The sequence below is a fragment of the Eumetopias jubatus genome, unplaced genomic scaffold (genome assembly GCF_037043125.1).
Source record: "Eumetopias jubatus isolate StellerSeaLion01/CBP00866 unplaced genomic scaffold, mEumJub1_p1.0 scaffold_17, whole genome shotgun sequence".
In the NCBI taxonomy this organism is placed as follows: domain Eukaryota; kingdom Metazoa; phylum Chordata; class Mammalia; order Carnivora; family Otariidae; genus Eumetopias; species Eumetopias jubatus.
In genome coordinates, this window is record NW_028274823.1 from 30043938 (window position 1) to 30115834 (window position 71897).

General features: G+C 45.0%; 1 protein-coding gene and 2 pseudogenes across 1 annotated transcript; all 3 read right to left on the reverse strand.

Moving 5' to 3' along the window:
* Positions 1 to 2592: 2592 nt before the first annotated feature.
* Positions 2593 to 5202, reverse strand: NKX2-3 (NK2 homeobox 3). The gene is made up of 2 exons (XM_028098486.1): positions 4842 to 5202; positions 2593 to 3338 (listed from the first exon to the last, which is right to left on the reverse strand). The coding sequence occupies exons 1-2, from the start codon at positions 5200 to 5202 to the stop codon at positions 2593 to 2595; spliced, it is 1107 nt and encodes a 368-aa protein (XP_027954287.1).
* A 25564-nt stretch (positions 5203 to 30766) lies between these two features.
* On the reverse strand, positions 30767 to 32955 carry LOC114205457 (putative ATP-dependent RNA helicase DDX5 pseudogene; annotated as a pseudogene).
* Positions 32956 to 44036: 11081 nt separating this feature from the next.
* On the reverse strand, positions 44037 to 44447 carry LOC114205270 (ragulator complex protein LAMTOR3 pseudogene; annotated as a pseudogene).
* Positions 44448 to 71897: the final 27450 nt, after the last annotated feature.

A 71897-nucleotide genomic window follows, 5' to 3' on the forward strand; every position in this document is an offset into this window, starting at 1 on the left:
GTATCAACTTAAGTGGCTTTCCAAAAGAACCCTCCCTTCAGCACTTGCTTCTAGTTCCTTTTTAGAATTAATCTACTTATTTTTACATTTACTTGTTTGTTGTCTAACTCCCTCCCCCCATGCACACTCCTTAAAATAAACTCCACAAGCCTGTGGACATCGGTTTTTTTTTTCACCATCCTCAGCATCCAGAACAGTGCAAGTGAACATATATTAGCAGGTGCTCCCTAAATACTACTGGATGGATGGATGAATCAGTGGTCCGAGGCTGCAGGCAGTGAGAAACGTGTTAGGAAGTGAGAATTTCCTCCCCAGCTCTTAGCCTAAGCAACTCATGGGAATATAATAGCTTCAGAAGAGGGCTCGCTAGGAAGGGGACTTGGGGGACACGGCGGTGATAAGGGTGTGGGAGGAGTTGTCCCAGCTCCAGGGAGGCTTAGGAGAGGAGGGAACTGGCGGCAAGTAGCTGAGGGACCGGCAATCTAGGGCACTACAACTCACACTGAACTCCAGGGTTTTTCTGCCTGGGAAGAGGCGAGGGGAGGGAGGGTCTTCGCCCCTAGGCACCGCCTCTCCAGCCGCCCGCTAGGCCCTTTTGGACCCGTCCAAGCCTCATCCTGGGCGGTCAGCGGGTTTTGGAGGATTCCCTTGCCTGCCTCCCTCCCTTCCTCCCCTCCTTTTTCCTCCTCCTCCTACTCCTCCGGGTCTCTGCGGATCCGCAGCCCGGCGGCCCCGCAGCAGCCTAGCAGCCCCCGCCCCCTCCTGTAAGGGCGAAATTGCTAAACTTGTAGCAATAATGACCCTGCATTCAGGCCGCCGACTCCCGCTGAACGTCTCCGCGCCGCGGCTGGCCGGCCTAATCAACGCGCCCCTCCTTGCTGCCCGCCCAGCCCCCGTCCCCCCTTGCCGCTCCCTCCCCCAGCGCACAAAAAGTGGGGAACAAAACCCCCGCGCATTTCTCCGTCCCTCTGTTGAGCAGACTGCTACACAAAGCCCCCGCTCTGAGAAGCAATGGGGAGCTCGGGGGGGACGTCAATCCCGACGCGCTGGGGTTTTTGTTCGCGCAGGGGACTTCGCCTTCCTACCACACCTTTTGTTCGGGACTCCAATAAAAAGCCATTCTTTCCGCACCTTCCCGGCCCGGAGCCGTCTTTCAGCGAGGCCCGGCCCCACAATGGCGCGGCGCTCTGAGGCCTCCCCATTCACCCGCCTTGGCACGCTCACAATCGGCCGTGTGGCAGCACAGGCCTCGCACAGGCATTCTCCGCAAGTGACAAGGAGGCGCATAAAGCCGCGGCCGCCGGGGGAGAAGGGAGGGCGGCCGAGGGGGAGAATTCGGCCGCGGCGGGGCGCAGCGCCCCTGGGCGCGCTGGAGGCCCCAACGGCGGCCGCTGAAGGAGCCGCCTTCGCGCCGCCTCCGGCTGGCCCAGGGGGCGAGGTTTCCTTTTCCCCGGCGAACTTCGAGGTGGGGCAGAGTCTAAGCCTTGGTCTAACGCAGGCCCAAACACTAGCCAAAGCATCTGGTAAAACTTGTCGGGATTACAAAGCCGGGGACCTCCAAAGGCCCTGAGTCTCCGATCTGTTCTTCCACAACAGTAAAGAGAAATTAATGAACGAAACCAAGAGGACGCAAAACTTGCAGCCCGGGGCTGGCCCAGAAGAGGCCAAGCCTGCGAACGCCCAGGAAAGATTGTTTTCCCTTACACACCTTTTCCTTCCCTACCCGCCCTGTTCAAAGGATCCCTCTCCACTTTTGGGGAGCGAGACAAAGTCTGTAGCCAATGGTTTGGAAATATTGCACCTTGTTTATTGACTCCTGTAGTGTATGGCAGCGGGTGTGTACACGGCGTGTGGATACAGTTATAGATATATTATATGTGCTGAATACAGAATATGAAACAGAAACGAAACCTGGTAACACCTCCGGTGGGCCACCAGCTCCCAGATTTGTTCAGCCCCACCCCCCCATGTTTGATCTTGCTTCGCTGGTTTTTCTCGCAGAGTTCTACTCCCTGACAATCCGGAGATCCAGGCCGAGGTATCTGCTGCGGAGGGCGGGCGGTAGGGAAAAGGAAAATCGACTGTGGTGTGACGCTCCGGGCCGCAAAAGGGGCAGAGGTGTCGGTAAGGGCTTGGGGATTTCTCAAGCCACGACACCCTTTTTTCTCTCCTTCATGCTTTTCTTTTTGATTTTTGTCCTTGGGTTTTCTGTCGACATTTCGAGGAGGGCGCGGGAAGGCGGAGGGAAAAGAGGGCCTTCTTGCTCTGGGAGAACCAAGCGGCAGAGTCCCAGCTTCTCGCACTCTCTTCGGGGCCAGAGTCGGGGCCATTGTCCTCCCCGGCACCAAGCCGGAGTTTCTGCCTCAGAGACAGTCTCCGCGTCCGGTCCCGGGGATCCTCCTCGCCCCTCAGCCCCCTTCTAGGCTTCGCGGGAGCTGTGTTCCGGGGCCCTGGGGAGCGAGACATGTGTTTTTTGTTTTTTGTTTTTGCTTTTTAACGAGAGGACCTGGCCCTGGGATCCAGCCTTTCTCGCGCTTCAGTCCCGCGGTGCCAGGCTGCAGTGGGGCGCCCGCCGCGTGAGCCGCCGCGTCCCTACCAGGCCCGGATGCCCTGCAAGGTGCCCTGCGCGCACGCTGCCCCGGCCGTGGCACCCTGGTGCAACGGCTGCGCGCCGCCACCGCCGGCGAAGCCGCCCAGGTTGCTCACGTTCACAAAGGGGCCGCCTCCGGCCGCGCTGCAGGCGGGCTGCATGGCCGCGGCCGCCGCGGTAGCCCCGCCGCCCCCGCCGCCCCCACCGCCCCCGCCCGCCGGGTACGCACAGCCGTAGCTGCCGCTGTAGGCCGCGGCGGCGGCGGCGGCGGCGGCGGCAGCGGCGGCGGCGGCGGCCGAGTTCCCATAGCCGTAGGCGGGGAAGCTGTTGTAGGAGTAGGCGCCCGCGCCCACGCTGTAGGGCGCGCCGTAGGCTTGCGCGCCCGGCGTCACGCACGGCTTGCCGTCCCGCACCAGCACCGGCACGGCCACGCGGCGCGGCGGCGGCGGGGGCGCGTGCGCGCCCAGCTCCAGAGACTTGTCCTGCCGCTGCCTCTTGCACTTGTACCTGCGATTCTGGAACCAGATCTTCACCTGCGTGGACGTGAGCTTCAGGCTGCTGGCGAGGTGCTCGCGCTCGGGCGCCGACAGGTACCGCTGCTGCTTGAACCTGCGTTCCAGCTCGAAGACCTGGGCTTGCGAGAAGAGGACCCGGGGCTTCCGGCGGCTGCGTGGCTTGGGCCTCTCGCTCTCCTCCACCGCCTTACAGTCTCCTGCCGTCTCCAGAGGCTTCTTCAGCTGGCAGCTTTCTGCGGAAGAAGCACAACAGCGTCCCTCAGCTTAGTTCCCCGCCTAACCGCGGTTCCTATCCCAGAGCACTGTGGCCCTTTTGGTGGCAGCGCGGAGCATGCGGTAGTAAATGCCTGGACTTTCTGGAAAGTTTGTGGTTCCTGGCGCCATGGGACCCTGCGACAGCCCAAGTACCCTCAGAACGCCCGTAGCGGGCAGAAGCGTGTTCCGTGGGGAGGGGTAGTTAGTGCGGGTTTATTTAGAATTTGAGCATCTGTGAGAAAGAGACTACTAAATGTGCGGCTCGGCGTGCTAATGACTATTTTCAGGATGAAAGTTTGCAGCTACATAACAACTAGAGTATTTGCAAACTCATTTGCTTTACAGATAGCTGAAGGTGTGAAGCATATTGGTATTTGGGGGCCGGTAGGCGTGAGTCGTGTGAATAAATCTTTCTGTTCGGAAATGCTTGAGTGTAACGCTCCTGTATTGCCTAGGAACTTTTTTTTTTTTTTTTTTGCTTTTAAAAGACAACAGGCCTCCAGCTAAATGTCCGCGTGACGATGTCTGTGTTACCTTAAAGAGAAAAAGAAATTTGATTGATTTATACCGTTTCGTGTCGATTTTAGGCCCAGGGGAATTGTCAGGAGTATAGGCCTTGGCTGCCGCCCCATCAAACCTCCTCTTGGGGAAGAGATTCTTTGACTCTCTCCCCTCAGAAACAAACACTTCCTTGGGGGCTTTATTCAGTTATCTGATCTCCCTACCCAGTTCACCTCCCGTCCCATGTGAGCGGCTGGGATCTAGGACTAAGTTTGCGTTTTTCACTCGGCCTGCAGCCCCACAGCCCAGGACACAAAGCATAACGTTATGAGTTTTCAAAAAAGGCCAGCTCCTCAGGGGTGTGAATGCTATGCACGCGGGTAATGGACTGTGTTCCCACGCACTCCCCGACCATCCCCGCCCTCTCCGCCGGGTGCTGTGGGTGCCGGGACACTGAACTCCAAGCAGAGAAGTGAGGAAACCACCCAGCTGGTCTCTACCAAAGTTCCTGCGCCCTGCCAACACAACCTGCCTGGATCGTCTTTTTGGAGAAGAGGGGACGGCTGTCCCGGCCTCAAAGACCTCGTCTCGCCCTAGGGGGAAAGAGGAAGAGATTTGAGCTCTTGTCTCTCTGGGTCTTGGGAAGAACAAAAATGCTGTGAGTTGTCAGAATCCAGCATGAGCCCGTGTTGCTTATCAGCGTCAGGGCAGCAAGAACTACTTTCCCTTCCCTTGGGGGCTTGCATCGCCTCTCCTGTCCCGGTGGAGTAGTTGTCGGGGTCACCTCGTCCTTCTCCCTCCGCCCCGGCTCCCTCGCAGGCACCTGTGCTTTGCGGAGCTGTCGTTGACCAGGGTGAGGCATGACCCCAGGCAAAGGTTAAAGGGGCGGGAAGCAGTGCTGGCAAGGTTTGTGGGCTGTTTGTGGGCGCTCCGCCATTGCTCCAGATGTGCGGGTGCGTTTTCTTTCCCCCTCTACTCACTTTGGCTCCGGTCCCTCACGACCTCGGGCTCCTCTTCATGTTCCTTAGGCCCGCTACACGAGTCTCGCAGGACTGTGTGGACATAGCTCTGGGGACAGAGCCCCGAAGCCCCGTGGCCGTCGGCTGTGGCTAGTGAGTTCAAATAGGACAGTTTCTCGCCCTCTTCTTCCTCGTCCTCCTCTCCTCCGTCAGAAAACTGCGTCCCCTCGGTGGCGGCCAGCATGCACGGCGCCGAGTGAAAGTGGTGCTCCAAGTCCGCCTGTAAGTGCGCGCCGTGGAAGTGCTGTTGCTGCTGCTGCTCCAGATTCAAAATGTCTTTGACTGAGAAAGGGGTGGAGGTGACCGGGCTTGGTAACATCATCAGGGCCACTTAATTGTCCAGTCCAAATACTCAATAAATCCCGGCGGGGGCGGGGAAGCAGCGCTGCGGCTCCAGCTCTCCTGGACTCTGCCGCTGCTGCCGAGTCGGGCTTTTGACAGACGCGGTCCGGCTCCAGTCTAAATCGCCTCCATTGGCCCGGACCTGGGGGTCTGGGTTTTGTTACAGCCACTGCAGGGACTGGGGCCGGGGCTGCGAAGCCTGTGTCCGGAGGTCGTGCGTCACGTCGGGGGCGGGGCTCTCGCCTCGGCATCCCTCCCCATTGGTTCCGGCTCATGTGGACCACGCCCCCCGCATCCACTGAGTGGGGTGCTGTGGCGCTACCAGAAATAAAGGACTAGTATAGAGTCGCGAAGTCCAAGTCGTTGTGGGCGAGGCGGCACTGCCCCGGGTACCCGAACGACCGATTCCCGCCCCGCCTGGCCGTACCTTCCCGGCCACGGCCAGTTCGCGGAGGCTTCTTGTCCACGAGCCAACTGCCGGGAAAGATGGCCCAGGAGCGTGGTTTTTCCAGCTGCTGCAAGGCAAGAAAACTTCCTGGCCTGTAAATACCGGCCTCTGGATTCCCAAGAAGACGGAATGTTTTGGGTACCAATGGATGGGCAACGTGTCTGTTCCCGACTTGTTGACTTTGCTCGAGCTGTTCCTTCCACTTGGAATGTCTTCCCTGCCCTTGTCTCCATGAGTGGAAAGCTGTTCTCCAAGGCTCTGCTCAAATACCACCTCCTGCAAGGAAGCGCTCCCTGATCGTCTATCCGGAAGTCATCTCTCCTGCATCTGAACTTGCAGCGCATGTTAGTAAAGGACATTCGTGTCACTTATCACTTCCCACCTAGTACTAGATATTGCCGGCCTGGTGGCCCAGGGTAAACTATGAGCCCCCCCCCGGGGGGGGGGAAGGGTCCCGGTTGCATTTGTCCTTGTAGCTCTTGCAGCTGCTGCACTAAGCAGGTATGTGATAGACAGGAGGATGGTGTTCTTACTGAACTTGGTTGGTTGACAGGTCTTGGTTCGAATCCTGAGCTAGTCGGTGTGTGGCCTTGGGCGTTTCTAAGCCGCAGTTTTTTTGTCTACAAAAAGGAATCCGTAATACTTCTTCAGGGGTGGTTGCCAGGGATAAATGACAAAACATGTCAGGAGCTTAGTGCAGGGCCCCACACATGTTAAGTGCTCAGTACACCTCAACTCCCACTATTCTGCATCAGTGCTTGTTGACTGCATTGGTGCTGGCGTGGCTGGAGTGCTGCACACATTGGGTGGCCTCGTAGGGTCTTGAGAGCAGTATCTGTCACAAGGGAGTTGACCCAGCCATGGAGGCCTTCTTCTCTGCATATTTAAACCGGGGCCCTGGATCTAGGCCTTTACCCTCGGAGGTGTCTAATTTCTCCAACCTATACGTCTTCTGGCGCCCTCGTGCGGCCCCCGGGTGTTTTCTGGGCGAATCTGTGGGGTCCCCTGACGTTCTGGGAACTCGACGTTGGTGGGGATCACCTTCCGCACAATAGGCGTTCGCCAGCCACCACGCCTCGCCAGTGAGGAGCAGCGGTCGCTACTGTGAGGCCCACAGAAAGACCCAGGCGCAGCACTGGCCTTGAAAAATACAGAGACCGGTTCCAGCCTAACCGAGGCACCCGACATCCGCCCCTGGCCGCCCCAAGCACTTTTTGGCGGCCAAGATGGTGGACCGGGGGGGGGGTGGGGAGGGGGGGAGACCGGTCTCAGCTGGCAGGGGAGGGTGAAAGGTGCGGGGACTGTGGACAACGCCCCCGAGCGCGGCACACACGGGATGGAGTGGCGGCGAGAGTGGCGACCTGCCCTGCGGGTCCCGCGGTGTTGGGAGTTGTGGGTGCCCAAGGCCAAGGAGAGAAAGGCGGGAGGGGAGAGAGGCGGGGCTGTTCAGGAGGGAGCGGAAATGGTGCGGGGTGTCAGCCTCTGAGGCCGCCCGGGGAGCTGGGATGCGGCGCGGGCCACGTGCACCCGGGAGTACTTAGGGTGGCGGCGACCGGCGGGTGGTGGGAGAGACCCTCTGTGGGCAGGACCTTGCACTGGTACACCCATTCTTCAGCCGCAGGGCCGCCCGGTGCCTGTCTTCTCCGCATTGAGACTTTTGACGTCCCAGGAGGGGCCGGCGTCTCCAAACCAGGTCAGGGGCAGCAGAGAGAAGAATGAGCCTGGTTTTGCAGCGGATCGCAATCCCTCGGGCGCAAAAGATCCAGAGAGAGGTGGGGGTGAGTGCGCGGCACTGTGGGGTGGGGGTCCTAGTGGGTGTGCGTCGCATTGGCAGGCAAGCCTAAAATAAGGAAGCTGTGCTCCAACCCCATTCCTCCACTCCCATCCCCCCTGAGCTAGACCATCTCGGAGAATGTTTCTGGTTCCCAATTTTTTCCGCCTCTTTGGGTGGTGTCCTTTTTTTGTTTGTTGTTTTGAGTGATTTTAAGAGAAAAAAAAGGTAAAAGACAAAAGCTACCGAAACTCTCTCTCCCCAGTTTCCAACCGAAGTTTGCATTTCTCTTTGCTACATTCTCTTGCTTCTCCGCAGCTCTTCGTTCTTAGGCCTTCCCTAAGTCCATCCCTAAAAAACCCCATCTTAGAACCCGTGGCCAGGGGCGCTGGGAACACGCCCACACACCCGCTGCTGCTGCTGCTGCTGCCGGGAGTGCACCAGCTTGCCTCTTCACTGGGTACGAAGAAAGCTGTCTCCTCCCCACTCGCAGGCCCGCGCAGTCCGCTCTCCCCCAAACCCACTGCCACCACTACCCCGCCAGGTACACTTGTGCCAGGCTTGAGTGGTTCTCTCTTGCAGCTTCTGACAAGATTGCTCCTCGGCAGGCCTCCCAAGGGACATAGTTCAGGCCCGACCGGCTGGAGGCGTGAGGATCCAGAGCGTGGGCAGCACAGGGGCCTAGCGTGCCCTGTCCCCCCTTTCTCTTCTCATCCCTAACCCTGCACAGGGCCGATCTAGTGGGCGGGAGACTTCTACCCGCTACTTAGAGCTGATCTTGGCCTTATGATCCGATCTGGGGCTTAGGTCGTCTCCAGATGCCTTCCTCCTGGTGGTTCAGGCTCCCTTCGGTCAGTCTTGGTTCCGCTACAGGGGAGTTTCCTGCCAAGGATGCCCACCAGGTCAATCCCATCTAGGCAGCCTGCCATTCCCGCGCTCGCAGCCTTGGACGGTCGTGAGCGTGTGCGAGGCCAGCTTCGCTCCGATGTCCGGGAGGACAATGCCAGGGCTGTAGATACACTACAGCAGCCGGGTTCTCGGGAGTCACTTATCAGAATGTGGAATCTGGTTCCGACGCGCGTATCCAGTTACGATCGCGTTCTGGGGCATTTGCATTCTCTTGTCGGAAAAGAGGATCTTTGAAATCTTGGAGTTGTGCTCGACTAGTAATAGGTTTTTGTTCCAGTCAGTTTAGCTAATTACTGTCAGATAAATATCGCTGCAACCAAGAAGCATTTGATGTTATTTTAATCGAGTGTATCTGCCTACCTACCTACGATTTTGTCACATTACACATTTATGCAAATCCCCCTCTGCCCATATATGATCAAAGAGCATAGTAAAATGATGGCAAATTCTATGAGGGGGAAATGCTGTATAGATTCATAAGCAATATACAAAATTATATCTTTTTGGAGAAAAGCCACATGCTAACCATTGCAATAAATATATTATCAAATTAAAATATGATTATTCCTTGAAAACTATAAAATGTTCCCATAAGTTACTATTCTCTACACAAAAATTGTTTAATACACATAGAAATACAGGCAGATACCGATTATTTTCGTTATATGTGCCACTACTTATGTTATTACCTTTCAACTATTCAAATAAAGATTTAATTGTGTAACCACGGTCACAAAAAAGTTGAAAGTTATCATGGCTTCTAATCTAAATGTAGCACCACAGTCAGAAGTAATTGTCTATTAAAGTGTGAGAAATAATCCCGCGACGAACACAGCTAGCCAAAACTATAGAACATTGCAGGTAAATTTTTTTCATTGCATGTTTCATTTTTACTGCTCTTCTAGAAATGTCATTCGATGACATCTTACCCAAAAAAAAGACATTTCTTCTTTGGCAGTAGCACTAAATAGGTTCTTGTTATTTTGTTGTTGATGATGGTGGTGTGTAAGTCCGTGTTTTGGTTTGGTTTTTAGTTGAAGGATATTGGAAAGCTCTCCAAAATTTTTGAGCAATCCAGAGGCAATAGTATTTTGTGAGAAGGGTAAATACTTTTTCTACTTTTAAAGAAATGTCAAGTAGGTAGGTCAGTCCCAGAAAGCATTAAAATCATCTAATTCCTTGAGAGGAATTTTTTCCACGTTTTGGTAATTTTGTAAGAGAGATTTTAAAATGGATTTTTGAGCATTTAGATTTTTTAAAAATTATTTTGCATGTGTTTGTATAAATGTCAGATTTCCCCCAGATTGTATTTGGAACGGAGTTTTCTAAATAACCCACCACTTCCCTTCCCTGGTAGAAAATCAGTCCAAGTTCAATAATGCAAGTAGTTCTTTGTAAATTACAGGCCCTTACTGAGGAAGTGAGTTTCGATTTCTCAAGGAGAGGATCTTCTGCATCTATCTTATGTGTATCTGCCCCACTCCAAAAAATTTGAAGATAATGTAAATACAATGTAAATACAGCTTTTGTCAACAAAACCAGTTCTGTTCTGCTGATAAAACACACAAGAAAGCCTAACTTTGTCGAATGAAAATTAAGTATTTTTTTAAAACAGGAATACCTACATAAAGGATGCCTATACAGACATTTATTTGTGCTATTTGCATGTACTATTTGGGAGTGCAGTGAACAGTTTTAACTTGGGGATTAAATTGGAATTCTAGATGCATTCCTTAACTTTTATTATTATTTTTTTTAGTGTGAGTTTAACTTCCTGTAGTGAAGTTTCAATGTCTATAGACCTTTTAAAATATTCAGAAGAACGGCTGCAGTCTTTGGCAGATTAATTCTTTTAAACCAGAGTGCCTGCCTGCTCTGTGCAGATCTCTGAGCAGTAAGGGTAGAAGGGTGGGGGAATGTGGTTATCGCGTTCCAAGAAGCAGAGATTCTTGGTAACTCTTTCTAGTGCGATCTTCCCAGTCCTGTCTGCTTTCAACCGCAAGCCACGGACCCCAGCTTCCTAGGACATAGAAATCTTTACGAAAATCTCACTTAAAATCGTTTGAGAAGGAAAAAGACTTTTCTCATTTGGAAAGAAACGTTTGCCACATTCTTGTGGCTTAATAAAAGTCTTATCCCGCCTACAGTGCATCCAGCCTTGAGGTCCCGGTCTTTGGTCCGCACTGGGGAGAGCGAATCCCAAGATTCAGGAGGAACGTTTGCTGCATCAGTGGGCATCGGGGTCAGCTGGCCTAGTCGCCCACTTTCCCTTGGTTTCCTGAAGCTCTGGGGGTACCCAACAATTCCCACTGCTCTGGCAACAGTTCCAGCTTGTCTGACTCTGCAGGAATGTTGCCGGGGCAGGGGCTGGCCTTGCTCAGAACTGGCCAAGGACCGGACCTGGAAAGGACCAAGGCCCCGGGCAGCCGCGGCGCGCCAGGGCGCACAGTCCCAGGGACGGAAGGCACCACTCGCCTGAGGAGCCAGGCCCAGGTCCACAACTCTGGGTCTCTGGGTTTCACGGTTTTGCCCTGTACAGACTCCGGTGTGTCAGGTCGGAGGTCAAGAGTTCGATGGCATCAAGGCTAGGGGGACTGTAAGGTTGCCAGGGCTCACTCCGCGCCCTGTCGCCAAGCCTGAGCACTGTGTCCACGCGGCCTGGGGCTCTGAGTGCTGGGCTTTGTCCTGGGCGCACTTCTCTCTGGCTGCAGGCCAAGAGCCTGGGACCTTAGCGAGGAGCTCCCCTGGGAGATGCGGGCTGGGTCTCGCCTCTGTCCTTGGACGTGCCTGTAGGTTCTGGAACTCCTCTCGACCTCTCCGCACTCCTGCCAAGGGAGAGAAATACTCTCTTACCTCTCGGGGCTCCTGGCACCCTGAGAGCCAGAAACCCTGCAGCGCCTCGGAGCCTGGGACCCCAGAACTTCCGTGGCAGTTCGCCTCTTACCCCTTGCAGCCAACCCTTTTCCCCTTTGAGCTCCTCCCTCTTGTACTGGGCCCAGCTCTACTCCACTACCCCTTCCCTTCCTCACTCCCCCTTTCTTCCTCACCTCCTCCTGTCCCGGGCCTCCTTTCTCACTCCATCTCCATTCCTCCCTACCTTTCCCACTCTTATTTTTTCACTCTCTCTTCCTTTCCCCCCATCTTATCTCATCACGCCTCCACCCCCCTTCTCCACTCTGAAGCTCTCAAGCATTTTTGTCCCTGGCCCCTGCAGGTGTTTGAAATGTGTGCCAGAGGGGGCTGCACAGGATGGGGTCAGACTAGTTGAGCATGGCCTCTTTCCTGAGCCCCAGACCCCTCTCCCCTATTCTACTCATGCTCTCACACTCTACCTCAGGAGCTGCTCCTAAAGATGCCCAAGCACTTTTGAGTTTGTGATAGGCACACTCCTCTGCACCCTGCTCCAGCCCCCCAACCCCAAGCAACCTCTACTGAGGGCCGTGATGGGTCTGTGGGGCTCCAGGTGGCAGGCTTGGCCACCCTCCCTGTGGAAATCCCCGCTCCAGGCAGATCCTGCGGGGCCTCCGTTTCCTACTATTGTGGCAGTCTGGAGAGGATCACAGCGGAGCTAAAGGCAACAGTAAGGCCTGGGCCCCAGACATCCCTTGAGAGCACAGATCGGGGCTCCCAGATCAGGGCTGGCCCCCTCCCCCACTACACAGGAGCACTATCCAACTGAACTGATCTTTCCTCCTGTTTCTTTCCTGCCAGCCTCACTTTAGATTAGGGGCCTTGAGATCACCCCAGCTGGGAAGTGTTTCAGAGATTGCCTTAAAATGCAGGGGCCAAATCTGGGAGAGGAGAATGAGATCCTGGCTCATACTGGCCAGCAGGCGCAAGGACTGAGCACTCTGTAACTGTTCTCAGCCCACCTATAATCTCTTATCCTCTTCCTAGCTACTGGGTATGGGGTCCGTGGGGCCACTGAGTCATTGGCCTCTGGAGAGGAGACGGGGTCTGGGGCCTTATCCCCTGTGAGTCAGGATCCCCAGCTGCATAGTAGGCAGCTGGCCACCTCTACCCTTTTCCATCCCATCTGCAACCATGTTTCTGAGGTTGATGACAGTTGCATCACTCTGATAAATATGGGTTTCCAACAGATGGACACAGACCTGACATGTATGTTTCAATGGACTTCTCTTTCTCTTTGGATGAAAAGAAAGGTGCTTTCTTGTGCGAACACATTAGTGTGTGCACGTGTGGATGGGCATGGGAAAGGAGGCTCTCAGGACTGTGCCCACAAATGTAGACTCCACGTTAGGGCTCTGCTCTTTTAGAGAGTGTGGGCAAAACAGGGGGGCTGGGCCAACACTCATTCTGAATCCCTCTCCCTTCTTTTTCTTTCCCACAATAATGTGATTGCTGGTAGTGACATGAGGTTTGGAGAGAAATGTTTAAATGGTCCAAGCATAAAACTAGCTTCCATGACTATGCAACGCGCTATTTCCATACGGGCAATTTATGGGATTGTTACAATTAGTCTTGTACAAAGTGGCCCCACGGGGATCACTGCAGTTAGAGAAGAGGGCATAGGTTTTATTACTAGAGTTGTAATGACTGTGTGTGTTCTTGAAAGTAATCAAACCACACTGAAATTATTCTGTAATTTAGACTTTGAAAAAACTTTACATGCTCCTCCCCCATTATTATAGGAGGCATGCAAACCTCACAAGCATCGTACCTATGACACCCTCTCCTGCAGGGAGAGCCCACAGAGTGAAGGAGGCTGGGTTTGGGGTGGGCCATGGCGGGGTGGGGGGAGACGTGGCTTTCTCTAAATCATGATCATACCTCCTCTGTCTGTCTTGGGCCAAAGCAGTAACCCTGGAGTCCATCCGAGGGGTTTGGAGCCCCGTCCTGTCACTTTGTCATCTTGTAACCTTGAGTCAGTCCTTCAACCTTGCTAAGCTTCAGTTTTCTCACCTACAAAAAGGAGATAATAATGGTTCGGACTTTATAGGCCTGCAGTAGAATTAAAGAAATGATGGAAGGAAAGCACTTACAGAGCTCTGAGCACAGAGAGCCAGGTAGTAATTGTGAAAGGGGACACGTGGGGTGGTTGTTTAGCTCAAGGAGGGAGTCTCTGAACCTCTCCTCCACTGAGCAGAGATCAGGGAGCTGGATTCCCAGGCGCTCCTTTTTCTTACTTCGGGAGTTGGGGGAAGCATTATTAAACTATCAATCAAATTTTGTGTGTATGTGTGTGTGTGTGGTTTTTTTTTTTTTTTGTCCCCAAACAAGGAGACCGGTTCTCTTAATCGTTGGAGTTTTAGGATATACTCTTGGGACCAACAGCCTCCTCTTAGCCTCCCCACTCCCACTCCCCACCCTCTGGAGCTTCAGCAAACAAATCCCACACCCAGACTGAGCTTCCCGCTCCCACAAATGCATCATTTTTAGCAGCAGTAAACAAATCCCCAAAGACTCATGTCATTGTTATCATGTTTAGATAAAGATCTGGCCAATTGGTGTCCACACTGGAATGTAAATAAATCAGCTGCCCTGGACCTACCCTGGTGGGGGGCGGGGGGGCGTCCCTCCCCCACCCGGCCTCAACCCAACGCCCTGCGTTCCTGCTTCTCTCCCTTTCCCTCCTGGGATGGGAGAACATCTGGCCTACGAAATCGCTTGGTTTCTAATCTTTTCACTCTGTCCCAGATCTGCTGTGTGACTTCAGGCAAGTCCCCTATCCTCTCTGAGCCTGCTTCCTTGTCTGTACAGAGGAGTTAATGATTCCTACATCTTGGGACTGGGAGGGAGCACTAGTAACTGTAGAAGAATACTGCTGCTAACAGTAACAACAATAATCCTCTCATAAGGCAGTGGTCATATAGACAACATAGGCCACCATTCAGGGCTTTCCTACAAGCACACAGTAAGGCCCCGTGATTAAGTGCCTCTGAAACAAATAATACATTATATGTTGAAGAAGAAGAAGAAGAAGAAGAAGAAGAAGAAGAAGAAGAAGAAGAAGAAGAAGGAGAAGAAGAAGAAGAAGAAAATAGCAGGAGGGGAAGAATGAAGGAGGGGAAATCAGAGGGGGAGACGAACCATGAGAGACGATGGACTCTGAAAAACAAACTGAGGGTTCTAGAGGGGAGGGGGTGGGGGGATGGGTTAGCCTGGTGATGGGTATTAAAGAGCGCACGTTCTGCGTGGAGCACTGGGTGTTATAAGCAAACAATGAATCATGGAACACTACATCAAAAACTAATGATATAATGTATGGTGATTAACATAATTAAAAAAAAGAGCCTCCCCACTCACCAACTCATGCATAAACGGTCAGACTGTGGGCAAGCTGCCTTGGTGGGGCTGGGAGAGTCACGGGTATGAAGAGGGGAGACTGGCACTAGGCCTGTTGTAAACTCTTCTGAGTGTCCATCCTGCTTATTGTTTCTGCTTCTTGCAACAGGTCTTGTCTAATGGCCTCATTAATGTAATCATTATATAGAGTAAGAAACTGAGGCTCTTGAGAGGTAAGGTGACTAATTTGCCCAAGGTTAAGTTCCTTGCCTTTCACACTGAGCTCCCTCCCTTTGCTCCTCTCCCTTCCCTGGGCAGCCCCAGTGTTAGCAGGCTATGCACCAGGCAGGAAGGGAATGCTTGCCCAGGCACTGTTCTCTCTGCTTTTGTGAATTCCTGCTGGGTAGTGGACAGCCCACCCCCACCACAAATCTTCCTACAAGTCCCAGGCAGTCGTCCACAAGCCCCACGCCCTGGGACTGAATGAAAGCTGCCTTGAAGATAAGCATGCCTTGGAGGTGGGGCTGAGCTGTGGAGCCCCCTCTCCTCTTCTCCCTACCAGCACCCCCTCAGAGCTGCTTCCTTTCTCCCCATCTCTGTCCTTTCTTGCTTTCTCTTCAGAAAGAAGAGGGGCTGCCAGTCCTCAGCTCTGCCTTCTGAGGCACCTGCCATGGAGTTCATACTAATCCTGATAATAAACCTCCCGCGGGTGAACAAAGCATTCCGCATGTGTGATCTCTTCCCTATTGTTACAGGATCCCCATGGGACAGATATTGCTTCTCCCCCTCATTTTAGAGCCATGGAAATTGAGGTTCACAAAAACGAAATGATTTGCCCAAGGTCCCAGAGCAGGTAAGAGGTGGATGCAAGACTTCAGGCTTGTGAGCTAGATGCCATTACAAGACTCCAAGGCTTGGGTGGGCTGGAGAGAATGCCCTACTCCAGCCCAACTCCAGGAACCTGGACTTCACAGCCACCTGGCCCCAAGGAGATCTTCTGCTTGAGCCGACTCCCTAGCCTGGAGGCCCCGGTTCTGGTCTGGGAGCACCTCCTCCCCGGCCTGGCCCAGGCGGCCTCGGTCGCAGAGCTGCGGACGCAGCTTCAACACCAGAGCAGAGCCGCTGGGCCGAGGCCTCTGGGAGCGCTTTCAGCCACCAACTCCCGGGCACCCAGAATAGGCCACCGGGGCTTTTCCAGGCAGCTCCCTTCCTTCACTGTCCCGACATCTCAGGCCACTCTGCCCACGCCCTCCGCAGAAGTAGCAATTTCCCACTGGAAAATCACCGCAGCCTGGCGGGGCCCGGGACACGCTGGAGCCAGGCGTCGGAATCTGAGCAAGTGCCTGCCTTTCTCGGGTGTGCACGGCGCGCTTCCTGGAGAACAGTGGTGGGTTCAAATCCTTGTCTCTGCTCTGTCTCTGGGTGAACTCCTTAGCGCCAAGCCCTACTTTACCGACTTGGAGACTTGGGAATACTAGAAATACCTACCTCATAGGTCGCTCTGAGGATTAGAGGAGATTACCTCTGTGAAGCACTTAGCGCGGTGCCCAGCTCAATAAATGTTAGTTTATTATTATTGACCCCGGGACTAGTGGAGGCTGACTTTTTCTGTTTCTGGGTGTGAGCTCTGCGTCCCTGAGCCCACCGAGGCCGCAGATGGGGCCGGGTGGCGCCCGAGGTGGGGGGGCCGTGGCTAAACACAGGCGCGCGAATTTTTGGGGGAGAGCCGGGTTAAGGCGCTGTGTTTGGGGCCGGGCTCTGGCGGTTACGTTACCTCGAGCCCCAGCGACACTGCGCTCTGGGCGTGTGCGTCTGTCCCGAGCCGTGGTGTTGAGGCCTGTGCGTGTCAGGAGCCTGGTGGCCGTTGACGCGCCTGCGGGGACCTCACCTGCGCTGGATTTAGATTTCGGTGGGGACAAGGACCTCCAGTTCACCTGACAGATGCGTGGTGTCCACGCTGTGTACACAAACCCGAGCAAGACCGGAGTCCCGGGTGCTCGGCCTCCTGCTCATCGAACAATTTTCGCTATTAATGGTTATTTTATTTATATCGTTAGAATTGTCCCCCGGGGTCTGTTTACACCAATGTCTGGCCGTCCCGGCCGCAGTGTTTGGACAGCGGATTACACTAATGGATGGCGAGCTGGGGGGGGGCGGGGAGGAGCGGCTGGAAACGGGGCTCCGGGGCCGGGCAGCCGCGCGGGGTGGGCCGCGAGGGAAGAGGGAGCAGGCCCCTCCTGGGTTCGACCTCTGACCTTAGGAGGGAAGGAAACGTGTCTGCTCGCGATAGGAAGCTTCGGCCTCCGGTGGGGTGGAGGCTGGAGGTGACTGCTCCCGGTGTGTGTGTGTGTGTGTGTGTGGTGTGTGTGTGTGTGTGTGTGTGTGTGTGTGTGTGTGTGAGAGAGAGAGAGAGAGAGAGTGAGCGGGGTGGGGGGTGCTCTCTTCTCTCAAGGCTGATTGAAAACTCGAGGTCGTCCCGCTTGGGTGCGCACACGTCAACAAGTAAACAAGACTTGGAGCTACCAGGACGGCGGCCGCTTTGATTCCCCCTGTCGGTGGCGGCCAGCTTAGTGCTTTGGCCTCCAAATCCGGATTATGGCTGAGCCCCGGGCGCCTGGCGGCCGGCATGGTTAGAGCTGCCTTCAAAGGGGGCCGCCCAGCAAGCGCGCAGCTCCTCAAACTGGAGAGGCTCCACCGCACCTGGCCCTAGGTGTGCACCCGCACGCCCACTGAGCACTCGGGGGCAAAACGCGGCCTGCGCACCCACTCTGCGCGGTGGAAGGGCCGCCATTGGAAAGCCGGCAAGTGGCACGCTCGCTGGTGCCCAGGACCAGGGAAGGTTTTGGAGATCTGGCAGCCCTCAGCTTGAAAAGACTAGGCCTGGAATTCCTGACGTTAGAGCCAAACATCTTTACTACAGGGCTAGGGTTGGTGTGTAAAAATATCTCACATTTAGTCAGCATTTACTATGCGCCAGACACCATGCCAAACATTTGTATCCTCCCCAAAGATCCTAGGAACTATTATCCCATTTTACAGAGGAGGAAACAGGAGGTTTAGGTAATTTGGGCAAGGTCTCACAGCCAGCGTGGCACTAGGACCCGAACATGCAGTACACTACAGGACTAGAACGGTAATCGTTCACCTTTTGGGGTTGCAGCACCTGTTTGGGACCTGATGTAAGCTATGGACCCTCTCCCCGGAAGAATGCGCATGGGCACATGCAGCCCTCTGTCAACAATTCCAGGTGCTTCTTGGAACCCCCTAGGCGCTCCCATGGACATTTAATCATTTTGGCTTTACAGGTTATAAAAATCGCGTTTGATATAATTTCTTAATTCTGAACATAGACTAGGAAGGTAGTACTTTTTATATCCGTTGTGTAACGGAAGATTCCTGGAGTTCAGAGAAGTAAAGTCATTTGCTCAAGATCACACAGCTAGTAAATGTGGAGATGAACTCTCAGGTCTTCGGACTCTAGAGTCTCTCGGTGCACCACTTCAGTCTCCCCAGACCCCGAAGTTCTCCTTTTGCTTCCCTCTTGGCTCTCACGTTCTCTCCTCCGCTGGGAAGACGTGGGGCCAGCCCCTTGGAGGATCTGGGTTTTCTTGGGGGCCTCCGCAAGGTACTCGGCTGGTGGGGGCGCAGCGCCAGGACCCCGTTGCCCTATGCTCTGTGGGCCGCGCTGCCAGGACGCGCGCTCCGGTAAACGGTTTATCTAAAGAGAACTTCTGTTTCTCGTTCGCTGTCGGGAGTTGCCCTGCAGCTAGCAATGAAAAATGCGCCTTTTCCCGAGACTCTGGCGCTGGTGATTTATGTGGGAACCGTCCTCACCCGCGCGGCCTGCGCCGCTCAGCCGGGCCTAGGGGGTGCAGGGCGAGAGCCCGCCTGGAAGAGAAGCCGGTGCCTCGCCCCTTCCAGCGCCCGCTTTTACGGCGCCCCCCTTCACTTCTACCTCCAGGACATTTTACAGCCGCTCCCCCAGGGAGCTGAGCGCTTTATCGCGGTAAAGTAAACACCATTATCCCAGGTCCATTAACACGGAGATTTTGGCGTTGTAAATAGACTGCGAGAAGGAGAAGAGCAGCCCCCGCAAACTCCCTTGTAAAACGGTGAAGGTTCTCCAAGATTTATGGCCCCGATCGGGCCCCCAACCTTCTAAGAAATCCCAATCTTGACCAAAGCCAGAAGGTAGGGCATTACCCCAACCTAGAAATGCCGCCCTGGGTGTTAGGACTTCAAGGGTAGGGAGTCCCCAGGACACGTCTAGCCCAGCCATTAATTTTCTTTAAGTCACAACCCCAGGAATGCTGATTCCTTTCCGGCTGTAGGGGCACAGATAAGCTCCGCAGGTCCCCAGGAGCTCTTAGAGAGCAACCAGTGTAGATGGTGCCAGGGGCCAGAATGCTTGTGTTTCAGGCTCCTTTCCCATTTGTAAACTGGATGGTGCTTTCCGCAGCTACTTAGGAGTCTATAAAGCACAGGAGAATTATAACTGGTGGGCACTGCCCAGGCACCCTGTGACCTGGGGCACTCATTTTGTATGGTCTTGCTTCTGCTTTTCTTTCCAAAAGGAAATACCCTCCTTATTTACTCTTGAGCCAGCCGGTATATGAAATCAAGTCAGGCTGATGGTTCTGGCACCCAGCACAGGAGACAGTCCTCCTTCTCTGCTTGAGTTTCTCTTTCTGATGAATATCTAATGACCTGTTCTGGGAAGTTTCTGCTCATCTGGAGTGTGGTTTTCTTACCCCCTCAAGTCAATATTTATACTGACAAAACAGAGGATTTTGAACTAGGAAAGGTGTCTCTGATTGATTGAGAAAACAAAGAGATAAACAAATTCCCCAGGCCAGGCTAAGGGAAGCTTCAGTAGAACCTAGACTCTCCTAACCTTTACCAAGGTCACTTTCAGGACATAGTCCGTGCCTGGAGGCAGCTCCTTCTGTAGCCCTGAGAGTTCAGTAATTCTTGTGAGATCTTCCACCTGGCTAATGAGTTGGCTTTTGGGGAGGGGCAATAGAGAAAAAGCAGGGAGCAGAAGGGTGACAGAAATTGGTTTTGGTCCCTTAGTGTAACTGATTCTATCTAGAGCAAGGTCTTTTAACCATTTTTTTGTCCCTGTGCCAAGGACCCCTTTGACAACTTTGACAAAAGTTGGTCTGGTGAAGCCTATAGACACCCCCCCGGAATAATATTTTAAATGCTTAAAATTAAATATACACAATGATATTAAGATACAGTTTTCAAAATGTTTTTAAAAAATTATTTATTTATTTTAGAGAGAGTGAGAGAAAGACAGAGCATGGGGGGGAGGCCAAAGGGAGAGAGAGAGAGAGAGAGAGAGTCTCAAGCAGACTCCACACTGAGCATGGAGCCCATTGCAGGCCTCCATCTCAGGATCCCAAGATCAAGGCCATAGCCAAAACCAAGAGTTGGATGCTCAAGAGACTATGCCACCCAGGCACCCCAGTTATCAAAATGTTTTTTTAAAAATAGTGATATAGTAATATATGTGCTTCTTTTTTAAAAAATATTTTATTTATTTTTTGACAGAGAGACAGTGAGAGAGGGAATACAAGCAGGGGGAGTGGGAGAGGGAGAAGCAGGCTTCGCACCGAGCAGGGAGAGCCTGATACGGGACTCGATCCCAGGACCCTGGGATCATGACCTGAGCCAAAGGCAGATGCTTAATGACTGAGCCACCCAGGTGCCCCTATATGCTTCTTTACTGATTCAATAACAGAAGCTAGTGGCGAGTCTAATAACAACCATAATTCAAAGTAGTGATGAATATAAATGGAATTCAAGGTGTCTGCTGCAGCAGTAATGTGCTATGACAATATGAAGGATTTCTATTGGTGACAAAGTCACAGGTACTACTAATACTAGAGTTTGTTACCTACATTCAAAACTAAAGGAAATGCTAAATTACAGTTGGAACTGATAAAAAATAAAGATATATATTTTTCCCCTTTCAAGTTCATGAATCCCCTGAAGTCTATCCTCAGGTCCCTCGGGAATCCATAAACTGCCAGGTTAAGAACCACTGGTCTAGGATCAAATTTTAGACCATTTCATCTCAAGAAGTGGTCTTTGGATCACCTACAACAGAATCTTCTGGGGGTGTTAGAAAATTCTGGGGCCCCTTCTGAGATTTGGGGAGACCCAGAAAAGTGTATTTTAAACTTAATAATCAAAGGATTATTTTCATGCCAAGTATATCAGGACTTCACTGATCAGCACTTTGGTTGGCTGCATGGATGATATAAGGAAAGAAGATCCCTTTGGAGAGCTGAGGGGTGGGGTGGCAAAGCGGGGATTCTCGGCAAAAGTTCTACCATGGAGACCACTTTGAGGTGGTACACAAGGAATGTGGAGGGCACAGCAAGCTGGGGCATGGAGAACACCAGAGAAAGAAGCTGGAATGGGACATTTTGGTGAAGGGTTCCAACAGGGTGGCAGAGGCTCTGGAAAAACTTTGGCTATTAACTGGTCCCCACCCCTCTTTGATCCCATATTTTACACATCAGAATAGAAACTTGCCAAAGGCCACATTTCTAGTGGCAGAGGCAGGTCTAAATTCCACCATACTGAAATGCCAAGTTTAGTTGTCACACTTGATGGTGGCTAGTTCAGGGCATAATTCATGGTCAGTGGCAAGCCACATCCCTGTGGCCTATGTAAACTTCTCCATCAGCTCTCTGTACTGGCTTCTTTTTTGCTTTCAGTGCTCCTGAATTCTGAGCTCCTTTACAAAGTCTTACCATTGTTGGCACTTTGGGAGCTTTCATTCATTCACTCAATGGATGCTACGGACCAGGCCTGGTCCTAGATACTATAAAAGATACATAAATGAATAAAGAGATGATCACTACCCTTAAGAGATTTTCAGACACCTGCTCTTATCCCCACCAATCTTAAGTAACCCTGATAATCATCAGATCTCTTTTGACCCAGGTCTGATTTGATGTTTGTGCAATCACCGGAGGCCAAAGAGGGCTTATTGGAAGGGAAGAAGAGCTTGCAGCATCATGATTAGTTGGGGACCTGTCTTTTCTATTGTAAAAGTTGACTACTTAGACCATGAGGTTTGATGAGCACCATTATAATGTCAAAATGTTGAACAAAGTGGGGCTTCTTCCAAATGTTAAGAAATGTGCAAGATATACCCAACAGGACACTGGAGGATGTTATGACACACACTGCTGGCTCCAGGTCAAACAAGTGATTAGACTAGACAGTGCAAGAGTAAACACAACTCTAACAAACCAGTTTTCACCTGGAGTGAGCTTCAACTTTAGCAGTACCATTTGCCTCCCTTTGTCTTCTCACACGTGTCTTCATCAGGGTCTCACATCACACTCTCACTGGGCTAGCAGGTGGGTCTGTGTGCAGATTTTAGAGTTTAATACAAACAGGGAAGAGTGGAAAGGGAACAGGGTCAAGAGTCAGAAGATTGGGTTCAGTTCTGTTTTTGTCACTTAGGAAGTTTCTGATTTGGGCCAATAATTTGATTTTGAGTTTTCTCTGGTAAAATGAGTATAGTAATGCCTATTTCATAAACTTGTTGGAAGCAGTAAGATAATGCATGATAAAGGTGCTTTGTAAACTGTAAGCCACTCTACAATGTGAATAGTTTACTACATGTTTTTGGAACCAGATGGACCTGGATTCCAAGCCTGGCATATACCACTTACTTGCCATTTGTAGAAGTTCTTTAACCTTGCAGGCTCGGTTTCTTCATCCATAAAATGAGACTAATGATACCTATTTCTCTGGAGCATTGTTCGAAGATTTAAATGAGATCATTGTGTGTGAAAGAGTGTTAACAGGGGTGCCTGGCTGGCTCAGTCGGTGGAGCATGCGACTCTTGATCTCGGAGTTGTAAGTGTGAGCCCCCCATTGGGTGCAGAGGTTACTTAAAAACAAAATCTTTAAAAAAAGAGTGTCCATCATATTGTAAAGCAGGCAATAGCCATTCCTAGGTTGTCGGTTGTCAATGTTGGGATGGCAGTGACTGTATCCTATTTATCTTTGTGTCCTTAGGCCATAGCACAGGGTGCTGCAAATATAGACTCTTAATTTTGGTTGGATGAAGGATTAAGGAAGCTTTGTATGTATAAGGCACAGCATCAGCTATACTTACACAAAGTCCTCATTGACTAAGTGGAGCTACTTCTGGGGTTGGTTTCAACCTCAGTTCCACACCAGTGGACCCATTGCATTCACCCTTCTCCTTGGAGGAAGATGGGGTCATGGTGATACTCAGAATGTCAGTAGTAGCGACTTGCTCCAGCGCACGGCTTGGGAAAAAGATACAAGTTTCTAAATTAAATTCATCAATCAAGTAATCAAGCAAGAAATGTTTACTGAGTTACTATTGTGTACGAAACATTGTTCTAGGTGTTGGGCATTCAGCAATAAATAAGACAGACAAGATTTCTGTCCTCAGTCCCTTTAGCCAGTGCAGAGAGTGACCCCTAGAGTTGCTGTTCGTTTCCTGATTTTCTTTTTGAGATGAGTGGACTTGAGAATCTGGAGGTTGAAGTGCAGGGAAGTTACTGCAGTACCTGTCCCTGGGAAGGTGGTCTCGGAGGAATTCAAGGATATACAAAGGACTGGAGAATCAAGCACAGTCACACACACTAGTCAATAAGGACACAATTAACAGAGGGAGAAAGAGAAAGAGGGAGAGAGGGCGGGGGGGAAAATAGAATTAGTTTTCAACTGCTTCTGTAACAAATTACCACAAACGTAACGATTTAAAACAGCATAACTGTATTATCTTACAGTTCTATGGATTAGAAATTTGACATGGGTCTCACTGGGCTAAAAGGAGTGTTAGGCTTTCTAGAGGCTCTAGGGGAGAATCTGTTTCCTTGCCTTTTCCAGCTTCTAGAGGCTGCCCCCATTTCTTAGCTAATAGCTCCTTTCCTCTATCTTTGAAGCCAGCAATGACTAATTATGGCCTTCTCAGCTGCCACCTCACTGGTTCTCTCTCTGACCCTTCTTCTGTAGTCAAGTCTCACTCTGACCACAGTTGGCAAGGTTTCTCTCCTATTAAGGATTCATGTGATTAGGTTGGGTTCATCTGGATAATCCAGGATAATCTCCCCGTATCAAGGTGTGTATCCTTAATCACAGTACAAATTTGCCATGCAAGATAACATATTCACAGGTTCCAGGGATTCAGGTATGAGGATTTTTAGAGACCATTAGTTAGTCTGCCTACCAAAGGGAGAGAGAGAGACAGCAGAGGGGAAAGGAGACAGGAGCAGAAGTGGGGAGGAAGGGGGAGACAAGAAATGTTTGCCTGGCGTCTTTCCCAGAAAAATGGACTTCCAATAACTGAACAAGAATTAAGAATTTAAGATTTAAGAATTAAGAATGCATCAAAAAGACAAGAAATAACAAGTGTTGGTGAGGATATGGAGAAAAAATAACCCTTGTGCACAGTCGTGCAGTCACTGTGGAAAATAGTACAGAGGTTCCTCAAAAAATTAAAAATAGAAACATTAAAATGATCCAATAATTCCACTACTGGGTATTTACTCCAAGAAAACAAAAACACTAATTCGAACAGATATATGCACCCCTATGTTTATTGCAGCAATATTTACAATAGCCAAGATATGGAAGCAACCCAAGTGTCCATCAGTAGACAAATAAACTTAAAAAGATGTGGCATGGGCACACACACACACACACACACACACACACGGGAACATTACGCGGCCATATGAAAGGATGAGATTGTGCCATTTGCGATGACGTGGATGGACCTAGAGGGTATTACACTAAGTGAAATAAGTCATACCAAAAAAAAAAAAGACCACAAATGCCATGTGGTTTCGCTCATATGTGGAATATAAAGATCAAAACAAACAAATAAACAAAAAGCAGAATCAGACCTTTAAATATAGAGAACAGACTGATGATTGCCAGAGGAGAGGAGAGTGGAGCATGGGCAAAATGAGTGAGGGGGAGTGGGAGATACAGGTTTCCAGGTATGGAATGCATAAGTCATGGAAATACAAGATAGCAAAGGGAATATAGTCGATGGTATTGAAATAGTGTTGCAGGGGAACACTTGTGAGCATAGCATAACATACAGAGACGTTGAATCACTGTGTTGTACACAATATAATGTTGTGTGTCAACTCTACTCAAACACAACAAAATTTTTAAGGAATTAAGAATGTAGCTGAAGTTCAACATTTTCTAGTAAGTTATATTTTCTGCTATATATTCAGCAGCTAGAGACATAACATATGATACTCAAAGCACAAGCCTGTGCTTCTGCCGCCTCTTCTCATTCAGGAGTTCTGTGCTACATGCTGGCTATCTTTGAGTGTGCCGGAAACCAACTCCTTGTTAATTACACTTTATCTGTGTTCTATTCCCAGGTTTCCATCTGATGCAAGATGAGCCCCAGGCAAAGCTGCAGGAGAGCTGATGATATTTGCCTTTGGTGCCGCTCTGGTCTTTACCACTCAACAGACTCTGCTGCTTAAAAGCACATACACATCTGGGCACCTGGGTAGCGCAGGCGGTTGAGCGTCGGACTCTTGGTTACAGCTCAGGTTGTGATCTCAGGTCATGAGACCAAGCCCCTCATAGGGCTCCATGCTCAGTGCCGGGTCAGCTTGGGTTTCCCTCTCCCTTTGTGCCTCCCCCCCAACTCTCTCTCTCTCTCTCTCTCTCTTGAATAAGTAAATCTTTTTTTTTTTTGAAAGTACATAGGCAACTGTCTGAGGATTCCTCCCCCCTCTTTAAATGACAGATTTCCTTCTTATATCTCTCTTAAACATTATCTGCCATTCTTTTGCACCTATCAGTATAAATGTATATTCACAAGTGTCTCAAGTGCTAGCCATTTGATGGATAACAGATTTTGCAATATGGAATTGAGAGTTGAAGATCGGGATGTAGATCTTATAATACTTTCATTTCTGAGGAGAGAGTTTTGCCTAGAAGTGAGGAGTATGGGACACAGGTAGGTCTGGGTTGGAGTCCTAATTCCTCCATGTACAACCTAGTTGACCCTGCACAAGAGACTCTGTGTCTTCAGGTGTAAAATGAGGAAACTAAACAGCTTTTATCTCACGGCAGTTCTGTGAGAATTAAATCGCCGATGTATACAAACTGTTTAGGCTGGTTGGTGTCTGGCACATACTAGGCCTTCAATAAACACAAATTGTTATCTTTAGAGCTTGAACATTCCTTAATCCAACCCTCAAAGCAAATATCAAATCTAATATTAGAGACAGCAGGGGTGGTCATGTTCCCAATTTCTGAATGTGGCATTATGGGTAAACAGAATGTGTTTCCATCTGAGAAACTTCAATTTAGGTGAAAGCCTATAAGTGACTTAATTATATAGACAAACACTATTTGTAATGCAGGATATTAAAGCAAAGAATAAAAAAGTAGTCTTTCAAATTTATTCACTTATTATTTATGGAGTACTTAGTATTTTCCAGGTCCTCTGGAGACAGGTCTCAGACCTAAGAATTTATAGTGCACGAGGGGAGAAAAGAAATGAACACAAATAGCTATAAAAAGCGACAGAAGACGTAACAGCCTGGAAGGTTAAAGAAGGTTTCCCTGGATGGTGCTGGGGCTTCCTGGAGGTGGAGAGATTTGAGGGAGCCTGAAGAAGGCTGTGTTTTGACAAGGTGATTGGGTGGTGGGAAGACAGTCTGGATTATCCTGAGAACATTTTCAGGGTACAAGCTTTCAGGGAACAAGCTTCCACTAACACAAAGATTCAGAGCATGTCTTTTCCTAGAGCTATGGTTTTTGAAACGGGGAAGAGTTTCAATATACTATTACAATGATCCCTAAGATGATAAATATGCAAAGCATTTAAAAACATAAGGTACTTATATCATATAGCCTCTCAAAAAAAGCATGTATCAAAAATGTATGCACCATATGATCTCAATGATGTAAAATGCACAGAAAAAAGATGATAGGAAATACTTATAAAGGTTAACACTCGTTGAATCTAGGTGTTGGGATTATGGACTTTCCCCCCTTCTATATAGTTGTGTGTGTGTGTGTGTGTGTACTAAGTTCCCAGAAAGGAGGGTGTAAAACACATATGTTCATTAATAATCACAATAATATAAACACTTATGAGCTCACCACCTAGGTAAAAAAAAAAATTATTGGTACTTAAAAGTCTCCTATGTGCTCTTCCCCAACTCTATGCCTTCCTTTTTCCCTAGATAGTATTAACTTTTTCTTTAGATTTTTTTAAACCTATGTATGCATCCCTAAACATAATATTGCTTAATCCGGGGAAGATACTGAGTGTCAAACAAATCTAGCTGTGTGAGTAAAAGACAATGTTGCCACTACTATGAAGGCTCCCAGGAGGGAAGGTGAACAGTCTCTGGGTCATAATCCTCCTGTAGCTTTCTTAAGAGTTTACCTGAACCACCTGGGAGAAGTCAATGGGCAAGCCCATAAACAAGTCCTGAAGTCTATGGGCTCTAGAACCAGGGAATCCAAGGGCTGTAGTATGGGATAGAGGCAGGATATCTAGTAGACAAACATGCCCTATACGTTTTGCTTCTAAGCACCTACAGTTTCTCTCTCTAATGTTCTGGATTCCAGACGACTTCCAAGGGGTGAAATGAATGTCTTCGGTTGGCCCTTATAACTAACATGGAAGGGAGAACTGGAATTTGATCCACACATGGCCAGTGCAGACTGGACCAGGCTTATCTGGGCACTCTGTCCTCAGGTTAAAAAATGATATAATGGCCGAGGAAATCCTGGTGATGACAGTGTTTAAGAATGGTCCTTGGATCTTATTGCTCCAGCCTGAACTGGCTGTCCTCTTCAATGGGAGAAAACTGTTCTCTTGGGATCGCTGTCACTGTCTTGGGGATTCCATTCACCTCTGTCCTAGGTTGGCTTAAAGTGACTTTTACAGTCATATTTGATTGATTGTTTATCTGGATATAGAATTCTTTTTGGAAGATAAGTTTTCTTCAGAATTTGGAAAACAATGCTTCATTGTCTTCCAGCTTCCTTGTTAGTGTTGAGAAGTTCTCCCTAATCACCTATATTTTCTCTCTGGAACCTTGGACAAACTTTTCTTTTCACGCAATCTTGTGAAATTCCACAATAATGTGCCTAATATGGGTCTGCCTTCATTCATTGTGCTAGGCAGTTGGTAGATCTTTTGAGTATATCAATTCATGTCCTTTGGTTTTGGAAATTTTCTTGGATTATCTTACTAATCATTAGCTTCTCTGGGCTTTTTTTTTTTTTTCCTCCTACTCTCTTCTATTATTTGGATATTGGATCTTTTGGACTGATCCTCTATTTAACTTTTCTTTTCATTCTTTTTTTTAATCTCTGACTTTTTGCTCAACTTTCTGAGAGATTTTCTTTTTCTTTTTTTTAAGATTTTATTTATTTATTTGTCAGAGAGAGAGAGAGAGCACAAGCAGGGGGAGCGGCAGGCAGAGGGAGAAGCAGGTTCCCCGCTGAATAAGGAGCCCTGATGCGGGACTTGATTCTAGGACCCTGGGATCATGACCTGAGTCGAAGGCAGACGCTTAACCGCCTGAGCCACCCAGGCGTCCCCTGAGATTTTCTTGGTAATCTCCAGCCTAATGGCTTGGCTTTTCAGTGTTGCATCTATGTTTTTAATTCTCAAGAACTCCTTTTAAGTTTGTCCTCTGAAAAGTCTTTGTTGAAACACACATCCATTCTTGTTTCATGATGGTAATTTCTTATTTCTCCAAAGGTAATAGTGATAATTTTGTTTGTTGTGTTTTCTTCTGTCTGCTTAACTGCTGTATCTACCACGTTACATTTTTTTATGCTTTAGGGTTTTTTGTTTGTTTGTTTGGTTCATTTGTTTGTTTGTTTTGTCTTTGCATTTCGTAATAATGTCTTTCCTCAGATATCTGGTCATACTTGAATGGTGGTGATTAAGGATGGGCACCTAAAATGCTGATTGGAGCTTCTGAGAGCAGGAGTAGAGTTCTGGACACTGAGTTTCACTGTATGGTGATCTTAACCAACTGAGCCACTCAGGCGCCTCATCTCACATCCAATTTTTATTTCCGAGAGGAGTCAGACATATATAAGAGGATGCAAAAAGAAATCAAATAAAATTGTCTATGTCCTAGATGCTCAGCTAACTCTTTAATCACCCGGCGGTAATGAAGAGAATCTTGGATTCCCACAACAGCAGAATGTCAACTGGAACTTCAGCTCAGGTCATGATCCTGGGGTCCTGGGATCAAGTCCTGCATTGGGCTCCTTAGTCAGCGGGGAACTTTGGAACTAATTCAAGCCTGACATGTGACAAGCCAGTCACCCTGTATTTGCTCCAGAAAACATTCTCTGAGCTGTGTTTGCCTGCCCTAATGCATAGCTAGCTAAGATCCTTGAGCACACATCTCCCAGGGGAAGAGAGGGTTCCCAGAAGTCTGGATCTTGAGGGATTTCAAAGGTGATCAGTGCACCAAAGCAAGTTGTACACCTAATGAGGTTTTGCCCCTTGTGATACAGTTCTGAACATTTGGGAAGGGCTTGCTCCTGGAGGAGCAGATGACAGTGTGATTACAAGAAAAAATGATGGAGGAACACCTCACTTCCCATTGCCTCACCAGGGGCAATTCAAAGCTAGAACCGCAATTTCCAAACCCATCATTAAAACCCAAGCCACGCTGTAAATCAGTACAGAGTACTGTTATTCCCAGTAGCTTCATTTTGTAGAATCATAGTAAAAAATAGGAATCAGAGGCTTCTAAAATTATCTTTGATGTCATTCTGGTTGTTCTTTCTTTTATAATTTCCCTCACCTGGTAATGTGCTGACTTGGCACCACATCCTCTCTTTTTTGTTTCATTGTATTTTGTATTTAACTGTATTTACTTGTGTGAATGGTTATTAAATTCATGGTTTTCAAATTTCAAGATGTATGAGTCTCTTATTTTCCAGTGTGCCCAGCTCCTAGTGTCCTTGTCTAGAGGCAACCAATATTACAAGTTTTTCAAATGTATCTTTAAGAAATATTTTGTGCACACATACATTCTCTTTTTTTCTTCCCTTTTAGCCTTTTGCATAGGTGGTAGCATTCTGTACGCAGTTTTCTGCACCTCTTTCCCTACCAAACTGCACTTTCTGTTGCTACTGTTTCACATACTTCTACATAGTATTCCATGGTGTGGGTAAACCATAGTGCATTCAGCCAACCCACTATTGAGGAGTTATTTCATCTCTACTTTTTCTTTTCAAGGTTTTATTTCCTAGTCTTTCTTTCACTCTTCTTTTAAATTTCTATTTTTTATTTTTAAAAAATAGGATATACACATTTAGAATTTTAATTGCCAAATTACACACTAAAAATGTCATAGCAATTTACATTCTCACCAAATATATGAAAGAGCCTGTTTTGCATTATTCACAACAGCCAAAATATGGAAACAACCCAACAGTCTGTTGGCAGTTATGAATGGACAGAGACTATGTGGTATACATATACAATTGAATGTTATTCAACCTTAAAAAAGAAGAAAATAATGCCATTAGCCACAATATGGGTAAACCTGGAGGACCTTATTTTAAGTGAAATAAGCCAGTCATAGAAGGACAAATACTGCATAATTCTACTCAGATGAGGAAACTAAAACAATCAAACCACAAAAGCAGAGAACAAAATCGTGGTTACCAGGAGGTAGGGGAAGGGGAAATGGGGAGTTGTTCAACTGGTATAAAGCTTAATTTAAGCAAGATGAGTAGGTTGTAGAGATCTGCTGTACAACATAACGCCTATATTTAACAATATTGTATTGGGCACTTAAAACTTTGCTAAGAGGGTAGGTCTCATATTAAGTATCTTTGACAGACATACACACACAGACACAAGACAACTTTTAGAAATAATGGGTATGTCTATTTCCTTGACTGTGGTGATGGTTTCTTGGGTGTGTATGCCTATGTCCAAAGTCATCAAGTTGTATACATTACATATGTGCAGTTCTTTGTAGATGAGTCATACTTCAATAAAGCTGTTAAAAAAAGAGAAAGCGTCCTTTTTTCACAGTTTCACCAATACAAGTTTCAATCTCTGAAATGTTTGTCCATCTAATAGGATTTATTTATTTATTTATAATTAATTAATTAATTAATTAATTTTTTCAGTCTTCAAATATTTTTTATTGGAAGGCCATGCATTGCCTTCATTTATTGTATTTCAAATCACTGTACATTTACTTTTGTGAAAACACTGCCTGCATTTTCTAGTACAAAAAAAAAACCTAAAAATTGTTTCAGGAATGTAGAGAAATATCCAACTTAAATAGCGGAAAAGTGCACCATAATTACTGCTGCACTGCAGTCATTTCTGCATTTCCCGTGTTTCTTAAATAACTGTCTTGTCTGATAACACACAATATAAAGAGCAATTATGAAAAACAGACATTTACATATACTTCTAAAGTCTTATTGAGAATATCCTGTTGGCATTGGATATCCAATCATAGGCGCAGCTGCAGGAGCAGGGTATGCATATGCCTGTTGGTTCATACCATTGTGTGTATTTGGAACGTTACTTCCATATTGCTGAGTGCTATCATAACCATTCTGGTAAGTCCCTGTTGGATTACCAGTCCTAAAACTGGTCTGTATACCGGCAGACACAAAATTACTTCCAAAGCTCCCATTGGTGTAATTTGCAGCACTGTAAACACCATTCTGAGTTTTTGCCCCAAAATCTCTCTTAAGCAGACTAGAGTAACCTCTGTCATAATTTTCCCTGTCTCTAAAGGTATTAAATCCTCCCCTTTTGCCCGCAGAGTATCTGTCCCGGTGCTCATCCTTCATGCCTCCACTACCCCTGGAACGACCTGAACCTCTGTGTTCGACCAACTAAAGCAACTTGGGATTAATTGCTTGATTAGCTTCACGAAGCACAGAGATAAGGTCGCTCACTTGCTTTATGTTATTAGGTGTAAAGAAAGTGTATGCTGTGCCTGTTTGGGTACTGTGAGCAGTTCTTCCAATTCGATGAATATAATCCTCTGAGGAGTTAGGGTAGTCATAATTGACGACAAATTTCACATCTTCCACATCTAGCCCTCTGGAGGCCACATCTGTAACAATCAGAATTAGGAGCTTTTCCATGTTTGAATTCATTTAGAATCCAGTCACGCTCCTGTTGACTCTTGTCATCATGGATACCCATGGCAGGCCACCCATCTCTCCTCATTTTTCTAGTAAGCTCATCACATCTTCTTTTGGTTTCGACAAAAACAATGGTTTTATTCTCCTCACTCATTATCTCTTCCATTAGACGAATAAGTTTTTCATCCTTTTCTACATCATGACATACATCCACAATCTGAAGAATGTTGTGGTTTGCACTCAGTTCTAGTGCACCAATGTTTATATGTATGTAGTCTTTCAGGAAATCTTCAGCAAGCTGTCTTACTTCTTTTGGCCAAGTTGCACTCCACATTAGAGTCTGCCTATCAGGTCTTATCTGATCCACAATCTTCCTTATTTGGGGTTCAAAGCCCATATCAAGCATTCTATCTGCTTCATCAAGGACAAGGTAAGTAGTTCTTTTCAGATTGGTTTTCCCACACTCTAAAAAGTCAATCAGTCTTCCAGGTGTTGCAATACAGATTTCCACACCTCTCTCCAAATCACAAATCTGTGGTCCCTTAGGAGCACCACCATAGATGCAAGTGGACTTCAATTGACATGCTCTACAGTATTCAGCAGCTACTTGCTGTACCTGTTGGGCCAGTTCCCGAGTTGGTGCCAGCACCAAGCAAATAGGCCCATCATCTCTCTCTAGGAATGGCTGATGATTGATGTGGACAATAGCAGGCAGCAAATAAGACAATATTTTCCCGGATCCAGTCCGAGCTACTCCAACCATATCCAATCCACTTAGAGCAATGGGCCATCCCTGAGCTTGAATAGCAGTGGGTTCAGTAAAATTCTGTCTTGCAATCACATCCATGACATTTGCAGGCAAGTTTGCTTCATAAAAATTCAGAACTGGCTTTGGGCAGTTGTGACCTCTAACCATAATTTCCTTACTCCTTCTGTATGTCTCCACCTCTTGTGCTGTGCGCCTAGCCAAATCAGGGTGTTCTTGATAAAAATTCTTCTCAAATTTGGGCAGCTCATCAAGATTCCACTTCTTTTTGACTAGGTTCTCCCCAAGGTTTCCAAACTTCTTTCCAGATAGGGGCCCTGCCCTACTTCCCCCAAATCGAGGTACACCAAACCCTCGATCCCGGCTGCGGTCTCGGTCACTTGAATAACCCGACATGGCGTCAATGGTTGCGGTTGGCGGGGAACGAAGCAGAGAGAATTGGGTGAGACGAGTCGCTGCAGGTGGCTTTGGCTATGGCAAAGCCTTGCGGGGGCGGCAGCGGCAGAGGGGTGGCGAGGGCAGGAGCCGGAGCTGCTTGACAAGAGACCGGTGGAAATGAATGAGGTCTATTTTTTTATTTTTAAAGTAAGCTCTACACCCAGCTTGGGGCTTGAACGCACATGCTCTACCGAGTCAGCCAGGTGCCCCTATTTGTTTATTTATTTATTTTTAAAGATTTATTTATTTATTTTAGAGAGAGAAAGAGAGCACATGGGAGGTGCAGAGGGAAAGGGAGGGAGAAAGAAACTCACGCTGACTATGCGCTGATCATAGAGCCCAACTCGGGGCTGGATCTCGGGACCCTGAGATCACAACCTGTGCAGAAACCAAGAGTCAGATGCTTAACCAACTGTGCCCCCCAGGCACCCTCCTATTTGTTTATTCTTAGACATTTTTCACAATGTAATTATGCAAAAAGTAAATGATTGTTAAATAAAATTTACAAAATACAGAAAAACAAAATAATTTTAAAAAAATAACCATAATCCCACCCAGCTACAACCAAGTTACAATCTTGGGGGGAATTTACTGTCAATGCTATAGTTTATATTCCTTTTCTTCTTCTTCTTTTTTTTTTAATAAATATGGTAACATACACATTGTTTCTTTTCTTTTTTTAAAAAGATTTTATTTATTTATTTGACAGAGACACATCGAGAGAGGGAACACAAGCAGGGGAAGTGGGAGAGGGAGAAGCAGGCTTCCCGCGGAGCAGGGAGTCCGATGCGGGGCTCGATACCAGGACCCTGGGATCATGACCTGAGCCGAAGGCAGGCAGACGCTTAACAACTGAGCCACCCATGCGTCCCTGTACACATTGTTTCTTAACTCACTTTTTATTTTTATTTTTTTAACTTTTTTTTAAAGATTATTTATTTATTTGAGATAGAGATAGAGAGAGAGAGGGAGGGAGAGCGCAGAGGAGAAGCAGACTCCCCACTGAGCAGAGAGCTCAATGTGGGACTCAATCCCAGGACCCTGAGATCATGACCAGAGCCAGAGGCAGATGCCCAACCGACTGAGCCACCCAGGCGCCCCTTAACTCACTTTTTAAAGTTAATAACATATGATGAACATTTTCTATATTATTAATTATTCTGTCTTTAATACATTAACATTTTAATAAAAATTTGAAACATGTAAAAGTAGAATATCATAGAACATCCATATACACACTGTCTAGATTTACAAATTATTAACATGTTCCCCTTTTACTCCATTTATTTCTGTTTCTTTGCTGAGTGTTTTAACATATTGCTGGCCATCATGACATTTTACCCTATATACGTTTTCTTAGGCTTTAGTAAAACTACTCTTCCTCAATTCCCCCCTTAGTCTGGTATTATTCCAAGTCATTTTATATATTTATGTATATATATTTATATACATATACATGCATACATACACAAACATATATACAGACATATACGAATAAACAAAGATGCATATGCACATGCATATAAGTAATTGTGATACTATCTATCTACATGATAGAATTATAGGGCTTCCCTAAGGCAAAATGTAGACCCAAGCAAGCTCTTTGTCCTGAGGTACCTAGCACCTTTGTCCTTTTTCTAGGGACCCAACAAAACCATTCACACAAAGTTGCTGGGAACTTAAAAAAAAACACAATAAATATTGAAGAGCATGTAAGTTTTAAATTTTTTTCTTTTTCAAGCTCTATTAGAAAGCTGTAGTCATCAAGATAGTATGGTACTTGCACAAAAACAGACACATGGATCAATGGAACAGAAAGAGAACCCAGAAATGGACCCTCAACTCTATGATCAGTGAATCTTGAACAAAGAAGAAAAGAATACCCAGTGGAAAAAACAGTCTTGGGGCACCTGGGTGGCTCGGTCGTTAAGTGTCTGCCTTGGGCTCAGGTCATGATCCCAGGGCCCTGGGATCGAGCCCTGCATCGGGCTCCCTGTTCCACGGGAAGCCTGCTTCTCCCTCTCCCATTCCCCCTGCTTGTGTTCCCTCTCTTGCTGTGTCTCTCTCTATCAAATAAATAAATAAAATCTTAAAAAAAAAAGAGAGAATCTCTTCAACAAATGGTGTTGGGAAAACTGGACAGCAACATGCATAAGAATGAAACTGGACCACTTCCTTACACCATACACAAAAATAAATTCAAAACGGATGAAAGACCTAAATGTGAGGCAGGAATCCATCAAAATCTTAGAGGAGAACATAGTCAGAAACCTCTTTAACCTCGGCTGTAGCAACTTCTTACTAGACATGTCACTGGAGGCAAGAGAAAAGCAAAAATGAACTATTGGGACTTTATCAAGATAAAAAGCTTCTGCACAGCGAAGGAAACAATCAACAAAACTAAAAGGCAGCCTATGGAATGGGAGAAGATACTTGCAAATGAAATATCTGATGAAGGGCTAGTATCTAAAATCTATAAAGAACTTATCAAACTCAACACCCAAAAAACAAATAACCCAGTTGGGAAATGGGCAGAAGACATGAATAGACTTTTCCAAAGAAGACATCAGATGGCTAAGAGACACATGAAAAATGCTCAACATCACTCACCATCATGGAAATACAAATCAAAACCACAATGAGATACCACTTCACAACTTTCAGAATGGCTAAAATTAACAACACAAGAAACAACACGTGTTGGCAAGGATGCAGAGAAAGGGGAACCCTCTTGCACTGTTGGTGGGAATGAGAACTGGTACAGGCACTCTGGAGAACAGTTTTGGGGTTCCTCAAAAAGTTAAAAAATAGAACTATCCTACAATCCAGGAATTGCACTATTAGGTATTTACTGGAAGGATACAAAAATACAGATTTGAATGGATAAAGAAGATGCGGACAGTCACACACACACACACACACACACACACACACACACACACACACACACACACGGGAATAGTACTCAGCCATCAAAAAGAATGAAGTCTTGCCATTTGCAACGATGTGGTTGGAGCTAGAGTATATTGTGCTAGGTTAAATAAGACATTCAGAGAAAGGCAAATACCTTATGATCTCACTCATATGTGGAATTCAAGGAAGAAAACAGATGGACATATGGGAAGGGGGAAAAGAAAAAAAAGAGAGGGAAACAAGCCATTAGAGACTCTTAACGATAGAGAACAAACTGAGGGTTGATGGCGGGAGGTGGGTGGGGGATGTGCAAGATGGGTGATGGGTATCAAAGAGGGCATTGTTGTGATGAACACTGGGTGATGTATGTAAGTGATGAATCACTGAATTCTACTCCAGAAACCAATTTTGCACTTTATGTTCACTAACTAAAATTTATTTTTTAAAAGATTTTATTCCTTTCCCAGAGTCCATAGTCTCTCATGGTTCGTCTCCCCCTCTGATTTCCCCACCTTCAGTTTTCCCTTCCTTCCTCTAATGCCCAGTGATGGCTACTAAGGAGGGCACATGATGCAATGAGTACTGGGTGTTATATGCAAATAATGAATCATGGAACACTACATCAAAGATTAATGATGTACTGTATGTTGACTAACATAACATAATAAAAAAAGATTTTATTCATTTATTTGAAAGAGAGAGAGTAAGAGAGAGAGCACAAGAGGGGGGAGGGTCAGAGGGAGAAGCAGATTCCCGCTGAGCAGGGAGCTGGATGTGGGGCTTGATTCTGGGACTCCAGGATCGTGACCTGAGCGGAAGGCAGCCACTTAACTGACTGAGCCATTCAGGTGCCCCTAAAATTTAAATTAAAATTTTTTTTTGTCTTAAGGCAACATTAGCTGTAAGGTACCTAGGGAAGACAATATCTCCATTTCTCAGACCACAAAACCAAGGTTCCATGAAGTTAAGAACTTGCTATAGGCTTATACACTAATGAACAGGAATTCTAGCTCATCTTCTTACTTCAAAACCAAATGACCTTCCCCCCAGGAGTTTTGTATCTTAAAAAAGGACCACAGGAGGAAGTTATACTTTATGAACAGTGATGAGTTGGTTGTATAGGATTCTGGGCTTTAGAGAAAGATATTTTGGGAAAGAACCACCTTTCCAAAGACCGGCCTCCGCCTGCTCCATCTGGAGTGGGAGGCAAATGCATGAGGGTTTTTCTTGGGGACGGAAGCAGTTTGGGGAGATTTTGCAAAGGGAGAGCTAAATGGATTTGGGAATTTGCTGGATGCTGGGGAAGAGGAAGAGGAATCAGAGAAAATGCCAAGGCTTGAGCTTGGATGAAAGGAAGAATTTGTGCTTGGAGCTGGTTTTGGAGAAAGGATGGCAGTAACCATTGACTTTAACTTATTGCCTTTGGAAAACATCCAGATAAAGGTGTCGAGTGTTCCTTTGGAGATTCAGGGTTGCAGCTCAGAAAAGGAAACCTGAAGCTGTAGAATTAAAAATCACTGAAGCAGAGGCAACGGTAGATAGAGGCCATGGCAGGAGATAAATGGAGACAGTAGAGAGGAGGAAGTGGAGTGGGCCAAGGATGAGGCCATATATAGGGTCATCAGGAGAAGGAAGGAGAAAACCAAGAACAAATGAAGAAGACAGAGAAGAAGCATCAAAGAAGAGAATAATAGAAGGATGGTGTTACATCACCAAAGTCTGATGAAGAGCACCACCAAGGAAGGCAGGGCTTATCAACAGACCAAAGGTTACAGGACAGTCAAGGAGGATGAGAACTGAGAAAAGACCATTGGATGTGTTGAGAGCTGAGAGTATGTTATTGAATTGAGTGGTTTATGGAAAGGAAACACCAGTTTGAAGGGTGGTGAATGGGATGAAGTATGGATAAAATAAACATATATCATTCCATCACCTTAGGCTCCTCTGGGAGCATAGGGGTCACTGGCTCAAACCAGGACAAAGTAATGGGACACTCCTTTCTGTTTCCCTGTACCAACAAGTCCCAGCTTCTGCTCTCTTGCAAGTACGTATTACATTCAAATCTGCTGTTGTTGTTCATTTAAACTACCTTCCTCCTAAACAAAAATCTGCCAAGAGGTTATAAAACAAGGCTCTTTGCCCCCCACCACCCTATGTCCTACATAGCTTGTGTGTTTCAAAATATTCATATTACCCTAGTCCTGGTAATAATGAGATAGAGAGAGAGACTGGGGGGGGGAGAGGGAGAGGAGAGGGAGAGAGGAGGAAGAAGAGAGAGGAGAGAGAGAGAATGTGTGTGTGTTTAAGTAAGGTATAACACATACGGGAAAGTGCACAAATATTAAGTGTGCAGCTTAATGAATTGTTATGCAGTATGTTCCTGGATAGCCACTATCTACATGCCGATAAAGAACATTTTCAGCACCCAGCAGGTGCTCTTGATGCCCTTGGCTGTGATTGCAGAGAACTGGTCCAACTCCAGGGGTGAACCCATGGTGGGTAGAAGTCTTGACTTCGATGTTTAACTGCCCCTGAAAAGCAGGATAGCATACATAATGTTGGAAGTGTGGACATCGGGCTACTACCGGGTTTGAATCTCAGCTCCATGACTCACTAGCTCTGTGACCTTCGGCAAGTTACTTAACATTTCTGAGTCCTGATTTGCTCATCTGTAAACTGAGACAATAAGAGTATGTACTTGACAGGACCGTGGTGAAAATTGAATGAGGTGCTGAGAATAGTGTCTGGCACATAGTAAGCACTCAATAAATGTAAGTTCTTCTGAAGCCACCGGTGGGAATTCCAAGGGCACCGCCAGAGCCAATGGAGCGTATATTTGGGGGTGGGTCACGTTGACCCTTCAAATCCCCCCTTAGCCATTTCTACCTTGCTTACAAGGAGCCAGGGCTTTTCACTAGGTCTCCTTGGTCTCTCCATAAGGTCTCTGTTCTATCCTGTTCCTGGGCACTGCACACTCCGCCGAGGGAGTAGAGACGCCAAGCCTAGCTCTGGTGGTGACCTTATCAAGAATTTTCCATCAGACTCCCTGGGTCATCGGAAAGGTTTGCTCACTGTGCTGGCGAGTCAGCTTCCAGGGAAATCATCAGCAGGCTGGAACTGGGGTGTGTGTGACCCTCAGCTGCTCCCGGGGCTTTCCCCTTCCTTCTCCCCACCCTGGGTTCACCTCTGGAATTAGACTAGTTCTCCACAATTGCGGCCAAGGTGACAGCAAAGTGTGATGGATGAACGAGGAGCTGTGGAGTGGCAGGGTGCTTGGTCAGGAACCCAAGGCTGTGTTTATGAGAAGGAAGAGGCTGTTTCCTGGAGCAAGCATAATGCAGCTCTAAAAAAGGCAGGGGAAATACATCATGCGAGGGAGCGTAACCCTGGGAGGGCCGTTGGGAATCCGAGTACCAGAGAAGCCCTGGCAGGTCAAGGTGCCTCTGACAAGGCCTTTTTTATAGGCCATTTGCGTGAGGGTTTGCTGCTGTCCCTGCAGAGCTGACAGCCACTCAAGGTCTCAGTGGGGAGGTTGGAAGCTAATCTTAGCTGTCATTTTCCAGACCTTCTCCACGGGCCCTGCTGATGCATTTAAAAAAGAAATAACAAACTCCATTGTTTTGTTTTGTTTTTTTTAACTGCAAAAATGACCATTTTGGCTGTTGGCTTTCACACTACTACAAATAGACTAGGAGTATCGGCTCCTTTCCCTCCTTCCAAACCCAGGGCGAAAGAAAGTTTAATTGGATATCCGCGATGGTCAAGAGAGGTATGAGATGAGTTTCCCCCCAAGAGTGCTAATGTTTCTGTTTATCTCTATGGATTCGCCTCCCTCTGACTTCCCTGAAGATCCTGCTGGGCTATATAAAAGAGACTCAGGATAGAATGAGTGCTCTGTATCAGTTTCCTATAGCTACCATAACAAACTACACAGTTAGTGGCTTTAAACAATAGAAATGTATTCTTTGTATATTTCTGGAAACCAGAAGTCTGAACTGAATCTTATGGGGCTAAGACCAAGGGCTGGTGCCTTCTGGAGGCTCCAGGGGATGATGCAGTCCTCGTTCCTTCCCGCTGTGATGCTTGGAGTCGATCCTTGGCTTGCACTGTCCTCCAACCTCCACGCCAGCAGGGCAGCATCTTCTCCCTCTGCATCTGCTTACCTTTGCTTCTGTGGTCTAGTCTCCCTCTGCCTCCTTTTTTACTCCCTCAATTTTTTTTATTGTTGTAAAATACACATAATATAAATTGCCATCTTAACCATCTTCGAGCGTACAGGTGAGTGTTAAATACATTTATAATGCTGTGCACCCATCACCACCACCCATCTCTATACCTCTTTTCATCTTGTAAAACGGAAACTCTACACCCATTAAACACTAACTCCCCATTTCCCACTTCTCCCAGCCCCTGGCACCACCATTCTGCTTTCTATGTATGCATTTGACTACTCTTAAGTATCTTAAATAAGTGGAATCATACAGTATTTATCTTTCTGTGGCTGGCTCCCTTCACTGAGCCTAATGTCCTCAAGGTTCATCCATGTTATAGTATGGGTCAAAATTTCCTTCCTTTTAAGGCTGAATAATATTCCATTTTGTATGTATACACCACATTTTGCTTATCCATTCTTCTGTCGATGGACACTTGGGTTGCCAAGGATCAGCTTTTTTCATTGCCTTTGCACTCAGGCATTAATTATTGTGATTGATGGTGCTGTGAACATGGGTGTACAGATATCTCTTTGAGACTCTGCTTTCAGTACTTTTGCGTATATACCCAGAAGTGGAATTCCTGGATCACATGGTAGTTCTATTTTTATTGTTTAAGGAACAATCATGCTGTTTTCCGCAGCAGCTATACCAACGGTGGTGGTATTTTTATATTCTCACCAACGGTGTACAAGAGATTCAATTTTTCCACATCCTTACCAACACTTGTTTCTTTTTTTTTTTTTTAGGATTTTATTTATCTTAAGATAAATAAAAGACACAGCGAGAGAAGGAACACAAGCAAGGGGAGTGGGAGAGGGAAAAGAAGCAGGCTTCCAGCAGAGGAGGGAGCCCGATGCGGGGCTGGATCCCAGGACCCTGGGATCATGACCTGAGCCGAAGGCAGATGCTTAACTGACTGAGCCACCCAGGCGTCCCCCCAACACTTGTTTCTTTCCATTGTTTTGATAGGGGTCATGCTAATGGGTGTGAACATGGTGGTATCTCACTATAGGAGTTTTGATTTGATTTCCCTAATGATCAATGCTATTGAGCAAGATGCTAATGGGCCACTGAAATATCTTCTTTGGAAAATGTCTATTCAAGTCATTCCTTAATTTTTGAATTGGGTTCTTACAAGACACTCGTGATTACATTGAGGACCCAACTGGATAATCCAGAATAATCTCCCCATTTCAAGATCCTACAGGGGTGCCTGGATGGCTCAGTTGGTTAAGGGTCTGCCTTTGGCTTAGGTCATGATCCCAGGGTCCTGGGATCAAGCGTCCCGTCGAGCTTCCTCCTCAGCAGGGAGTCTGTTTCTCCCTCTCCCTCTGCCCTTCCCCTACTCCCGCTCAGGCTTGTTCTCTCTCTCTCTCTCAAATAAATAAATAATTAAAAAAAAAAGATCCTGCAAAGTTTCTTTTGCCATATAAGGTAACATTCACAGGTTTTGATGGCCATAATTCAGCCTATCACAACTTGTAACAACCATAGGAATTCACTGAGCATTTATTGTGTGCTAACTACTGTGTTAACTGTCTTAATGCAGGTATCCATCTAATTATCCGAATCTATCAAGGAGGCACTGCTCCCAGTTTGCTGACAATAATAGCTAAAGCTCATTGAATTCTTAGCATGTGCCAAGCCTTCTTGGATTTTGGATGTATTAACTCTTTGACCTCTCACAGCAATGTATGAGGTAGATACTGCTGTGATCTCCATCTTAGAGATGGGGAAACTGAGGCGTAGATAGGTTAAGTACTTTGCCCAAGATCTTCTAGTAAGAAGCAAACCTGGAATGTGAACCTAAGTGGATAGCTGCTAAACCTTCTGCCAAGTCAGCTTTATTCTTCACACTTCCTAGCACAAGAAACAAGTTTCCCTGACCCTTCACTGTCTTTATTCCACTGACAAGATGAAAGTGCTACTGTGATCTGAGGGTCACCTGGAAGATCAACTGGCCAAGGATCAGCTTTTTTCATTGCCTTTGCACTCAGTATTGCCCTCATACCCCCTTTGAAACACTCTTAGAGGAGTAACATATGGAGTCATTAATACCTTTATGTGACTAAGTCTACCGGGTAGTTTTTGTAGTAGGAAGAGAAGCGTGAACCTAGAATGTTACAGAAGAGAAAGTTGGGATGCCAGGGTCAAAAATCATGGAGTGGATGAAGGAAGGGGGAATAAAATGACCGAGCTTCTGCCCTCAGAGGAAGAAGTCATGCTGAGGAGGGAAGGAGGGAGAGGAAGGAGGCATGACAGATGAGAACTGGAATGTTTTGAATCCACTGAAGCCAGGTTTGCTTCAAGGGGACTAAGCTGTAAGTGTGGAAATGAATAAACAGCCAACATTGGAGCAGGCACTTTCCTGGGAGGCAAGGTAGAGAAGAGGTGATAAAAGGGACTCAGTCCATCATATTCCTCAGCCCAATAAAACCCCAGTCTGTCACTACAACTTAGTACTTCAAGAAGTGTTCCTTCCTCTCCTACTATGAACAGGGCTTTCCAAAGAGTTGCCATTGAGAGGCTCCTGCCATCATAAGTAGAGTCATGAGGTGACACCTGGATTGCAGCCTGACAAACCAGAAGCCTAATTCTGGAAGCAATATTTCTGACAGCACAATATCTAAAAATGAATTAGATTTTTTTTTAAGTTTGAGTATGCCCTGTCCAGGTCACCATGCTTACTCCTCCCATTCTGTATTGGCATAGCCCCAACCCCCTTCAGCCAGTACTCATCCAGCCCCTGAGGGCATTTGAGTTTGCAGCCTTTGGGATAAGGTTTTTTGCCATGTGGCAGAGGCCACCAAACTGTTAGAATGAAAGCTGTGAAGCCAAAGAAAACTGTGCTTACAACCATCTTAACTCTGGAAGGTCTCACACCTGACTTTTCAGCCTCATTTGTCCACCAAGTGTACCCCATTAGAAGATCCATATGTCATGAGTTTTATTGCTACAAATTATAGGGTCAGATCTTTCCCCATTTTGTCCTCTACCTTTGGCTCTCCTGGGAGGCTGGAGGCCGTTTCTCCCTTTGAGTATAATGGGAAGTGTTGGTCTTAGTGGCTTTTAATGGGTTGGCAAGATTAACCTTTAGTCTCCACATGTACATGGGTTTTGTGGCAAAGAGGTAGTTTGGGCCAAGATTGGGACCCAAGTGCTATTGGCAGGGGCTAGGAAACTAACCAACATCATATCAGACAATTCTGTTCAAAATAGTAGGGTATCGGAGCTAGAAGAGACCTTAGATGATTCATTCATTCAATAAGTATTTATCAAGTGCTAGTATTTTGTTAGGTCCTGGGGTCACCGCAATAAAAGACAAAGTTCCTGCCTTCACAAAACTTACATCCAATAATGTAGCTACTCAGAAATCATGTCTTAGTCTGATGCCTTTATTATACAGTTGTCTGTGTCCTTGTGGAACCAGGATTAGAGTGGGCACATGAATTGCCTAAAGTCATGTGGCTCCTTTTTTTTTTTATTGTACTGATTTTATTACTTTCACAAAGCTATTTTATGTTCCTCACACTCAATGCAAAGAAAGAAAACAATGTAAAGAAAAATATGTCCTCATTATCATTCATAATAAAACAGGTCTTCTTCATTCTGCAGTCCTGGGCATATTACATAATAGGGAGCACTTCATGGCACAAGTGGACCAAAGTACCATTTTGATTCTGACCCACTGAATAGATATCTCATGTATATTGGGTGACTGGACTAACTCCGTGGGAACTAATGTACTGAACCATTTCTGTGGTATCCCCAGATCTCACTAAATTAAGAAAAGACTCTATACAAGAAAAGATAACAATCAATCTGTCCATAAATTATATCTATCTAAAGCTCTTTCTTTAGTGTAAGGTGGGGAAAGGGGCCCTTTCTTGAGTACATGGATACAAGTATTATTGTGGTTCTAAAGATTGCTGGATTGATATTGTGTCTGTTATAATGAAAATAAGGTGTACATCAAAACCACCTCCAGATTAACGTCCACGACTTGTCTAAATTCTTCAAATAACAGAGCAAGCTCCCTTTCTAGGCTGACAGCGAGTCCTGGGTTGGCATTGCTGCTGGTTGTGAAACTCACCACCAAAGGTAAATGATTGAATTGAACCACCTGGTGGGTGTTATTGTAACAGCTGATACTTTTATTTTTTGAAAGTCCGAGTTTGCTTCCTTGGTCTGTTGCAAGGGCAAAAGTAGGTAAGCAACCAGGTCTCAAAGCATGCTCTGGAGCAATATCATTGGCCACTTCAACAGCAGGCACTCCATTTCTATCTGACACAACAGTAGCATGGAGTCCTTCAACACTTGGTAATTTTTTATACAGGAATGACTTTAGGTCACCCACCATGATGAACTTTCTCCCACAGGATCAATCTCCACTCCCGGCCTTCTGGGCTGCCATGTTCTCACAGCTGTAAACTCAGGGACAGCTTCGAAGACAGTGTTCAGTCATGTGGCTTCTCAGTGACAAAATCAGGTTTGACACTGATTTCCAGGCATTTCCTACCTTACCTCCTTCCTTCCTCCACATCCATCTAAATGGATTTCATCTGCTTTCATCTTCCACAAAGCTGCATCCCAAACCACCCTTCTCCTGAAGTTGGTCTTATTGACGTCCCCTGAGCTTAATGATCAGCTGATTCTCCTATCTTAAAAGATTGGCAATTTGCCCCATATTTATAGAACAGCTTCCCTCCTTAATTGCCAGACTATGTTTCTTTTCCCTTTAAGTTACATTCAAAGATGTTACGACCTATAGCAATCATTGTATTTCCATGAATGGGTTAAATCTTTGTTTAAATGGGCCATTTTCACAGAAGAGTACATACTGTGTGATTCCATTTGTATGAAATTCTAGAAAATACTTGAAAAGAGAAGCATATCAATAGTGTCAGGAGTGGGGATTTACTGCAATGGGGCACAACAGAATTTTTGGGGTATGGCGATATTCTATCCTTTTATTTTTTAAACACTTATTTATCTATCTGAGAGAGAGAGCACGCGCACGTGTGAGGGGAGGGGCAGAGGGAGAGAATCTCAAGCAGGCTCCCCACTGAGCACGGAGCCCGACGTGGTGCTGGATCCCACGACCCCCGAGATCATGACCTCACCTGAAATCGAGTCTGACACTCAACGGACTGAACCACCCAGGCATCCCAATGTTCTATCCTTTTAATGTGGTGTTGGTCACATGAGTGTATACATTTGTCAAACTCCTCAAACTGTGTACTGAAGATAGATGTATTTTATTGTTTGTAGACCATATATCCATAACGTCAATTTTTTGAAAAGGGATTTTTTGAAACAGGCTTGGCTCTCCGCAAAGAGGCAGATAGGATCTGCCAAGTAGACAGCTGGGACTTAAAATGCTATTGTGGGTTGATTCTGCCCCAAAAGGAAGTGAGACTGGAGAGGTGAGTCTGCTCTTAGCTCCTGTGGTCTCATTTGCCAGGTGCCTGTCGTACGGTAAGCACTGTTGCTGTGAGTGTGATCCTGCTGTTAAAGACTTTAACTGGCTAGGCCAACCTAGGGGTATGTCTTTAGAGAAGCATGGAAGTATGGGCACAGCCATTCTACTTCATGGCCAATTTAAGGACTTTTCAAGCATGGTTTTTATTATATGTGATTCTCATTGTATGAGCTAAGTTAAAACTGTATCTGCTTTTTGGGGGGCGGGCGGGGGGCAGGGTGGAACCACCATCTTCCAGTAATTTGCCAAAATGACCAACACAGAGGGAGAGAGGAGAGGTACCCATTATATGTTCTTAAGGCCTTTTAGGAAGCGTGGAGTTGTTCATTGGGCTGCACACGTGGGAATCTACAAGAGAGGTGATATTGTCACTGTGAAGGGAATGGGCACTCGTCCCACAAATGTTACCATGGCAGAACCGGAAGAGCTTACTGTGTTACCCAGCTTGCTGCTGGCATTGTCATAATGAAGAAGGGCATGATTCTTGCCCCCCTTAAGTATGTATTCAGCATATTAAGCACTCCAGGAGTTGAGGTAGCTTCCTGAAGTGTATGAAGGAAAATGATGAGAAAAAGAAGGAAGCCAAAGAGGAAGGTACCTGGGTTCAATGAAGCAGCAGCCTGCTCCACCCAGAGAAGCACACTTCTTTGGGAGCCAACAGAAAGGACCTGAGCTGCTGGGATCCATTCCCAATGAATTCATGGCATAATGGTGTTAAAACAAAACAAAACAAACAAATTTTAACTAACTCATGGAGGAATCAACTCCATTTTTTGTTCTCAGTATGCTTGGAGGTAGAGGACAGAAACTGAATTCTATGTCCATCACAGTCTAATCCCTCTGCCCCCTGGGGTATTTGACAGAATATTTTCCTGAAGTCTTGAATCTATTTTGCAACCTGAAAATAAGCATGATCCTTTTGGTGTCTCTGAATATGGATGTCTGTGTGCATGTGTGTGTGTGCTTGTAACTGGTGACCTTGTCTTTATATCAACATGGAATCACCTCCAAACTCCTGGAAGTGAGAGGTTATGTTCATTTTTACAATAATGTGAGTATTTACAAGGGTCTCCGTGGTTACTTGATCAACACTTGTGAACCATTTTATTTTGTCTGCTTTTCTAACTTCAAATTGTAACTGCAGTTTAATTTTATTTAAATTTTATTTAAAAGGATCAGTTAAACACCCTTGGTGCACAAATCTCCCCCGTGGAAGAACCACAGAGCTGGTGAAACCATCCCAGGGGGTCTGTGCAATAATTAGGTCACTAAAGTTACTCGGTCTTCTCTAGCCTTACCTCAGCCACTGGGTGATGGACATACTCTTTGGGGGAGTGATACAAATAGGGCTTAATCCTAATACCTTAGATTTGCTAAGCACTTGATGCATTTCCTGGTGCCTTCACAAGCACTATCCTCCTAACCAGCCTGGGGGGTATATTGGACAGACATTATCCCATTTTCTTGCTCAGAGAGAACATCAGATTTGCCTAAGTTCGTATGGTGAATCAACAGCAGAGTTGGAAAAAGGACCAACAGCCATGGACAATCAACAAGACAAGGGCAGAGAAGAAAACTTGTAGAGTTCTCATGAAAGCATTCACCAGATAAATAGATGAGGAAGGCAACCACAATTTATTGAGTACCTACTATGTGCCCGGCTTTACAAGACATGTTTTATGTATATTTCCACTGCAAGGTCATAGAAAAATGGGGTCATAGGGCGCCTGGGTGGCTCAGTTGGTTAAGCGACTGCCTTTGGCTCAGGTCATGATCCTGGAGTCCTGGGATCGAGTCCTGCATCGGGCTCCCTGCTCAGCAGGGAGTCTGCTTCTCCCTCTGACCCTCTCCCCCTCATGTGCTCTCTCTCTCTCTCTCTCATTCTCTCTCTCAAATAAATAAATAAAATCTTAAAAAAAAAAGAAAAATGGGGTCATAGATTGTGTGGGGGAACAAAGTTTTATTATCCCAGGATGAGTGATACGCTCAGTATACTCAAGTACTAAAGGAAATCCATTCACCATCCCTTTTATAAAAATATCCCAGAAGGTACGGGTGACCCAGCCCCAGTCATTCCTCAAGCTCTGTCTCTATTTCCTTCTTAGGCTCCCACCCTCTTATTGCTCTTCATTTTCACTTCAACTTCACTTATTCTCAATCACAAACTCATTTTCAGTCTTAATTTCATCTTCTCCCCATGACCAAGGAGAATCAGCCTCAATGAATAGTAGTTGATGAGAAGGAATTTCATGTTTCCTGAGTAGCCCCACCTAGTTTCCAACTTGCCAGCACGATTTCTGACACGCCATCTTCCTCATGCCATTCTGTACATAACTGTTCTCAAATATTTCTATTGAGTAAGCTTGTGTATTGTTTTTTCCATTAATTTGTAAGCTCCCTCAGGATAGGAATTATGGCTATTCTTTGCTCTCTAGACTAAGAAGACAGCATAGTTATTTTTGCATTGTGGGAAGTTAATATATGTTTGCTCCTGGTGATGACGTGATTATACTTATATTGGGTATACAGAATTTCTTCACTGATTGTTTTCATTTGCTTTTTTGTATTGGATCCAGAAGTTCATCACCCTTTCTTATTTTCATTATACATTATTACTATTACCATTAGATTTTACTAAATGTCTTTATTCATTCAACAAACACTTATTTGCTAGGTAACAGGAATAAAAAAAAAAAAAAACAGCAGGACAATCTCAGACTTCAAGTCCCGAGGCATCAACTAATAAACAATATGGCTGAATTTACTCTTACAGTTGGAATCCCTGCATTTCTCTAGCATCCAACCAGGGTCCTCTAGCTATTTCCTTTTCATGGGGAAAAAGCTTAGGTTAAAGCTTAGGATAAAAGGGACTCCCCAAAAGTAGTAAGTAGTAAGATGCCAAAGAAACATTAGGAACAACTGTACCAAACGAGAGAGAGAGAGAGAGATCTTGTCATGGGATTCATGATCTTTATAAGGAGATTTATTTACTACCCTGAGATACCCCAAATCTACAAATAGTTGCAAGATGCCCATGGTCAGGAAATATGACAGACTGGAATTTTGGGATTCCAGCCAGATTGAATATTGGTGAAGGAGAGTGTAGGGACTCGTGCTGCCCTTTCTTCTCAGTGTGCTGATTTAATACTGGAGTGGGTCAGTGTATGAAAGAAAAAGAAGTATAGGTTTCCCTTTCCTAGAAACTTCTAATTAGGAAGATGCATCATTTTATCTTTTAGAAGATGTCCAACTGGATAAACATCATTTTATTTCTGAGAGCATAAAAAATTTCACAGTACCTCTTCCCTACATATAGCATCGAGCAATGTAACTGATTATATTAGTATCGTCATAGTTTTCACTATGACATGGTTCACTATGGTGGTTTTGCTGTACAGACCAGAGCAATAAATATTTCAGAATATTGGAGTATTGGATATATTCTGTGGGATGTGCAGGTAAGAAGTTGGTGAGCATCCTTCACCTTGTTTCTTTACCCTTTCTTATCTCTTTGTTTTTCTAGATCCTTCATAATCAGAGGCTCTCTTATCTCCCTTAACTTATTTTCCATATGGTTCCTCAATCAAAACCCCTCTCACAGGTTAAGTCAAGTTTCCTTACTTTCATCCCTCCCCCACAGGATACAAATCCCTCCCTCAGTTCCCCTAGGGAGGAATGCCTTTTCTGCTTCCCAATCCTTTCCTTCCTCCAAGGTCCACTTTAGACCAATGTCCTCCATCAAAGTCCTCCCTGACAGCTCCTGCCCAGTTCCCTCTTCCTTCTCTGACCTCCTAGTACACAATGGCATGGGATAATAATAGCCTTCTCTGGCCCAGTAGTTGACAAAGCACTGTACTCACTTACGATTTTCACAAGCCCCTGAGGGTGGCCAGGAGGACTTTCTTGACCCCTCAGAGAGAATGAAAAACCATCCCAAGACCATATTGCAAGAGGCAAAACTGGGATGTCAGCTCAGGTCCTGGAAGTCCAAAGCTTTTCCCCTAGAATCTTTTGTCTTTCTCTCACACTTCTACACCTCAACGGTACCTGGTTCAGAGCTAAGAAAAATTAGGCACTCTAATAACTATTTGTGGATTGTTCTATAGATCTTGTCAAATCTTCATCTTTCTTGCTATAGCTCACCTACTCCTAATCCAAAGTGATTGCTTCCATTTTTTCATGAACCACAAGTCTACAAATCACCAGAGATAGAAGTTCTCTTCCCACACTTCATCTCTGATGGAAGCTGTATCTGGGGAGTGGGGCTGGGGTCTCTTCTTCAGAGATGCCAGTTGTGAGGGGCATGGTCTCTCTGAAGAGCTACAGATGGGGGGATATCTCTAAAGCATGGCAGAATAAGGACATGATTTCACTTGTTTGCATGAGATTTTTTTTTTTGAACCAAAGAAAAGAGGTCTTTAAAAAACACTAGCAGAGAAAATCTCTCTCCTTTGGCTGAGTGACATTTCATGCCTGTTATGTCAGTCTTTGAAAAATGAAGAGCTAAAGCAGTCTCTTTCCTCACCAGACAAAAGGAAGAGCTGGGTGTTTCCCTGGTAGGAGAGCCAAATGTGATGAGTGAGGCATTAGGATGGAGGCTGAGTCACTAACATTGGGAGGGTGGGCGTGGTGGTCGGAGCCGTCTCCTGAGCTTTCAAAGCCAGCAATTGTGCTTAGGGACGTGGTTACACACACCTGTTGGCTGCACTAGCATTGTCAGCATCTGGGACATGGCTCAGGGAAAACCTTCAGCTGTTTTTAGTTCTTTTAAGATGGACCTTTTCCAGATCACGTGGGCTAGTGTTTCAGTTTTTAACAACTTAAAAAATAACACTTTAGGGGGCGCCTGGGTGGCACAGTCAGTTAAGTGTCTGACTCTTGGTTTCAGCTCAGGTAGTGATCTTAGGATGGTGAGATTGAGCCCCGCTTTGGGCTCCATGCCCAGCATGGAGTCTGCTTGAGATGCTCTCTCCCTCTCCCTCTGCCCCTCCCGTTTGTGCTCTCTCTCTCTCTCTCTAAAATAAGTAAATAAATCTTTAAAAAAATAGTACTATAGGACTCAGAATTAGTTGCAAAATGGTACAAAAAAATTCCTGTGTACCCTTCACCCGGCTTCCCCCAATGGTAAAATCTTACTTAGCCATAGTTGTTTTTGGAGTAGCATCCAAGAACAAATGATTTATTATGATTGATGAGCTTGGTTGGTTGTTCTCATTTGGGGTTCTTTCAGTTGCTATCAGCTACCAGCTGAGGCTAGAACCATCTGAAGGTTTCTTCCCTCATGTGAAGCTGGGCTTGTAAGGCATCTCTTTCTACACATGGCTATTCCAAGTGGGTAGCTCCAACTTTTTAGCAGCAGGGTAATCAGATTTTTATTTTATTTTATTTTATTTTATTTTATTTTATTTTATTTTATTTTATTTTATTTTAATCTGACGGAGAGAGAGCATAAGCAGGGGGAGCAGCAGAGAGGGAGGGAGAAGAAGGCTCCCAGCTGAACAGGGAGCCCGATGCAGGACTTGATCCCAGAAGCCTGGGATCATGACCTGAGCCAAAGGCAGACACTTAACCAGCTGAACCACCCAGATGCCCCGATAATCAGATTTTTATATGGCATCTGGCTAGCTCCAGAGCAATTGTTCCAGGAGGTCTGGGTAGAAGTTGCAAGACGTCTTAAGATTTAGTCTTGAAAGTCCCAGAACATCACTTCCATATCATTCTATTGGTCAAGTAAGTCACTTAGGCCAGCCAGATTCGAGGAAAGAGGAATTAGACTCCACATCACAACAGAAATAGCAAAAAAAATCGACAGCTATCTTTAATCTTTAACTGCAGAGCCGTTGTGGTGGTCCTCAAGTGGACACGCATGCTAAGGAAGAGCTCATTAGAAGTGTTATTTATGTCACTGGAAGGATAAGTCCTTATATCTGAGAATTTTCATTCTGTCATAGTATCACAGCACCAGTAGGTCGCATACACTGAATAAATGTTGTTTGATGGGGCAATTGAATCACCTTTTAAACACATATAGAGGAAGTAGAAATAAATAGGGAAGTAGTGAATATCTCTGTGGACTTCTGGGTAAACCTGGAATTGGCCTTGTCCTGGTATAGCTTCCATTCTCCAAAGAAGCTGGAATCCATCAGATATTTTTTGCTATGTTTGTGTCTATTACAAAGTGATCTGCCCAGACTAGTCAAGGCACTGTGCTAGGGGCTATGTGGGATACCAAGATGACTTAGGCATGGCTTCTCCTCTCAGGAACATTGATAACAAGTCCTTCCTACCTTTCTGTTGGGGTCTTATTTTCCAGCCTAAGTGTTAAGCACGCCTGGGTGGCAAGGGGAAATGGTTAGGGGTAGAATTGCCACAATTGTTGTGAAGGTTAAACAGGTTTTAGTGGTTATTCCATGAGGGAGTCAGCAGGTCGCATCTCAGCAGCAGCCTCTACGTGACCCTTCTGGTCCTCTCTCAGAGAGTAAGAATGGGGACTGGCACTTCGGATCTTGACCTTTTTCCTAAAACATTTACCCTCTTCCATACCTGGATGTCAAATTATCTGGAGGACAACTCTTTGAGCATGCACTGTCTGGGTGGAAAGAAATCTTCACCAAGGGGTGGGGAACACCCAACTCTTGGTGGGGAAGTCTTTTAGGTAGGAGCACAATGGACTTTAACGGAAGCTGGTGAAGTGAGGTGAGAGCTAAGAATGAACCCATGCATGGCTTGAATTGAGGGAAAGGCACAAACTGAGCAGCTCAACTGGTTTGTGTTTTAAACACACTTCCTGTGATCCTCTTCCTCAGATTAAAGATGATTATAGTTCCAGTGAAGGAAATTCAGTGAGGAGGAAATTAGTTGGGAACCTAAAATGGGTGTGTCTGACAATAGCAGAAGAATTGAATGAAAGGGCTCCACCTGGTGGTAGCAGAAAAGTGAAATCCAGGTGTGTCTGGGCAGTGGTCTTAGGGTCTTGAAGAAGAGAGGAGGAGGGTTCTTCACTAGAGTCTCTCATAAAGAGTGGCAGAATTGTGGAGTTCTGTGTTGATAGAATGGGCTGGAAGAGAATTGTGCATGTCTGACTGAACAATGAAGAGGGCTTTAAGTGCAAGGGGGAAGGCTGCCCTAAGCATGGGGGTGGAGGGAGGGAGAAACCCTTAGACAAATGCCAAGGGTTGGGCTACAGGAAACCCCTCAGCTTGGTGTTGCCAGTTCTCTGACTGTGCCATGCTCTTCAGACCTCCATGCCTTTGCCTGTGCTGCTCTTTCTGCCTGGAGAATTTTCCCTTCTTCTTGGGCCTGAATGATAACGAAGTTTTAAGATTCAACAGAAGCTTCAGGACCTTAGGGGGACCTCTACTGATCATTCACAATTTGGATTAGGGACCCCTTTTCTGTGTCCCAGGTGATTTGGGGTTTCCAGTGGACATGAGCACCATGAAGTTGGGATTGTGTCTGCCTTGCTTATTGTAACATTCCTGGTGCCTAAAACTTAGAAATTCTCCATCAATATCTATTTATTTAATGAAATATCTCTGTTGTAGCAGTTATCATATGTATGGAAAATGTATATACACTTGTCTGACTCTCCTACCAGAATATGAGCCTCCTGAGAACAGGGATCTGGCTTACCATCTTCGTTTCCCAAGCACATTTGCACAGGGCATGGGAAATAGAAGATGGCTTATCAATATTTGTTGAATGGATATTAGAGGGGGAGGGGGCAATCTGGGAGTACACATGAGGCTAGTCTGGGATTCTAAGCTCTGATTCACAGTAATATCACCAGGAGAGCTTTAAAAATACTGATACCTACACCCCCACACCAGACTAATTAAAACAGTCTCATGGGGTGGGGCCCAGGCATTGGTGTTTTTTTAAAGCTCCATAGGGGAATCTAATGTTGAAAACCTCTGGGATAGGCTCTAAAGGAGTGTAAGAATCTAGGGCATCCAAGAGAACATTCCAGAACAGGGTCCCTTTCTGCTGGAGAGGGAAGGGCTTTAGTTTCCTTGCAAAACTGTGTAAGTACTAGAGCAAAAGATCCCATATTAACACTCAATGGATTTTCTCTGGGAGAAGAACTGAGATAGCCAAATGTGCTCTGCATTTAAGAAGTTAGGACGCTTCCAACAATTGTCTTCACCATAATTCCCAGGACCAGCAGAATCAGTACTACCTGGAAGCTTATTAACAATACAGAATCTCAAGCTCCAACCCTCCCAAGCCTACTGAATGAGAATTTGCAGTTCCCCAGGTGATTCATGTACTCGTTGAAGTTTGAGAAACATTGTTCTGAAGCAGTTGTTCTCAACGTGTGGTATACCAGCACCATCTGGGCTAAGGGGTTGTAGTGGGGGTTGTGGTTCTCACACTTTAGTTTGCATCAGAATCACCTGTCTGGTTTCTAATCTCAGATTGTTGGGGCAATTCACAGTCCAAAGGGAAACTGGTGAGACCAAAACCACCTCCTTCAGTAGGTATGAGGTGGGGGAGGAGGACTTGCATTTCTAACAGTTCCCCATTGATGTGGATGCTGTTGGTTCAGAGACCACCCTTTTTGGCAATTTACAAATAAGCTGTTATGACCATTCATGTATAAATCTTTGTACAGATATATATTTTCATTTCTTTTGGGTAAATACTCTGGAGTGGAATTGCTAGATCATGTGAATTATATGTGCAATTTTTAAGAAATTGCCAAACTATTTTCCATAGTGGTTGGACCATTTCACATTCCCACCAACAGTGGATGAAAGTTCTAGATCCTTCATGTCCTCAGCAACCCTTGGCATGGTCTGTATTTTAATTTTAGTCATTCTAAGAAGGTGCATAGTAGTATTTTGTTGTGATTTTAATTTGCATTTCCTTAATGACTAATGAAGTTCAGCACCTTTTCATATACTTATTTGCCATCTATATGTACCGTTTGGTGAAGTATTTGTTCAAATCTTTTGCCATTTTCTTATTGGGTGGATTACTTGCTAATTAATGAGGTAGTTTTTTCTTTTTACATTTGAGAGTTCTTTATTCTGGATATAAGTCCTTTGTCACATATGAATTTATAAATATTTCCTTTCAATCATCCATGGTTTGTCTTTTCATTCTCTTAGCAGTGTTTTTCAAGGAGCAGAAGTTTGAAATTTTGATGAAGTCCGATTTATCAATTTATTTATTTTTTTTTTGAGGGAGGGAGGGACAGAAGGAAAGGGAGAGAAAGACAATCTTAAACAGGCTCCACACTCAGTGGGGGGCTTGATCTCTCGACCCTGAGATCATGACCTGAGCCAAAATCAAATGCTTAACTGACTGAGCCACCCAGGTGCCCCTGTCAATTTACTTTTTAATGGAATGTGCTTTTGGGGTTGTGTCTAAGAAATCTTTACCTAACCCAGGGTTACAAAGATTTTCTCGTATGTTTTCTTCTAGAAATGTTATGGTTTTAGGTCTTACATTTAAATCTATAATTCATTTTTAAAAAATATTTTATTTATTTATTTGAGAGAGAGAGAAAGAGCATGAGCAGGGTGAGGAGCAGAGGGAGAAGGAGATGCAGACTTCCCACTGAGCAGGGAGCCCAATGCGGAGCTTGATCCCCGGACTCCGGGATCATGACCTGAGCCAAAGGCGGACCCTTAACCAACTGAGCCACCCAGGCGCCCCTATAATTCATTTTTTGTATATGGATATCTAATGTTTTCATGGTCATATGTTGAAAAGACAATCTACTGAATTGCCTTCCACCTTTGTTGAAAATCAGTTGTCTATAAATGTGTGGATCTATTTCTGGACTCTATTCTGGTTCATTGATCTAATTGTTTTCCTCTCATACATTGTCTAATTACTGTAGCTTTGTAATCAAATAATGTCAGTCCTCCTACTTTTGTTCTTTTTCAAAGTTGTTTTGACAATGCTAGGTCCTTTGCATTTCCATATGAATTTTGGAAGCAACTTTTCAAATTGAGTTTTCATTTTCTTTCAGTTAAAAATATTTTCTAATATCCATTTTGATTTCTTCTTTGATTCATGGGTTATTTAGAAGTTGTCATTTAATTTCCAAATACTTGGGGATTTTCCAGAGATCTTTTGGGTTTTATTTATATCATAATTCATTGTGGTCAGAGAATATACTTTGTATGACTTGAGTTCTTTTAAATTTATTTAGACTGGTTTGGGGCTAAGTGTATGATTTATTTTGGTGAATGTTCTATTTACACATGACAAGAATGTGGATTCTGCTGCTGTTGGGTGGAATGTTCTACAAATGTCAATTAGGTCAAGTTGATTGATAATGTTGGTTAACTCTTCTCTATCCTGATTTTCTATTTGGATAGAATTGATAAAATCAATTGTGAGAAAAGGGTACTTAAATATCAAACTAAAATTGTGGATTTGTCCATTTCTTCTTACATTTCTATCAGTTTTTGCTTCATATGTTTTGAAGCTCTGTTATTAGGTATATCAATGTTTAGGAGATTGTTATATCCTTTGGACTCGACTCTTTCATCCCTGGTAATGTTCTTTGCTCTGAAATCTATCCTATCTTAAATTAACATAACGACTCCAGGTTTCTTTTGCTGTGTAGTGTGGCATATCTTTTCCTATCTTTTTACTTTTAACCCATTCATAGCTTTAGATTTGAAGTGCACTCCTTATAGAGCATATAATTGGGTCTTGCTTTCTAAAAATGTAATCCAATCTAATAATCTCTGACTCTTAAATGAGGTATTTAGACCATGTACATAAATGTTGTTATTTATATGATTAGGTTTAAGTCTACCATCTTGCTATGTGTTTTCTACTTGTCCCTTCTACTCTTTGTACCCCTGTCCTCTTTTTTCACCTTCTTTGGGATGAAGCAAATTTTTAAATGACTCCATTTTGTCTTTGTTGATTCATTACCTACAACTCTGTTTTATTTTAGCATTTGTTTTGTTTATAATACACATCTCTAATATATCGCAGTGTACCTTGAAATATTATACCACTTCATGAATAGTATAAGATCCTTACAATAGTATACTTTCATTTCTCACCACCTAACCTTTGTACTGTTGTTGCCACACATTTTACTTTTATGTATTGTTATTATTTTTGTTTAGACATTCAATTAGCTTTCAAAAAGACTTAAGTAATAAAGAGAAAATTCATGTATTTAGCCATGTAGTTACCATTTTCAGCTTTCTTTATTCCATTGTATAGATCTGTATTTCCATTTGTTATCATTTTTCTTCTGCCTGAAGGACTTCCTTTAATAATTCTCTTGTATGGATCTGCTGCTGATGAATTCTTTCAGCCTTTATTTTAGAAGGATATTTTCACCAGATATAAAATTCTTGGTTGAGGGAAGGCTGGGTGGTTCAGCCCGTTAAGTGTCTGCCTTCAGCTCAGGTTATGATCCCAGGGTCCTGGGATTAAGTCCCGCATCGGGCTCCTTGCTCAGCGGGGAGCCTGCTTCTCCCTCTGCCTGCCCCTCCCCCTGCTTGTGCTCTCTCTCTCTCAAATAAATAAATAAAATCTTTTAAAAAATTCTTGTTTGACAATTTTTTTTTTTTTAATGATGTTGCTCCATTGTCTCGTTTACATTATTTCTAAAAAGAAATCTGCCATCAACCTATCTTTGTTCCCCTGTAGAGCAGTGTTCTTTTTTTCTTTTTCTGGCTTCTTTTAATGTATTTTCTTCATGATTCCTTTTGAGCAATTTGTTTATGATGTGCCTTGGTATAGTTTTTCATGTGCCTTGTGCTAAGAAGTCACTGAGCTTCTTGGATCTATGGGTTTTCTTATTTTCAGAAAAAAATTTTACCATTATTTATTAAACATATTTTCATTCCTCTTCTCTCTCCTTTCCTTAGAGAATTCTAATGACATGTATTTTAGACTGCTTGAAATTGTCCCACAGATCGCTGATACTCCATTTTTTAAAATTACCATATTTTTCTTTTTTTTAAATTTTTTATTTAAATTCAATTTAGTTAGCATATAGTGTATTATTAGTTTCAGGGGTTATGAATCACTAAATTCATCAGTTGCATGTAACACCCAGTGCTCATTATATCAAGTGCCCACCTTAATGTCCATCACCTGATTACCCCATCCCCCATCCACCACCCCTCCAGCAACCCTCAGTTTGTTTCCTATGATTAAGAGTCTCTTATAGTTTGCCACCCTTTCTGTTTTTATCTTATTTTATTTTCCTTCCCTTATCCTATGTTCATCTGTTTTGTTTCTTAAATTTCACATATGAGTGAAATCATATGGTATTTGTCTTTCTCTGACTTATTTCACTTAGCATAATACCCTCTCATTCCATCCACACCATTGCAAATGGCAAGATTTCATTCTTTCTGATGGCCGAGTAATATTCCGTTGTACATATAAACCACATATTCTTTATCCATTCATCTGTCAATGACATCTACGCTCTTTCCATATTTTGGCTATTGTGGACATTGCAGCTATAAACATTGGGGTGCATGTGCTCCTTTGAATCACTATTTTTATATCCTGTGGATAAATACCTAGTAGTGCAATTGCTGGATGGTAGGGTAGTTCTATTTTTAACTTTTTGAGGAATCTCCATAGTGTTTTCCAGAGTAAAAATTACCATATTTTCTTTCTGTTTTATTTTGGATAGTTCTATTGCTCTATCTTCAAGGTCCCTAATCTTTTTTTCCCATGTCTAACTTGCCATTAATCTCATCGAGTGTATTTTTTCATCTCACACATTGCTGTTTTGATATCTACAAATGTGATTTGGATCTTTTTCTTTTCAAAGTGTATGTTCCTCCTACAACTCAACAACAACAACAACAACAACAAAACAAATAACCTAATCAAAAAGTGGTCAAAGGACTTAAATAAGCATTTCTCCAGAGATGATGTATGAGTAGCCAATAAGCATATGAAAAATGCCTAACATCACTAATCATTGTGAATCAAAACCACAATGAATTATCACCTTACACTCCTTGGGATAGGTATTATAAAAAAGCAACAACAGAAAATAAGTGTTGGTAAAAATCTGTTGAAACTGGAACCCTTATGTGCTATTGGTGGGGATGTAAAATGGTGCAGCCGCTATGGAAAATGGTAAGGCCATTCCTCAAAAAATTAAAAATAGAATTAGCATATGATACAGAAATTGCACTTCTGGGTATATATTCAAAATAATTGAAAGCAGGATCTCAAAGAGATGTTTGTACACCCATGTTCATGGCAGCACTATTCATAACAGCCAAGAGGTAGAAGAAACCCAAGTGTCTATTGATGGATGAATGGATAAACAAAATGTAGTATACACATAAGTGGAATATTACTCAACTTTAAAAAGGAAGGAAATTCTGACACTTGATACAACATGGATGAAACTTAGAGACATTACACTTAGTAAAATAAATCACAAGAAGACAAATACTGTCTGATTCCACTTATATGAGGTATCTTGAGTAGTCAGATTTAAAGAAACATAAAGTAGAATGGTGGTTTCCAGGAACAGGAGGGAGGGAGAAATGTGGAATTGTTGTTTAATCAGTATAGAGTTTCAGTTTTGCAAGATGAAAAAGTTCTGGATATTGGTTCTAAAACAATGTGAATATATTTAACACTACTCAACTGTATACTTAGAAATAGTTAACATGGTAAATTTTATGTTATGCATTTTTACCACAACAAAAAATCCACAGCAAAACACTAGATTATAAAGCAAAAAGATAATAAACAAGGAATCTATTAACATAATGCCAAAATATTTTTGGAAAAAGTAAAATATTGTTCATCCCTGTAGTCTATTTTAAAAACGTGTTCTTTCTGGGGCGCCTGGGTGGCTCAGAGGGTGAAGCATCTGCCTTCGGCTCAGGTCATGATCCCAGGGTCCTGGGATCGAGTCCCCGCATCGGGCTCCCTGCTCGGCGGGGAGCCTGCTTCTCCCTCTCCCTCTGCCTCTCCCCCTGCTCTTGCTCTCTCTCTCTCTCTCTCTCTCTCTCTCTCTCTCTATCTCTGTGTCTCAAATGAATAAATAAAATCTTTAAAAAAATAAAAAATAAAAACATGTTCTTTCTAACCATATAATTAGAAATAAAACAAATGGCATTTGTTTCCTTAAATATATCTTTTGTGTCTTTACTTAATTTTTGAAACATGTGTACACAGTTCCAACTGCTTTAATAGCCTTCTCTGCTCAAATCTAACATCTGTATCTGTCCTATATCAGTTCCAGGTGACTGTTTCATCTCACTGTGGATTGTACTTTCCTGCTTTTTTTGCAGGGTTAGTAATTTTTTTATTGGATTCTAGGCATTTGGATTTTATTTTATTGGTTACTGGATATTTCTGTATTTCTATAAATATTCTGGAGCTTTGTTCTAGGCTTTGGTTAAATCACCCGGAAACAGTTTGATCCTTTGAGTCTTGTTCTTAAGATCCCTTAGTCAGGACTGGAGCAGTGTTCAGTCTAGGAGTAGTTAGTCCTCACTACTGAGGCAATACCCTTCTGGATACTCTATGCTCCCACCACCCCCCATCCCACCCCCCATGAATCTTGAGGTTTTCAAGTCCAGCTGGTGGGGATAGACACTGTTCCCAGCTCTAAGTGAGTGCCAATTGCCTCTAATCTTTTTGGATGGTTCTTTCTTTGGCTTCAAATAGTTTCCTTACATGTATGTGTTGATCAGTCCTCAGCTGAATACCCAAGTGGGAACCCTCTGCAAACCTCCAGAGCTCCCTTTCTCTGCGCCATTCCTTCCTTTCTTATACTCTGCACTAGCAGCCTTGATCTCCTCAGGCTCTCAACTTTGTCTTCCCAAGTCACTGAGTTTGCCTGGTTCAGCCTGGGCTCCTCCTCTCTGCACTATGACCTGGAAACTCTCTCAAGGCAGTAAGCCAGGGCCACTGTAGTGCTGACTTCATTTTTTTCACATCTGGCAGGGATCACTATCCCTTGCTTAATATCTGCTGCCTTTCAAATTGTGTTTCAGATGTTTTGTCAACTTTTTCGGTTGTTTCAGGTGGGAGAAACCAGTCCTGTATCTTGGCTCAGTATTGGAAGTCTGCATTTAAGTTTTAAAGCGTGCTTTTATCCTAAAAGTTCTTTAACCATTTAAAGGAATTAAAAAGAATTGATTTACGTCTTTCTCAACCAAAACTCTAGTTTTCTTCACCTGAAAACTATTCCTGACGAAGCGAATTGCCCTTTGCTTTCATAGCAACCCCACCACTCATTCCAAGTTGTTGGAATAGAGCTGCCTCTGAATGTAAACCAAGCTGCATTAAATCACTGTGTGTGTACTTCATGATGACCGGCAAAACACAACTGTAGTTCTAGGTATAGCCACTTGAACTAGAGCAGCGGCATTAAATCTTTGCCTCACTCAAGTCTGGCCATTCTGTGGTTTGCTTTACAGCTGACACGTCAAAGGCATTATGAAGAAGAAGATGAAACTCAAAGGTAAGATTTATAAACATATGCTCCCTGCTCTTAGATTAAGTGTTCCTAAAGACTTCACCCTAAAGTGGATCTCTGTAAGTCAGAGTCCTGCACATGCACATGCTGAGGTCTTCTATTTGGATACCAGTGGGAATTGCTAAGTAACTATGTAAATCTGACGATAGGGAAAGCACAAGCACTTATTTGACAGTGTTGAATGGGGAGGGGGGTGAAAATATGAAATAGTAACAAATGAAAATGGCCTGGAGACGCAGAGGAAGGACAAGGACATCTCAGGCACGTACTGAAGTATGAAAGTGTAAGTGCACTATAGAAATGAGGCAGACTCTGGGGCATGGGTTCGAGTCCTATCTGAGACACTGATAGTTGTATCAACTTGGGAAAGTCACCCATCCTTCCAGTCTTAGTTCCCGCCATACTGCCTCTTAGGGTTGTTAGAATTAAATGAAATCATATGTGCAAAGCACTTAGAACAGTGTCTGCACAGAGGGAGCTTAATATAACGTTAGCTATTGGTATCATCATCACTACTGTTGTTGTTTCGAGAATTGCTATACAGGAGCTGGGAGGATTGTAGACTACAGAGCATTAGGAGGAAGATCTCCTTGAGAAGGTAGGATATGAGCTGGGCTTTGAAGCAAAGAAAGAACAATGGAAATGGGCAGTGATTCTGGGTGTAAGAAAGAGAATGAGCTGATGGGCAAAGGAAAAAAGTTTGAGATATATGAGGAAGTCAAGCCAGCATGTATGGTGTTGCTGGGCAGCAGAGAATGGTAAGCCTGGAAGGGAATAAAATTACCAGGTTTGGCAACTGTTTAGATGTGGCAAATGAGGAAGGGGGTGTCGTGTATAACCTAGATATAAGCTGGACATCCACGTGACCCAGTCTCATAGCAACAATGAACTGAAAAATAGTCTAGCAAACTATTTTAGAACTAATTAAGAATTTTGCCTGCCATTCTCCAAGAACATTAAAAAGCATGCAATTCATAAGCTTTAGGAAAAATTCTTAAGCATCACTTTCCTCTTCTAGGTAATTCTTAACATTTCATTAGCTCTGGAACGTCTCATTCTCTTCACCCCTCACTTTCCATTTCTCCTGTCCTGAAACTCTCAGCAGTGTCAGCCCATGAGACCCTGTCTCTTGCTCTCCCCCTCCTTTCTTTCTGTCTTGTCTCTGTTTATCCACTCTCCCAATTTTGAATCATGAGGCCGAGGGGCCATCCTGAGGAAGGCAGAACTCTCTATTGGGGGCAGGCTTAGCAAAGCCATCAAAGACAATATTCTAGCAGATCCAAACACATGGGCAGAGGAAAACCCTTTAAGGGGCTCTCTCATAGCTTTGTGAGCCTGGAGGGAAGGTAAACCTCCAGAAGGAAATTGAGGTGGGGGGCACCCTGTTTTCTGAGGTGCTGGAGGTGGAGATGCCTGACTCCTGGCATGGCCCCCTCCTCGGAGCTTCCAGCAGCACCGTCTGTGCTGTTTATGAACTGGCGTCCAAGTCTGGGGCTGTGGTGGCGAGCCTGCCAGGGCTGATGTGGACACAGCATTTGTGGGAATTCTGTGACTCCAGAAGGCAAAAGGTCAGTTTCTTTTCATTGACAGTGTTCTCACTGCCCGAGGGTTTATCTCCGGGAATCTTGACTGGTTTCCAGGGTCAGGCTTCACCTCCATTGTTATCTGAAAACACAGGAACAGCCCTTTTGTCGGGCCAGACTGGGTTACACATTGGACCCCATTCCCCACGGCTCTGGACTCACGCCCTTCCCCCACCAGTAAAGTTCTATACTCTTCCAGAAGAGCTGGAAGAGGATTTTTAAAAACACTCAAACCTGCTCATGTTCCTCTCAGGTGCACACACTTGTGCTCAATTTCTACTCCCCTCTGCATTTCCTTTTGTCTCTGGCACCACAGAATTACCCACGAATGTGACCCAACGTTGGAATGCACTCCGGAGCTCGAGGACATGCCTGAAATCCCCTGCAAACACTTGTCTTTCACCCCTCCTCACACACAGAAAGGATGTGCACATATAACCCCTGAACTCACACAGGACTCTACCAGCCCACAGCCACACTCAAAGTGGGTTCGAGTTACACAGGTGCTTGCTTATACCTCAGCTCGCACACTCCCACCTGGAGGTTAGTGTACACAGGGCCTGTCCATTCCTGGCACAGCCAACATTTCTGTTCAGAGCCACATCAAAAACACATCTCCGGGTTCCTAGAAACAAATGGCAACAGAGAAGGGAAACAGGGCAGCTGAGAGAACGGCCCTGCTCCTTCCTCTTCTGTCCTGAAGCAAAGCAACCGGGGTCCTTTGGGCTAATGTGGGGTGCTGGGCTGCAGTGTAGACTCTTACCACAGGGCCTGATGTGACTCCAAGGCTAACATCAGCAATCTCCTCCCCGGCCATGTCTGCTGGGTGCCTCCAGCTGTCCTGGGCGACTCTCCCTAAATGCAAACTATTAGCATTTCCTGTTAAAACATTTCTAATAAATAAATGAATACATCATCTTCCCAACCCGAAGCAGGTCTGAAAGCTACTAGGAGCTCCTCTGAGCTAAGGACGGACATGGACCACCCAGCACCAGCCCACTGGCTCAGGGCCAATGCTGCTTTTGTTTGAATTCCTGTATGAGTAACTGCTCTAGCTGACGCCAGCCAAACTCAGTGAAATATTATTTTTAATATTAAATAAATAGATGGTGGGATGTGTTGATCTTTTTTTCCCCCCATAAATTGCAGCATCACAACATAGAAGCCAGCTCTTGTGCCCAGATTTCCTCAGATAGCAGAAAGAAGGTGGACACTGTCTTAGACCTTCCTTATGGAGCACTTTCCCCCCAGGAGACCGAAAAGGCCCAGTTGGTGTTGACAGGACCCTATTTGGAATCAGCTGGGAGTTCAAATCTTAGCAAAGCTTGTATAGGATCATCAACTATTTTCGTTCATTTTTCTAACTTACTGTTTCCTTCCAATAACCAAAAAACACAAATTCTTTATATAAAAATCAGAAAACTCTGATCAACAAGAAGCTGCTGAAACCCCATTATCCATTAAGAGATAATTACTGCTAAATCTTGGTGAATACTCTCTCCAGCTTTTACATATTTATATGCACATATCCCAGTGTTGATTTTACAAAAATGGGCTCACACTGTCTATATATGTTTTTTATGTGGAATTCATTTGGGGCATCCATGTTATACTCCCCTAAAACTCTACTTGGAAAGGCTGCATAATGCCCACCATTTGAATATGCTGTAGTATGCTCAACCAACTCCCACTGTTGGATGTCAGGCTTATTTCCAAGTTTTTGCAATTACAAACAACACTCCAGTAAACAAATCCTTGTAGCTAAATCTTTGCTTACATCCTTAATTATTTTCTTAGGATAAAGTCCCTAAAGTAGCATCTTGAGACTTTGACTACATATTGTCAAATTGCCCTCTGAAATGATTATACCAACGTTCAGTGCCACCAGCAAGAAATCAAAACCTTCCCCTGCTTGTTACCACACTGCATATTATCCTTTAAAAACCATCTCTGACAATTTGTTGGGCAAAAAACAAAAACTAATCAACCCTAAACATTTAACGTAAGAGGTGAGCTGTATGGAACAAGTCTAGGTGGTGGACGGTGGTGGGTGACTGCAATGTTGGGCAGCGAGGGAGACAGACAGAAAAGGACATCCTGGCTGTGATGGCCTGTCCTTGAGGAAGGCTCAGACAGGTGAGAAGACTCTGACATCAGGCAAGCCTGGATGAAGTCTGTTCTCTGAAGCCCCAGGCTGAGTCCAGATAAGAGGCTCTACCACAGGAGGATTCCCCAAAATGTATTCTCCGTGAAATTCATTTATTTGGAGGGAAAAGAGACTGGGTCAAGAAGGTGTTGGGAATAGTGGTATAAACCTGTTTCAACCAGTTTCTTCACAGCAGGATTTCTCCTGCAAATTGCAAACGAGGGAGGCGGAAGCTCCAAGGTGTTGGGGGGTGGGGTGGGGGGAGTGGTAAGTCATGGTTTCTGAGCTTAGTTAAGCACAGATCCAGCCCCCACTCTCATCTTTTTTATTTTCCACAATGCATCTCATGGATCTAGCACTTGGTGGAACATACTTTAGAAACCACAGTCTGATGCCATAAATGGAAAATGGTTTTCACAGAAAGGGCAGAGAATGGGAGCCAGGACAGAAAAGAAGCAATGGGGGAAGAGAGAAGGAAGGGGACAGGAAAGCAGGAGAATGGAAGGAAAATTGGAAAAATGGGACAGAAGAGAAACACAAAGGGGAAAGGAAATGAGAATGGACGCAAAGTGAGAAGGGAAACATTTAAGAGAATGAGGAAAAGATAGAGTAGAGCAGGGAAGTATCAATAGAGAGACCACTTATTATGAGAACCACCTTCCCCCTGCTTTTAGGAGAGACCCGGGAGCCTGTAATCTCCTCCATGCTCAACTCCCCTGAAGGCCACCCCAGCCCTGAGCTTGTCACTCTTTATGGCGGGTTTTCTCTGACACTGTTACCCATCTTGCAGGCCCTTGCTCAATGGTTAGTTTTTAAAATGCAAGAATTCATTAGCAAGGGAAACTCAGAATATAGAAATAAATGGTGGGCCCTAAAGAAACCCAGAAAAAATAAAACATAGACTAAGAAAATCCAAAAATATTTAATTACTACATCTTTTATTGATGTCGTGTAGCTTCTTGTAGCACAAAAGGACATGACCAAAACCAAACAAACACACTCTACTCAGCCAGGAAGTCTATTTGCCTAAAGAAATTGACAGCTTTTAAATGCCATTTGGGGCCTTTCACCCAAGAGGGCCTGCTTTCAAGCAAACTGAAAGTACCAAAGTGGTAAAATAAATTTCTAAAAGCTTAAATGCAGTGCATGTACACAGAGCCAAACCCTTTAGAATTCCCCAACAAAAAGTTACTTAATTATTTAATGAAAGCTTTTTGTTATTTAAAAAAAAACTGAAGTAACACATGCTAAGATAGAAGTAGGTATTTTGTTTTTTGTTTGTTGGTTTTTAAGATTCTATTTATTTATTTGAGAGCGAGAGAGCACGAGCAAGCGTGCGTGAGAGAGATCACAAGCAGGCGGAGAGGCAGAGGGAGAGGGAAAAACAGACTCCCTGCTGAGCAGGGAGCCCTATGCGGGGCTCGATCCAGGACCCTGGGATCATGACCTGAGCTGAATGAAGGCAGACCCTTAACCAACTGAGCCACCCAGGTGTTCCAGAAATAGATTTTTTAAAAGATTTTATTTAGTTATTCATGAGAGACAGAGAGAGAGAGAGAGAGAGAGAGAGAGGCAGAGAGAGAAGCAGGCTCCCCACTAAGCAGGGAGCCCAAGGCAGGGCTTGATTCCAGGACCCTGAGATCATGACCTGAACCGAAGGCAGATGCTTTACCAACTGAGCCACCCAGGCGTCCAGAAATAGATATTTTGAAATAAACTCATGGAGTCATCCAAATCTGAAACCCCTAGATTTCTCAGAAATATGGGGTAGGATTTGAAGCAGTTTCATTAAGACTGATGTCAGATTTCATTAGAACAGTGACTCCCAACCCCTTAATCACCAAGACTTTTTTTTTTTTTTATTAACATTATTCCCTGCAGTCACTTAGGCTTTTGCTCTCTTCATGTCCAAAATTACCGATGGGTTCAATGCTGGACTGTCAACCAATGATATTCCAAAAATTTCTGTAATTTCAACAAATTTAAGTCACAGTGACTAGTGCGATACACCTAGGGTCAGTGAATAGAGTAGATAGTATTCTATCCAAAAGAAAAGAAGCTTAACATTTAGTTAACCTAGTCAACCCCATCAGAGACAAAGAGTTGGCCCTTCATACTATTAAAAAATAAGACATAAGCCATTATTACTGATTTTATAAATGCCCTGGGGATCCAAGATCCCAAGGATAAAAACGCTCACATTTGAGATTTTTCTGGGAATCTTCCAACTTTCAATATTTGCTGTGTATTTAAGAGTTGACTCATTGTAATCCTGTAAACCAGGGGTGGCCAGCTACAGCTCATGTGCTGCTATCCTCACTTTCCGTGCCTATGGCAGGCATCTCTAATCAATCTACAATCTTTCCCATTGATTTTTTTTTTTTTTTTACTTCTTAATACAGTGTTTTCAGCAACTAGTTAATCAGAGCTGGTGTTGAAGGTGAAACCAACTTGTTTTTTCTTGCTCTACCCTATATCTTAGGGAATTTATTCATAAAGCAAGTGCGTGGGCTACAGGCTCAGGATTCCCCTGAGCAGGGAAACTTGAGATTCCATAATAAAGGTGGAAAATGTAGAAATGCAGAGAACTAAGACATGCCAAGTCACATGAGAATAAGATGACTTTTCTCTTATCCCCTTTGGCAGCTGATTATAAATAGCCCTTCCTCATTCTTTTTGCTCTCTGTACTCCTCTTCCTAACACAGGTGCAAGAATTGGATAAACAGGTATCAGAATGAACAGGAAAGTTTGGTCCAAGAATGGATTAGTCTGGGCTGGGGAAACTTCCAAAATGGTCTTGGAGTAATACTAATATGACCCTACAGGGCTGTGGGGTCAGAGTTTCCTGATCTCATATTAATTCCTTGGAGCTTGCCAGCCCTGTGAGAAAGGCAGAAAAGATGTCATGTTCCCTTTTACTCAGGAGGCAAGAGAAGCTTAAAGAAGGTGAGTGATTTTGACAGGTCATACGGCTAGGAAGGGATGGAATTGGAAAAAGAATCCAGAATAGAAAACTCAGAGGCCAGCGCCCTTCCTGATGTACTTATGCTACTCACATTGGGGTATGATGTTCCAGAGTAGACAGGGCAGGGCCAGGAGATTATTTCAAAGATTTAGGATAAAATGGCACTTCTCAAGACGTTCAGGGAAACATTTGGTATAAAAAAATGTAAAGACACATTATGAAGTAGAATGCAGAACTTGCATGACTTTTTATGAATAAAATACAAGATTTTGAAGATACTGGCATTAATGCGGACCCTTTGTGGCCCTGCCCCAGACCTCGGACGTTTCTTTCATTGTTCTCTGCTCTTCCGGTGGGAACAAGGGAGATGAACTGCCCTTCATCATACTGCTTCTCACCTCTTCTCCCCCCAAGTCCTCCTTCGTTTTTCTTCCCTCCTCCTCCTGGTTCTTCTCATCATTTGTATTTACTTAAGTGACGTTGCCATTCTCATGACCCCCCCCAAGGCAGCTTGCTTGTGATTCATCTCAGAGGTAGGGGGCTGCTATGGTCAGGTTCTGCTGAGGCTCTCTTCCTGGCTTACACACAGCTGCCTCCTTACATGGCAGAGAGAGAGAAAGGCTCTCTGCTGTGTCTTCATTTTTTTTTTTAAGATTTTATTTATGTATTTGAGAGAGAGAGAGAGCGCGCATGAGTGGGGGAAGGGTCAGAGGGAGAGGGAGAAGCAGATTCCCAGCTGAGCAGGCAGCCTGACACAGGGCTCGATCCTAGGACCCTAAGATAAGGACCTGAGCCAAAGGCAGATGCTTAATCCACTGAGCCACCCAGGCGCCCCTGCTGTGTCTTCTTATAAGCACACTAAACTCATCATGGGGCTCCACCCCCATGACCTCATCTTAACCAAAGACCTCATCTTCAAATACCATCATGTGGGGTTAGGGATTCAACAAATGAATTGGAAGGAACACAATACAGTTCATAGTGATCAGTTAGGATGATTTCACAGAAGATCCACCTCAAGGGGCTTAAACCATAAAATGCATTTGCTGGCCCAGATAACTGGAGGGAAATTAGGGTAAGCCTCAGGATTAGGTGATCTAGAGTCTGAACCACATCATCAAGGACTTTGATGTCCATAGTGTTGCTTTCATACTAAGACTGTTTATTCTCTCAGTGTGGAATGTCTGGGACTTTGTCCTTCCTGGTTCACCTCTGTGAACATGTCTCATTAGCTGCGATTATGGTGTGGACTGAGTCCCAAACCAATCACTATGGCCAATGTGAAGGACTTTACTGATTCGCTTTTAAACCAAAGTTCATCCCAAGACCTGAGGGAAGATTCAGCCCTTCCAAATTCCACAGCTGTTTCATAATCTGGGAAAGAAAGGAGAAAAGATGGGAGGTGACTATAGTGTTCACTATAATTTCTTCTTTTTTTTTTTTTTTTTTTAAGATTTTATTTATTTATTTGACAGAGAGACACAGCGAGAGAGGGAACACAGCAGGGGGAGTGAGAGAGGGAGAAGCGGGCCTCCCGCGGAGCAGGGAGCCCGATGCGGGGCTCGATCCCAGGACCCTGGGATCATGACCTGAGCCGAAGGCAGACGCTTAACGACTGAGCCACCCAGGCGCCCCCACTATAATTTCTTCTTTAAAACTATCCACTTTAAACTGTTGGCTGTGGCTGGTACATGGCAAGTGCTAAGTAAATATAATCTGTTTAACCGACCATCTGCCTGTTGATTACGAGCTAGAGTGAGCATTCTAGGAAGGGGTAATAATGGGACAGATCCTACAGGACACATAAAGGGAAATGTTACGAATATTAAGGTCAACACCCCTCTGGACTCTTATGTTGTGGCAACACAAAGGAATTCAAGAAAGGCACAGAGGTCTCTGTTCCCAGAAACTGCATTTGGGGTTTCACTGGGTCCACATTTCATCTGCATCCACTCCTTCCTCCAGGTCTAGGAAGAGCCATCTTCATTTTTCTTCCATATGGAAATTGGCATTTTATCAATGCCAGCCTGGTAGGATCTGCGTTTTTAGTTTATTTAAATCACTTTGGGGCTCCTGGGTGGCTCAGTTGGTTAATTGACTGCCTTCGGCTCAGGTCATGATCCTGGAGTCCCGGGATGGAGTCCCGCATCGGGCTCCCTGCTCGGCGGGGAGTCTGCTTCTCCCTCTAACCCTCTCCCCCTCATGTGCTCTCTCTCTCTCTCACTCTCTCTCTCAAATAAATAAAATCTTAAAAAAAAAGAAAGATGAACTCTTAAAAAAAATCACTTTGCAAATGATTTCAGAATATGTATATCTATATATTTAGTTTATGTATATATATAGTTTAAGAGTTGGGAGCCCATTATACTGAGTGAAAGCCACAAAAGGACACGTATTGTATGATTCCATGTATGTGGTAGCTAGAGTGGTCAAATTCATAGAGATGGACAATAGAATGGTGGGTGCCAGGGGCTGGGGGAGGGCAGATGGGGAGTTAGTGTTTGATAGAGTTTCAGTGTGGGAAGATGAAGAGGTTCAGAGATGGGTGGTGGTAATGGTCACATGACAATGGGAGGGTGCTCACCACAATTGAACTATATGCTTAAAAATGGTTAAGATGGTAAGTTTTATGTTATACGTATTTTACCACAGTTAAAAAAAAAGGAGTCACATGTGGACTTTCCTTTCTTTAGCCTCATCTTCACCATCATTCTTTAAAAACCTCTTTTCTATTCTCATCAAGATCTTACTTGAATGGCCAGCAAAATAGTTTCCTACCTCAGGCATTTGGACTTTTTTTTTTAATGGTTAAATTTAGACTTTCTATTGAGGTACTCTAGATTTCTTTCTAGATTTACAATGTATTTTCTTTCCTAAGATATGCCTTTCCATTTCCCCCTCTCCAACAACAGAGTTCTTTTGTAGCTTTTTTTTTTTTTCTTTCCCAAATAGACTAACTCCAGTTAATTTTTGCCTAACCACATTTTGGGTAGGATTCAGCAAAAACCAAATGGTACCACTTATTGGGGCTATAGCCTGAATGTTGTGTTTTCCCCTAGGTGCTTGCTCCAGGGTCACCTCCTCTGCTGGGCCCTTTATGAACATAATTTCACAGGGTTGCCCAGCTTCCCTGAGAGGTGAGTGTATCATCACCATTATACACCAGGGCACTCAGAGAGCTTGGGTAACTGAATCAAATCTCACAAGCGGTATCTTTGGCTCCAAAGCTTTGGAATGTCTTTCTTCCTCTACTCTACTGCCTGCACTATGTCTTTTCCTTCTACTCCGGGGTGCTAACTATCTGTATTTCCGACCCCCTGGAGCACTGACTGCCTTCTGTGGGGGACTGGAAAACCTGCCAATGAGAGCTGGCAGGAGGATCCCCTGCAGTAAGAGATGAGTCATCACAGCTTTCTGACTCACCTCCCCTGGCTCCCCTCTCTAGCTGCCCAATTCCTGGCACCCTCCCCTCCCCCCCAGTTCTCCAGTAGCCATCACCACATCTAACCCAAAGGGTACTTGGATCCTCTCCTTGAGCCAGCCCAGGTGAAGACAAATCCCCTTCTTCCCTGTTTTGAGCAGAAACAAGGAGAGCACTTACAAAAAGTAAAGGCATATTTACTGTGACTTTAAGATGAAACCAAACCAAATTGCAATCAGGAAAGACAAAAGCATCAGAGTAGATGTACTGACTGAAGGGGGACCTTTTTCATGATGTAATGGAGTCCTTCCAGAGTGGCTCAGGGTTGATCTCTGGCTGTAGTTCTATTCCCCGTCTGCACTCCCAAACTCCCAGATCTCCTCAAGGGAAAGGAAGCCGAATTCTAACTCCTTCATCCTTCCTGGGCTAACAGTGGGTCTGGGGGCCAAATGGACCATTGTTCCTAGAGCCAGAACCTTCACATCTCTCCAAGATTAAAGTGACATGGTACCTGGAACCTATTGTCCTCTTTGGGGGACGGGGGTGATGGTAAAGGAAACTAACATATTGAGCCCTGGTGTGAGAGGAGCATGCAGTGTGAGGGTATGCCCACAGACAGGGTGTTGTAAGGAAGAGTTAGGAGTGTGTTCAGATTCCAGCAGCGTCCACTACTAGCAGTGAGACCTCAGGCGGGGCAAATCATTCCACCACTCCACGTCGCCATTTCCCTCTTATGTTGGGTATCGGGGAGG

What these genes read in the sequence shown, in the direction of transcription:
- NKX2-3 (XM_028098486.1), bottom strand. Translation starts at nt 5,202, where the DNA reads ATGATGTTACCAAGCCCGGTCACCTCCACCCCTTTCTCAGTCAAAGAC. An exon ending in CGTGAGGGACCGGAGCCAAA is followed by an intron (nt 3,339 to 4,841) that starts GTGAGTAGAGGG and finishes CTTCTTCCGCAG; the next exon opens with AAAGCTGCCAGCTGAAGAAG.